Consider the following 72,089-nt stretch of genomic DNA (forward strand, 5'->3'; position numbering starts at 1 on the left):
CACCTACCTGCCGCACACCGCCACATCGTGCCGTGAGGGTAACGGCCAGCATACAGAGACATTCCTGCCGTGAGGGGAATGGCTACAGCGGGAGCAGAGTCGAGGGACCACATCCCCTAGCAGCCCCGGCCCCCTGACGCTCCCGTGACGCTCCTGCTGCGCCTGCTGGCGCTATAACACCGCGGAGCATCGAGCGGGGCAAAGGGGACGTTCTAGGCATCACCCACCTGCCGCACATCCGCCAGATCGTGCCGTGAGGGAAACGGCCAGCATACAGAGACATTCCTGCCCTGAGGGGAACGGCTACAGCGGGAACAGAGTCGAGGGACCACATCCCCCAGCAGCCCCGGCCCCCCGGCGCTCCCGTGACGCTCCTGCTGCGCCTGCTGGCGCTATAACACCGCGGAGCATCGAGCAGGGCAAAGGGGACGTTCTAGGCATCACCTACCTGCCGCACACCGCCACATCGTGCCGTGAGGGAAACGGCCAGCATACAGAGACATTCCTGCTGTGAGGGGAACGGCTACAGCGGGAACAGAGTCGAGGGACCACATCCCCCAGCAGCCCCGGCCCCCCCGGCGATCCCGTGACGCTCCTGCTGCGCCTGCTGGCGCTATAACACCACGGAACATCTCCCGCCCCGCGGGACACGCGCGGGTGTGTGCCAGGAGAAGCCCGGGACAAGGGCGGGACCGTCTCTGCCCGTCCGGGGCTGGACAAGGCTGGGCTGGGCCACCCCCCTGTCACTGCGTGCTTCCTGTAAGGTACTGCATTCAGATGTGCGATCTATTGTTGAAGTATTGAACGCAACCTAGCAAGTTTGAATTGACTGTCCCTTATATCCTGTGGGCTTAGGGGCTATTGACCATTCAGGCCTCAATGGGCAAAAGGAAAGCAATGGAAGGGGGGGGCATGTGGTAAATAAGAAAGGAAAAAAGGCTAAGAAAAGTACACACGGGAGAGTAATTGTGTAATGGACAGAATAGAGGTGTTAGTCTCAGAATGTGAGGAGATTCTAGGGGCCAACACAGTAGGTGCAGAAGTTAGCGTAGAACAAGGAAAAAGCAGAGTTGTAAATGACGATCAGCGTAGAATCCCTTCAATGTTCAGGAAACAGGCCCAATCGACTACTAATCCAATTGTCCATACCGTTCCTGCAGATGACATTGTAAATACTAAACAGGTCCCGTCTTCGCTGCCATTATCCAACTCTGATACTCCTAGGGCTGCAAGTGACGATCAAGATATTGACAATGTCCCCCTATCCTGTGTGCAAACAGATTTGCCGTACTTGAACATATGTCTGAGGGATCTACCATCCAGGAGGTGCAGGGCTGTGACGCTTTGGGGGTTGATCCACTGGCAAGTAGATGTGGTTGTAGGGAAGTAAACTTGGAGCTACTGCGGAAAGTAGAAATTCTTCAAAACGAGGAAGAACAATTGAAGAAAATGATAACAATCCTAAACACTAGGGTTATATCCCCGGCAGTCCACCCTAGTATACCGCCCCACTCCACCCCCTTAGTACCCTCCTCTTATAAGGGTGCCCTAGTTAACAAACCACCAAGCAATAAACCACAAGGGAGTGGTGATACCGTCTCACAGAGGGTGCATGACATAAGGGAAACAATCCCACTAATGGCGCCTGATCTGAGGGCGGGAAAAGTTTATGCTGACCCATCCAAAACATCGATAGCACCCACAGCACCTGGGAGTCGATACATTCCTTATAACCAGAAGCCCCCTGGCCAACAAACCCGGGATCCACCCAGGGACTCAAGGGCAATAGTTTACATGGTGAAAGTGCCAAAAATCTAGGATAGCCAGAGCTATGAAACTGGTGACTCCCTTTGCAATAAAGCAATACACTGGCTTCGCCATATAAGAGGTTGTAGGTCTATAATCCGGGAAGATATACAGGGTGTAAGGAGAATCACTTCGCGAAACTCTGTCTTAGACTGCATTGAGTTAAGGCTGAAAGACCCTGTCCTTGCCGACAATCTCCTAGCGTTGGAGTTTCGCACCTCAGCTCCCGAGCACTCAAAAATTCAAATTAGACATATGCCACTTTGGATGGAAGCTAGCACTGTAGATAGAGAGGTTTCTGGGGATAGGAGAAGTGGGTCGGGGCTGAATAAGGTCGATTGACTATCTCTCAGGGATATGGAGATCAATGCCACCACAGTAATACCAATATTCCGAAGGGATCCAGACTCACCAGCACAAATTGTAAACCCCGAAACCATATCGGGACACTGTCCTGATGTAGATAGCGTTCAGCTTAGACCTGGTGCCTCCAACCCTTCCCCTGTAGTGGAACTAATGGACAATAGATCTAATACAGTAACCCTGAATATTCTCTCATGGAATGTAGCAGGGCTAGAGAAGAAACTTAAACTTCCGGAATGGCACAGATTTGTGGGAAAATACGAAGTGTGCCTTTTCCAAAAAACATGGAGTTTAACACCACTCCACAAATCAGGTTACACATCGTATTGCATTCTCGCCATTAGCTCTGGTAAAGGGAGGCCATCGGGGGGGTTACAAATCTGGATAAGAACTGCCCTTAATTGGTCAGTCACTCCCCATACTGGTCACTCTAGTGACATTTTACATCTGACCATTAAAGGCTCGTCTAATGGCCCGGCACTTGAGCTTTTTAACATATATGCAAGAGGCTCTCCTGGTGCCCAATCATCCCCTGTTATATCCGTCCTAGAGAGTATGTTAGTAACTATACCACCCCACTCTAATATAATTGTAGCTGGGGATTTCAATGTAACCTTTGACCCCTGAGTGTAGGTGATTTAGTAGGAACTGCTGAAGAGGATGCTAAATGGGACATCCCGCCTCTTGGTCTTGATCCGATTAAAAAGTGGTCCCAGCGTGCCATCCAAATTAATGTCCTCAGTTTGGAATATGACCTAAGAGCTGTTAATGGGAGAACGCGCTCCGACCAAAATGGCGCAAACACCGTCAATCGATTATGTTCCCCTTCTAGGATAGATTACATCTTTCTGGATGTCCGACTATGGTGGAATCTGGTCGATATGAAGGCTGTTTCCTCTCTAGATAGTGACCACAACCCACTCTGTCTACAGTTAAATAATATTTGGCAGTAGTCTGGGCTTAAGGCTTGCAATCGCCCTACATTGGCAAGTAGAGAGATAACCCCTTCTAACTGTAAGCGTCGCCTGAAATGGCACAAAGTTTCCCAACATGAAGGAAAACTATTAAGTATTAGGGAGGAGGTTGTTGCTAAGAATAGAGAATTGGCAATACTTTACAGTGGCATGGGGGATAAACCTAATTTTAACTTCAATAGTTTTTATCAAGATGTGATAGATAAGCTGAGTTCGTTTTTTATTTTAGAAGGGAATTCTGCTAGAAAACTTGATCAACCAAAGCCTAGCAACCCTTGGTACTCCAATAAATGTAGGGAGAAAAGGGCGGACATAGGTCTCAGCATCAGGATGAAGGACCCAACTGCAGTCAAAATAGCCAGGAGAGAGTATGCGAGGGCCTTGGTGGAGGCCAAACGAATTTGGGAGGAGGCTCACTGGCAGGAATTGAAGGAGCCATCATTGCAGAGGGACCCCACCCTATTTTGGAATATAATCAACCATAGGGACAGGAAAATAGTGGACCCTATGCCTAATCACATTACATGCCTCCAATGGCGGGAGCACTTCTCTAATCTTTACTCAGGGGAAGTGTCAGGATTCGTATCTTTCGCGGATCGCTCTGGATTCCTGTAGGCTATTTCAGGTCCCGAAGAGGGCAGCAGCGTCAACATTAAACTACAATTCCCGGCATGCCCTGAGTCACGTTGTGTATGTACCTAAATCCACGCACACCAGAAAGTAAATGGTGCTCCAAAGACGCCAACTTTGCCGATTATTCGTTTTGAGGAGCCGGAGAGGGTTAGTATGCAGCCGGTTCGGTAAGGTCCTCTTCTGTTTCTTTAGTCCTTGATACTCCAACCGTACCCCGCTCTGGTCGGGACCGCTGCCGTGAAAGCTCCAGGTGGAGGCTCGTTGTTGGCGGGTCTCGGGGCATATTCTTCTCGCTATCACAGAGAACTCCCTGTTGGAAGAGACTTAGTCTGCCGTCTCATTGCAGGGGGGAGGAAACCTGAACACAGGCACGAAGGGATATCGTGTGCCTTTGGAATGAAGTCGGGGCTCTGATTTTGTTCCATTGATAAACTGTGCTAAATAGTGCCTGAACGTCTAAGAGGTATTAGACGTCTATGGACCCTGGAAACATTATGTTTTACATGAAACTGTACTTCTTTTGACTCACGACCTGTTGGAGAGGTCTTCACATTGTTATATACTTTATCATCTCTACACAGGAGAAATGAGATAGGGGGTACAAGCCAGAGGGAGTGTTGTGCCTACAAGAATGAAAACATACAGAGTTTGGTATGCATAAAAGTTGTTTGCACATAATATCAACACAAGTAGGAATGTGAATTACATGTGGTATATTGTGTCTTCCTCAGCTATCGGTCGCAACACCCTGGCATTACCCTGTGTCCCTTCTCCTAGATTTCAGGTCCAACGTATTTTCCTTTACAGGTAGGGGTGACACTGCATTATCTGAGAAAAGGAAAGAATTGTGTTAGAGTCTCACATAAGGGGGTGTGGGGGTGTATTCTAATGTACTTTCGTTCTCGTTACAGATCTCCCTCCCAGCTGTCCCCTTCCTTTCCTTCCCCTGCGGGACTGTCCTAGTCGACTGTGTTCATACTTCAGGCTCTGGTAGAGTTGTGTAGGGGAGGTTATAGGTCATTCAGCACCGCCCCGAAGAGTGGAGAAGACTGAGCCTGACAGGAAGACCACTCAGAGCCCCTATCTATTGAAACCGATACAGTCAGTCGAGAAGACTATGAAATATTGGATAGGTTTGATCTCCTTGAGGTGTAGCAAGCAATTCACAGCATTGCCCCAGGAAAGGCAGCAGGCCCGGATGGCATTCCTGGGGACCTGCTCCGGCATGATCCCATGCAATGGGCCCAACTCATCCTCCTCGTTATGAACTTGATAGCAAGAGGATACGCCGTCCCAGACTCCTGGAAAGGAGCCGAGGTGGTCCCAATATATAAAAAGGGGAATAGAGAGGACCCTGCCAACTACCGGCCAATCAGTCTAATTCACGTGATACAGAAGGTGATTGGCAGGGTTCTTCTCGTGAGGATCAGAACCTGGATTGAGGACGGAAACATCCTGTCACATTTCCAAGCAGGTTTTAGGCAGAAGGTGGGAACAATGGACCAGGTCCTCAGACTCTTCATGATCTATTGGAAGTCAGTCCTCCTGGGGAAAGGGAGTTTGTACCTGGCTTTCATAGATCTGAAGACCGCTTTCGATCTGGTCCCCCGTGATAAGCTCTGGAAGGTGCTTCAGCACCTGGGTATACCATCCTATATCCTTGACTTTCTAAAAAGATTGCACATAGGTAATTATGCGAGAATTAGATGGGGAAGCCAAGGGGAGGCGACAGAGAGAATCGTGGTGAACAGAGGGGTACGACAAGGATGCGTGTTGGCCCCCACCCTATTTTCGCTTTTCATTAATGGGGTGGTGGCCTACCTCAAGGAGGAACCAACAGACGCTCCAGTGTTGGCAGGGGAGAAGATACCCACCCTCTTGTTTGCCGACGATACTCTCCTAATTTCTAAGTCACCGGGTGGTCTACAGAAACTCCTAAACAGATTTGATTCATTTTGCAAGGAGCAGGGATTAACTATTAACACCAGTAAAACCAAGCTGATGACAATCAACCCCTCCAAAAGCTTTAGGAGCAACATTACTCTAAACGATGTCCCACTAGATGTGGTTGAGTCCTTTGACTATCTGGGGATTAGAATTTCGAAAAGCATGAAGTGGTCCTTCCATTTAGATAAGATGCTTTTAAACCATAAACGGGTGTCCGGGGCAATCGTTAGAGAGCAGCATCTTTCTGCAAGCAGGCCAGTTGTCCCGGCGCTTGCTATTTATGACGGGAAAGCACTACCCTCTGCCCTTTACGGGGCAGAACTCTGGGGCATGGAGAATATTGGAGATTTATCCAGGTCGGAAAATAAATTCTTAAGAGACCTCACCTCACTCCCTACATCCACCCCCTTGAAGCCCTTGTTCTATGACACAGGAAGGAGGCATATCCAGGATATTGCTAGGCTTCGCCCCCTGCTCTTTTGGGCCCGCCTTAAGAGGTCTATTGAGCTGTCCAATTATGCTGCGGCTTTTGATGAGTTGTTGACAGTTGATACAGGGCGCAGGATAAAATGGTTGGCTGACCTAAGACACCTTGCTGGCCTCATTGGATTAAGTGAGGCTTGGGCTAGCCAGATTCCACCATCCAAGCAGGACTTAAAACGTGCTTACTGGGACTGGGTGTTGAAATGTGATCTATCCACTCACCAGTCAGGGAAACTCACTGAGGGATTCTTCGAACATAAAAACATCTGTAGATTGGAACCCTATCTCGACTTTATTCAGGTCCCTAGGGACAGGACCTTATATATGAAGATGAGATTCAGAACCCTGCAAGTCAATACTGTGACATCATTATGGAAAGGGTCAAACTCAGTTCCTGCACCGTACCCATGCTGCGCACATTCAGATGAGTCTATTGCTCACTTTTTTCTGGCATGCCCGGCTTAGAAAAATGCTAGAGAAAAGTGGCTTAAGCCAGTGTGTAAAGCATTGGGTTTTATGAGCCACGTCGCTGCACTACGCATCCTGAAAACCTACACCTCTTCTCTGACATTAGTTTGCGGAGTAGCCAAATATTTGGGGTGTGCTTGGTTAATACGAACTAAAGCCTTAGGAAAGAGCGTAGCGGGCCCTTAAACCTGATAGATATGGGGCGATTGACTTCACGTGACACTTTAATGCTTGGGAAACACTTGCTTTTATTCCCTTCCTTTTATGCATTTGTGATAATGAATTTATGAATGTAATCATCAATTTTATTTTGTATATAGTGTGGTTTTTAATGGTTTTAATTCATATGGTTATTATGACATTTCTGCTCTTTTTTAAATGTGGCAATCTAACCTTGTGATTTTATATATGTAATGCTTTTATGATAAATCTTTTATCGAATAAAGCTTATCTACTACTACACATAACTGTTTCTAATTCTTATTACTAACTGCCCATGATTCCTGCTTTGTAAGAGCAGAACTCTGTGTGTGTGTGTGTGTGTGTGTGTGCGCATGCGTGTGTGCACATGTGCATTTCCACATTGGCCCTTTGACCTCTGAATGATAAAACAGAAAGTGACATCATATGGCCCTTTAAGCGGTTTACATAACTGGAAGCAGCATTGTGAGACCTTTTAGCAAAACTGAATCACAGTAAGTGCCATCATGTAAGTGGATGGTGCAAAATTACTACTCAGTGTAGTAGGGATCATTAAAAACCTTTAACACACAAAGAATACTACAAATTTTGCCCAAACTGATGTTATGGATACAGTTAGTACTGCATGGAAAAACAGCCTTTCTTAATTTTGCATGATTTACATAGAGTAATGACTTTGAATATTTTAAATTTTTCTAAATCATTCTTGAAAATGTTTAAAGTATTTTATACATGTTCAGCAATGGAATTTTGTAAAGGTTACAGTTGTATTGTTTAAAATTGTTGATCTCAGTTGAGATCTTAAAACAATACATTTTGAATTGAATTGAATTTTTGACTTTGATAAAAACTCTCCCAATGAGACTCAGATATGTCTAGTAGCATGTTAGGAGGAAATCGGTGTCATCTTTGACAGCTCATTACATAAGATAAATTTGGACATGCCCAGGGTCGCCTCTGGTAGCCACTTCCAAGTATGATAACATGCAGCAGAGAAAGAGAACAGGTTCCATTGTCCAAAGTAAGACTTAGGTGATCTTGTTACAACTTCGACTAGATACCTATAACTCAGACAGTGGTTTTTAATAGTGACTCTCTATGCAATACTTTATTTAACTGCACTACATAGCAAGGAGCATACACAGGGGCATATTTACAATAAAGTGACAAAGCGTGTCGTTAAGCCAAGAAGGCTAACGACACGCTTCGTCACTTTAGAAACGCAGGGCAGCATCACATTTACTAGAATATGGTGCAGCCCTGAGTTTCCCCATGCGCAGGCGATAACTGTAGCTGCCTAGAGAAAACGCACGCACCCATGCACCATAATGCAAGGCTGCCTGTGTTGAGGGGAAGATTGTTTATCCTGCACATAAACAATCTTTAAATGCTGTTTTGTAACTTCTATGTGTGCTGCTTAATGCAGCACACATAGAAGTTGCAAAACGGCATTTTTTTAAAAATGATTGTTTATGTGCAGGAAGAGGGACCTTCTTGCACATAACAAATCATAGGAAATTAGCTGTTTCTATGTGTGCTGCACAAGGCAGCACACATGCAAAGAGCAAAAACTAGGAGATATAAAGCATTTCTCCTGGTTTCGCCTGTTTAAGACCAGGTTTTCTCTGGTCTTAATTTTGGTGCTGCCTCCTATTTACGCTACTCTTGTAAATAGCGGGCAGCGTCAAAATCAATGGGTGTTGCAGTGGAACGCCCACCACAACACCCATTGCCCACCCCTGTCACGCTAAGTGTAGCGTGAAAAGGGGCCTTATTTCCAAGGCAGCGTTAAGCCACGTTAAGTGGCTTAACGCTGCCTTGTAAATAAGGTGAGGCCCCTATTGCCATCACAATGTCACTGAAAGTGACGCTATGGTGGGGATAGGGGCTTGTAAATATGCCCTTCAGTGCCTAACTCTGACAACGGATACCATTTATTATGCAGAGCAACAATGCAGCACAAAGCATGAAATATACGGCTGTTAATTTAATTAGCAAGGACATACCCCTTCAGCATTTCACAGAAACATAGAGGCATGATTCCACTGCATATAAAGCTGTAAAAAGGGCCTTATTGCTACTCCGGGGAGCTATGCTTACTTTCTGAAATGGTTCAGAGAAAGAACTAGATGTGTGTTCATTTCTTGAAGTGAAGTGACTCCACTAAGAAACAAGGCCAAAGCAGAACTCAGTATGTATCTGAGGCCATGGGGGCTGTAGCGATGAGCACTGCCATGGAACACATGAAAGAGGTTGCTTACATTTATTTCACACATTTACCCTTTTCAATCACATTTTTGTGGAGCCAACAAGCAGCGTTCATGCAATAGCTATATAAAGCATTAAATCAGTCAGCTTCACAAATATTGTCAGAGACTTGTGATTGCTGTCTAAACTATCTAAGCCCAACTACGTGCATACATTTTCTGATATGTGCAAGCAAAACACAAATTCAACATTATGGTCCACATGTATTTAGGTTTTAATTTGCGAGTTCCTAATCGGGAATTTTTGTGATTCGCTATTAGGAAATCGCAACCACCTATGTAGGAATGTTTCCTTGACACATTTAGCGATTCCTAATGGGGTTGCAATTGAGCTACCTCATTAATTTTCATTGTGGTAGGTCGCAATTTGCACCCTTTTGGAATCGCTAAAAACACAGTGATGGTGGCCTGCTGGGGAAAGCAGACCGCCACGTCTGTGTTTGCTTTTAAGTAAAGCAACTTTCTTTTTTAAAATGCAGCCCATTTTCGTTAAAGGAAAACGGGATGCATTTCAAAAACAAAAATGAAATGTTTCGGTTTCATTTTTTTAAAGTAGGCTGTGACCCTGGGACAACTGCCTGTTCTTAAGAACATTTTTGCAACAATTCACAAAGGAAATTGGTCGCCTGGGGATCCCTTTGAGTTTACAAATGGGTTACCACCTACTTGAAGTAAGCAGTAGCATGCAAATGTTTTGCGACCACATTTCATTCCAAAACATTGGTATATGGTACTGCAAGCCGCTATTAGCAAGGGACGCCCTTAACATGCCCCTTCCTTATTCCGAATCACTAACCCATTTTGCAATAGGGTTATGTAAATACAAAAAGGCTTTTTGTGATTTCAATCGGCCCGATTCCTCAAATCGGGACGTTAGTGACAACAAAAAAGGTACGTGCATGTGGTCCTATGTTCTTTTTCATAGTTATTGTGACAGCTGAATGGGCAGCCTGACAAATGCACAGTGTGGTTCGGAGATGCCAAGGTCTTCACATGTCGCTTGCGGTCTGTTCACACGCCTTCTCTTTGCAGCCTTCACCTCCACCATACTCCCACGGTGGGTCTAACCTGCAATCCACTAACTAATACCACTGACCATTTCAAATATAGATTGGACATTTACCTTTAACATATGTCTTGTGGAGCCTCTGCATTTTATTCCCTGGATCCTATCTGTGACCCTCTTCCTCACGTTGCACAGCAGACTGACAGTCCCAGAGAGGAAAAGATGTGACCTGTGGCTTCTTTTGATTTAACTGTGATCTGTAAACGAGAACTGTGACTAAAAGGTGTGTGCACAGTATAGTTGTTGCCTCTGATTCCCTTCATAGGCAGGTTTTAAGCAGTCAAGGCCAGTACGCATGTAAAAGGAATATGCACTGACGTTATTCATGCTATAATGTCGTGTATCACAAGCAGTCACTGCTTCCACGGCTGACCATTCCCAAACATTTAAAAGTAGATAACAACAGCACAATAAAAAGAGGAGCCTGAGTGCCCAAGCCGTTTTGACACTTCTGTATGGTTAACCTATAATTTCGGTTTAGCGTCATAAAAATTGAGGTTGCAAACAACATGTCCAAATTTGATTTACCACTTACTCAAGCTTTCACTACCTGTCTCTTGTAGTAGGGCTGCTGCCACGTTCATCAACAGAGCACTGCTTTACATTCTGCCGTTTGTGTCAAGGAGGCAGAATCATCGTGGGACAACTGTCCCTTATGTCTGGGGTCAAATTTTGCTTAGTGTGCATATGTTTGTTAGTTTTTTAATCTTTAAATAATTCAATGTTCATGTGAATGTTTGCTCAATACTATTATGTATGACACCAGCCAAAGAATTTAAACCTACTTTGACTTGTAGGCGTGTCAGCTGTCTATTTTTTTTACTTTGATATTATTGCTTCACCTACCCTAAGGTGTCTGTAAAATTGATCCTTTGTCCTGAATTTTTGTCTTGAATTTTGACGCTTTCTTCAGAATTTTTAAAGTCGCTCCCCCTTTTCTTGCCTCCATGTCAGGTGGTTACTCTTCTTGGGTTTAGTATGGGGTTCTAACATTGACAAAAGAGTCTATAGCATAGTTGTCAAGTTTTCAACGAAACTTTGCATGTGTGACACTCCACGTTTTCACAGTCCTAACCTGTGACTTTCCAGTGGCTTATAAGTCACACTTTAAGTGAAACTTTACCGTGATAAAAAAAGCAGGGTGGTCTGTGAAATGGCATTAATTTTTTAAACAACTAACTTTCGTTCATATGATGGTCTAGAAAGGCTCTTAAACATTTGCACCACACCTTAAGTGCTTATGCAAGGTAAACGCCTGCCAGTGCTCAGGCACATGTGAGAAACCCATATTATGCCCGTGGCTCATGTCTGGGCCACCGGCATAAAATATTCATCAATTAATATTGTGAGCCTGTCACTGAGTCTGTAGCTGCCCATGATGCTCCTACCTGTGTTGGTGTAGAAATATCCAAAATAGGAGATAAGCACAGTGGCAAGTAAGCGTCACAGGCACTGTGAGAGTGTTTTCAGCATAGCTGCCACTGCTTATTTCCTACTCTGGGACAACTTCTGTGATTAACAGATTTTTACCTCTAGATCCAGATGAGTCTGTGATATAGTAAATATCATCAACCACCTGCCTTTCCATGCCACCCAATCCTCCCATGGGCTGTAAGGCAGGGGGTGAAGAGAGGAATGATCGATTCGTTTCAATAGTGTGTTATGTCAGCAAAGTGAATTCAAAAGTGAATTCAGAGCATGGTCAGCGACTGGCTGCCGCCCCCCCCCCAATCCGGCACCCAACACCCAGAAACGTGGACATGAGACTTCTTTACTTTTTGGAAGGCGGGGGCTAGTCCCCCGGCCGTATTTATTAAGATATGAAATTAAAAAAGGTTTTAATTGCATGGTCAACAATTATACAAAAATCAGCAGGACATTAGATACAAATATCGTCAACAAGTTTGAGAGGCTAACCTTAACAAAACTCTAATACATGTTGTTTCCTAACCGAATCTAACATCCTCATCTTGATTTCTGTACATTTCTGGCCATATGGCAAGGTCGCTAACCGGTGTCAGGTCCTACAAGCTGCGCCTCACCTAGAGCTGTGCGCATGCGCAGTCGTGCCCCGGGAATTGCCCGGTCTACGCCGTGAACTCCATTTACCCACTAAAGGAGGGCCCTTACTCTGCGCCATCCGGTGACGTCATGAGTATACGCGCGCGGGGTGGCTACCAGCCTAAGGAAAGCGTGACTACTCCGACCCGCGCCCCTTTGAAGCATCAATTACCTTGCCCCTGGAGTTCTAGGAGTGGCCCAAAGGCCCCTCCCCCTGGGCGGGAACCTCCATAGGATGATGCCTGCCCCCTCAGACCTTAAATATGTGCTCACCGGTCATGACCTTACCGCATGCCCCATACCTAATAAATACGACGACCTATGGGAAAAAATTCTAAAGGACAGCTACACTGGCTAATAAATAACAGCATCAACGTAAAGCTACAAAGGGAAAAAAGGCCTAAACACACTTGGCATCAAAGCAAAAGCACTTCACACACAGTTCGCTAAAAGGGGAAAAATTCCTAAACCAAATCACATCATCAAAATATACCGACCCGATCAAGTTCAATTACGCATGTAAGACATGTTAACAGTATACTAGCAAAATTACGCTCAAACCAGACATAGTGGAGCCACAAGTCTTTTGTTCCAGGGATGGTGGGTGGGAAAACCAAGAAGCCCCGAGCGCGGGGCACACTGTGCTGTGAGGGAGCGTCCAGGGACAAGGGGGTCTCCTGGGCGCTCCCCGCCTCTTTATTCCCAAGGGGCCAGGCGGGGGGGCAACGCCCCCCCGCCCCACCCCTCCAGTAGCCCGTCCCCCCTGACCCGGACCTTCTACACTGGTATCCGGGTCAGGGAGGTCGCCGGCCAATCGGTGGTGGGTCACGCCCAAGGGCCCGCCCCCACCACCGAGAGGCACAAAGGGGGGAAGGGGGGAAGCGGTCGCCGCGCCGCCATGCGGGCGGGGGGGCCGAGGGCCCCCCCTTTTCAGTCTGAAAGGCAGAACAACCTGTTGGTAAATATCGCGAAAAATGGGAAAAGATAGGATAGGAGAGGGGACCCAAAAGCACAAGCTAGTGAAAAACAGGGACGCCTTAAAAAGTGTCGGGGAAGGCAAAATATCCTAATGAAGTACCTATATGAAATGCTGACATGATGAGATAACTGAATGCATGTGAGAACTAGGCTGTAGAAGCACAAATGTAAGCACATAGATAGGCAGAGTGTGAGAGCTAAGGAGAGACCAGCAGAAGGGGGACACAAATGGCTAAAATGCAGAAATGTCAGTCAGGAGCTGCAGTGCACGAGGCTCATGCAGGTGCTCACATAATACCGATCACTCTACACCTGTAGCGCCCAGCTCAGAAGGACTCTCCATGTGTCACCTGTCTTTACTTTTCCACATCCTACTCTCACCTCAACCAAGGGTTTGTGGCTTCGAGCCCCTGTGTGGTAATGGCACTAAAGTAGGCATGGGTGTGAGGTTCCGCTATGCTTGCGGAGTTTTTTTCCACTCTGTGCTCCATGTAGGTCGCAGAGTTTTTTCCTAGCTGGCGCTCGCCAACGTTTAGTTGCCATGCGCGAGGAGGGAAAATCCTACTCCATACAACCTCCTGGAAAGATTTCTCGAAGCGGGCGGACGCGGATGGCCGCTGCCGCTCACGTTGAGAAACGGTCTCTTCGCGCTGAGGAAGCTGCCACTCGAGTAAAACATCTACTCACGCACAGAAAGGAGCAGCGCTCTCTTCCACGGCGCATTGTGCTGTTCGTGCGGATTTTACAGCACGGGACAAACACTCTGCGAACTCAGCCCAGGCCTAACCTACATTAAAGCAACTGAGTGCTGAGCTGAACTTAAAATCTGACTCCTGAGACTGCAGTAGGGTCGAGCTCTCATTCAGAGCTGGCCAGGCTGCTGGTCGCATGCTGGTCTTGCCCTGGTAGCTGAGCTCTAGGCAGAGGGACGGAGAGAGACACTGTGGCCTGCAAGTAGAACCCCCTCAAATATTGCCAAACAGTACCACTTTTAAGCCAGACCTATGGACATTGCCATTGCTTGCTGGATTTGGGGCTTCCAAGGGAAACAGGATACCGGTTGTGGATGTTCGTGCTTAAAACGCATTCACAATAGTCTGGTAGCACTACTTGGGTTTACAGTGTTTCAGCAGCCATGAAAAGAGCTTAATGCAGAACTCTGGGAAAAGAATCAAGCGCTTTTAACATTGGCAGGGAAGAGGTGCCACTGCAAGGGATTTGGTCCTGGGGATGTAAATACAGACATTACAAACACTACTAATGTAAGTCTCAGCAGACCGCCAAATTAGGAGAGAAAAAAACAGCAATGTCTGTGAGACTCTGCCCTAGGGAAGGGGTGTCCACTGATCCTAGGAATGCAGCTGTTCAGGGCCCTCTTCATGAGACTGACGTGTAACAGTGCACACCCACAAAGGACAGGCGAAATACCTTTATCGAGGGCCTGCATCTGAAGGCTTGGGAGGTAGCGATTAATTTCAGTTGGTGGTTGCAGGTGGGCTCACACGCACTCTTTTTCGAAGCAGAACTTATTTTTGGTTATCAGATTTTGAAAGAGAACGAAAAGGTGAAAGCAGCAAAGTAAGTAAGAAGGAGAAGAAGAAAGAAAGAAAACAGTGGCAAAGGCAGAAAGCAGGGACGAAAAGGAAGCTGCGAGAGTGCAGAACGGGGAAGGAAGAGTAGAGTAGTGCATAAAAGACGTGTGGGGTGAAATAAAAACTAGACGGCCTTGATATTCAGCAGCCCAGACATGCGGGAGCATCGCCACGGACTTTCTAAAGTCAGAGGGGTCCCTGCACTGAGGGACTTATTTATAAGCCCTTGCTTCACTTTTGCGCCACCGGTGCGTCAGTTTTTGTGACGCACGAGCAGAGTAAAAAAATGTGCCATGTTGCATCATATTTACAAAGTGACGCATCTAGGTAGATGCGTCACTTCGTAAACCCCTTTGCCATATTAGACCTGCGCTAGGTATAATGTATGCAGGATGGACGTTCTGACACAAGTGAGCCTCGTAGACGTGACGTAGTGAAATCTATGAGATTTCACTGCGTCACTTCTAGGACGTAAATGCGTCAATATCTTACGCCTGCCTTACAGCAGGCGTAAGACTGACACAGGCACATTTGGAATGGGACTTGACCATTTGAAATGACCCATTGATGGAGTTGCGTCACTTTCGTGACACACTCCAGCAATGTGTCATTTTTGCGCCTACAGACGAATCTGTAACTCCTTGCGACATGATGCGTCATACTGTAAATATAACGCATCCAGCATGTCACAAGGAGGGTGCAATGAAAAGTGTTTTCACGCAGCGATGCATAACTTTTCATAAATGAGGCCCTGATTCTTTTACAAATGACGCAGTGGGTGAGCATCATTCTGAGCCCCTGCTTGGACGAGGTTAATGTCAGGGGCACAGAGTCTCTCGCAGAAGGTGGAGGCTGTCCTGCTTGGGTCTCCTCTGGCCAGGTAAGGAGTGAGACCACAAAGGTCACCAGACCAGTTGGTATTGAACTTGTCTCTTCGTCTAAGGGAAGTTTGAAATAACATTGTTTCGATCTGTACTAAATGAAGAGTGTCCCCCTCAGAGGAGACCTATAGAAAGGGCAACAGAGACAGTAACCTTGGCCTTGGATGGGGTATGAGGGGGCAAGCAAGGCCCTAAGGGACCCCTGCATCAGTAGCAAAGATGATCTGGTTAATATCTACATATCGGAGGGGACGACTAGGTAAAACATAACGAAGGACGGCTCCGGTGGTGATGACTCAACGCAGTTTGGAATAGTTAGCAGTTTGAGTAACTACTTGCCTGGCACCATATATTATTTTTAGAGTGATGGATGCCATCCTAGCGGCAGCTTGTGTTTCTGAGATGGAAGCAGGATGTGGCATCAGCTCTGAAGGAGGTCTTTCCGCCTACATGTTGCATCACGTGGCATGTTCAGGTGGGCATTATTACTTATAAGACAATTTGCATATGGTTGGGGCACAAAAATAGCTGTGCTTTCTTTGTCATGTATAGAAAGTGGGGAAAGCACCTTCAGTTGGTAAGGTTTGTGCATCTTCATTTCACAAACCGCAGGTTTGTATTAAGATGGTTTCAGGTTGTGGACTGATAAAAGGACCTGGCTTCCTGCCTTCATTTTTTAGGTCTCTCCTACTAGAAAGTCTCAAGCTTCATTGCTAGCTTACAGTGGACTTAAAGCAGCCTATTGTTTAACATTACTCAGCTTCCTTTCGCTGTCATTTGCTTACTATTTCTTAGCTTGTGTGGCCTTTCCTTCCCCTTCTTGTGTTTGTCCCTCACCTGGAACATTGGCGCATTACTTGTGTCCTTCCACTGGTCATTTTTCAGGAGCTTCCTTTTTAGGTTTCGCTGGAGCGTGGAGCTCTTAGCTCCGCCTCCAGAGAAATCTGTAGTCTTCACAGTAAGGACACTTGAATACGCCCTCTGTTCCATTGGCTAGCTCCATAAATGGAGGCTAGCCATTGGAACAGAGATCTGTCCGTCATTCACGGACCAGATTCGTGGGCGTTCCCTCGATTTTTTCCCTGGGCGTTCCCTCTGTGGAGTCATGCAGCGGTGGGCGGAGTTGTTTTTGGTTTTTTCGGCGCCATGTTGCTCTCATTCTGCGGCCGACCGACGTTGGAGGAAGTCCAGGTGGGTGAGTGCTTGTTTTTCCTTTTCCTTGCCTTCCCGCCCCCCCTCCCGCTGACCGTGTGCTGTTCCCGCCCCCCCCTCGCTGTCCTGTGCCCCGTTCCCGCCCTCCCCCCCTCGCTGTCCTGTGCCCCGTTCCCACCCTCCCCCCCCTCGCTGTCCTGTGCCCCGTTCCCGCCCTCCCCTCCCTCGCTGTCCTGTGCCCCGTTCCCGCCCTCGCTGTCCTGTGCCCCGTTCCCGCCCCCTCCCGCTGTCCGTTCCGCCCCCCTCCCCGTGTGTCCGTTCCGCCCCCCTCCCCGTGTGCCCGTTCCGCCCCCCTCCCCGTGTGCCCGTTACCGCCCCCCTCCCCTTTCACTCTCCGTTGCTTGTTTCTTAATGTAAGAAGTATTTTTAATCCCGTTGGCACGTTTTGTGTTTTGAATAACTTCTATAACTCACTTAATACAACCAGGATTTGGTTGTATCTCAAGGGAGAAAGTAATGCAATGTGAGACGCTATTTTCGTTAAAGGGGGGTGGGGGGGTGGAACAGCGAGCACAGTGTACTTTACAGTGTGCTAGAGATACGCTGTTCGAGTAAATGTCATCTCGTTAATGCACAGCTGCAAGCTCTACTAGGTTCCTAACGTGCGCGAAGGAAGTCTATGTTGTTAAATCAGTTGGTGAAAATATCAGTAGAAAGATGTGAAGGAAATGGTTGGCTGTCGGGAATACTGAAAGGGAGTAGATGGGGAAATCCATGTCCTTCCGGAACTGGAGGTAGGGAATGGTGTTGACTGCATAGTGTGGTCTCAACATCTTCCGTTGTTTGAATACACTTAACGCTTCGCAGGAAAAGAAACTTCGCTTTCTGCTGTGGTTATTCTACAGCATGAACAGTCTTTGTGAATCCCACATATAGTTACGCAATTTCTGAGTTTGAGTGCACATCATTAGAATTTGATTGTTTGGTTTTTTTGTAATCTGAAAATGTGCAGGTTGACCTTTGCCCACCAGGTTGTGCCCGCTTGTTGTCCAAATAATTTTCTGGAGTGAATAGTCTGAGGGTTTTCTAGATGACGCAACAATTTTTTAATCTGACGTGGGCTGGTGCTAAGGGTCTGCGCTGATCAATAAGAATGTAAGCGCTCGGTTACAGCCTCAGAGGTTTTCTGACCATCTGATCGCACATCAGGCGGGTAATGTACACGGCTTGGAAATCTATGTGTAATCTGGCCGCGCGCACTGCCTCAGACTTTCATCCTCCTGGGGTTGATTCAAGTGAGTAGCATTTGAGGCGGATGATACTTACGCGCCTGTTTTAAATGTAGGCAGGTCGTTTACTATCGAACTGTGAAAAACTGTCTATTGACTATGTTTGCAAGTTCAGAATTCTTCACCTGAGGAAATAAAAGCGTATGTACGTACGCACATCGGCGTGTAAGAAGAATCTCTAATACACGGACAAACACATGACTATTTCCAAACCTTATGTACTGGTACTGGATGTATAGTTAGTTTACTAACTGTCAGTTGTGGCTACAATAAATAGCGAACTATGATCCCCGATAACCCGCTTGACCAAACTGTGTGATCCTTGGAAAATCGCGGTCGCAGTTGCTTGCAATTGTAATAAAATAACTCTGCGACTTTCTTTGAGTAAGACAATTCATTGTAAGAGCAACAGAGCTCAGTGGTTCACATTTGATTTAATCGCGTTTTAGTAGGACGGAAGTCTAGTACACAGAAGGAAAGATACAACAGTTTGCAAGCTGTGTGTGTTTTTTAAATGAACTCGGCAAAGCATTTGAATACGCCACGTGTATGTTTCTTTACAGCAAGCTGACTCGCTGTAACATTGGCGCGCATTTAGATACACTCATGCTAGTAACTCGGACTGAAGCAAATATAGCTCCTTCATTATTAATGGAGCATGCAACAAAAGGGTTGCTGACTTTGGCAATGGTGGAAGCAGGTTCGAGTCTGACAATGGCTCAACATCCACTGATTCGGGGCAAATCACTTAATCTCCCCATGCCTACCAAAAATGAACGTGTCCTTGTGTAACGTTACTGGTGCTCATGTGAAGCCAGGGCTTTAAGTGGGGCGAGTATTGCCGGTGCTCAGCATGGCAGTTCTAAAAAATAGGTGCCGAGATGGGTCCCTATCGGGCTGTCAATTTTTGCCCTCACCCTCCATGATCTTAACTCTGTGGCATTGCCACTGCTCACTGCCTTTAAGATAACTTCTAAGAGACTCGTTTTAGTTCTTTCACAGTCTCATCATTTGAAAATGGAAGCATTTTCAATATTCTGTATGCAACGAAGCCATAGTTGCTGCTTATTTATCTTGTGCAACTAACAACCATTGGCAAACCCAATAGTCCTGGCTTGTTGTAGGTGTAATGTTACTTGCTGTAGTATATATATCTGGATGCAAGGATAGAAACCGCAAAATGCCCGACAGGCCTCACACTATGATAAGCACAGATTTTTTGTGGTTATGTTTAAGCCACGCCCTTAATTACATTGGCCACGCCCCAGAGACCCTCCACAGTTTTTTCATCCCATTTAAAGAACTGTGTAAAGCTCTCCAATACTTTCGGGTCGAATTCACGCTATATAAAACTGCAAAAAAAAATTTTAATTGTGCATATACACTGCTTGCTGACAAGGCCTGGCTTCTAAGTGCTGTAGTAGCAGATGCCGCATCTGAGATGCGGCTGTTTACACAAATCATTTGTACGGTGGAAGTGAAAGGTTGAGCCAGCCGTGGCAGAGCCTGAGACCTGTACTATAAGCGCACAGCACTGCAGCATGTGCACAAACCCTCTGAAGGTCCTTACTCCATGTCGGTATGTTAGTATGGGGGCTAAAAACAAAAACATTTGCATTGCGATAGGTCTCGGAATTACGCGACTTTAAGCTATTGGCATTGTAAATGAAAAAGCCTTTTTATTTTGTTTTAGAAAATAAAAATAAAAGGCATTATTATGTACAATGTCAATAGCTCTAACTCACGTAAATGCAAGACCTATTGCATTGCAAATGCTTGTTAGGGTGGGGGACAGTTTTTAGGGCTAAGGACATGGGGAGGTAAGTGTGGATGGGGCTTGGTCTTGGAGAGTAGAGGGGTAATTTTTCAGTGCGGGGTAGGTTTTAGTACTGAGGAGGGAGTCGAGGTAGTTTTTAGGGTGGCGACAGTTTTTAAGGCGAAGGCAGGGGAAAAGGGACAGTTTACAGGGCAGGGAACCAGGTTGGGGTAGTTTAGGGATGCAGGGGATAGTTTTTAGTGCTCAGGGCAGGGGGGCTGAGGTTGGGGTCGTTTTTGGGAGCGTGGGTTTAATTTTTAGGGCTCAAGGCAGGGGTTAGAAGGGACAGTTTACAGACAGGGGAGGGTTGAGGTAGTTTAAAGATGTAGGGGATAGTTTTTAGGGCTCAGAGCAGGGGACAGTTTTGGCTCAGGGCGGGTGGGGGGCTGAGTCTGGTTACTTCACTGAGGTAGGGAACAGCTTTTTAGGGCTCGGGGCTGGGGGTGTTTTTGGGGCGTGGGTTTAAGTTTTAGAGCTCAGTGCAGGGGGTGAAGGGAGAGATTACATGGTAGGGGCTGGCAGTTTAGGGATGTAGGGGATTGTTTAGGGTTCAGGGCGGGGGCCTGGAGTTGGGGTCGTTTTTAGGTTTCACCTGTCAAAAGCTGAGCAGCAGCCTTTCGCGCAGAGCGAAATCTTATGTCTTACACTGTGTGGCTTTGTTCCGCCTCTCTGTTCCATTGGCTAGCTCCATAAATGGAGGCTAGCCATTGGAAGAGAGAGGAGTTCGTCATTCTGCAAGGCGATTCGTGGGCGTTCCCGGTTATTTTTTCCCTCTCCGCCCCTTTGTTGCCGTCATTGCGGCGGTGGGCGGTTGTTTTTTTTCTTTTCTGCAAGGCGTGTTTTTGTCATTCCGCCCAAGATGGCGCCGGGGCCCGTCGACTTCTCGTTGCTCTGCGCGTTTCTGCATCTTCTTTCGTTTATTGCCCGCAGCCCCTGGCCTTGATGGAGGAGGTCAAATCATGCCCAGATCTCTTGTAGATTCGGGGCTCTTACTATGCTGGGAGGTCGCTACACTTGTCCAGGGTAAGTGCTATCTAAGTGCTATGCGTCTATTAACGTTAGACCTAGAGCGCAGGGTCACCCCGCTTTCTGGTGGTAAGGCGCTTTCCTGCGTTAACACAAGAGGACAGGCAATAAACACCCGCCGCTAAGTTGCAGGCAACAGAAAGTTGTAAGTCAAAGCGCCCGGTTTGGCGCAGTTGCACTGGCGGCTACCTTACTATGTCCGTGGATTAGTGGATTAGCCGAACAGCGGCAACGCCGGTCACGCGTGTTTCTTATCTTTTAGCGGCCTTTTGTGTTTCTTGTACTGTGTGGTAGAAGCAGTCAGTGGTTGCATGTTGCCTTACAGGCCAGGCCGGTCCTAATTTCTCCGAGCCCTGTGTTGCAGTTTGCGTTGCAACCACGAACAAAAAAAACAAAAAAATGCGCCGAGATCACACGCTGCGCCCGGATCCCGGACAGCAGCGCCGAGATCACAGTCGCCGCACCAGTGCGCAGAGGCGAGTTACCGGGAGTCTCGCAGAGGCCACCACTCCCAGTTGCACTGGCGGCTGCAGGTGTAGGTTAGGAAGCACCAGAGCTGTAGTTGCGGCTGGCGTGGTTCCGGTCCGAGGGATGCCCAGATGTAAAGGAGCATCAGAATGGTAGCTTGAGCCGGAGCCATAGCTTGAAGTGAAGTCTTGTACTTCGGGGGGACACCAGACCTCACAGGCCAGTTTTTGAATCCCACCAAGGCTGAAAAGGTAGCCACAGGCAAAATAGTTGGGAGGGCATATGTCTTGTGTGTATGAGAGATGTATAATGTGGCCTGTGTATTAACTAATTAAACATTTTACTTAAACACTTCTTCATTTAGACTGCGGTTACATAAACAATGTCAGCCTGTCGTTTATTTTATGGGTTCTGATGTTTTCCTTACTTTGCAAATTTGGTTGCAGTGCTTCTTACTCTCCTGTTTGTGGATTGGGTATTCCCGCCATGATCACGCCCATCGTTGCCAGATCTCTGATTTATTCTTATCAAGTAGAGCTGCTTCCCTGCCCCCTCGGTTTTGTGTGTGCCTCTGTTGCCTGCTTGCTACCCGGTTTGGTGTGTGCCTCTGTTGCCTGCTTGTGACCCGGTTTTGTGTGTGCCTCTGTTGCCTGCTTGTGACCCGGTTTTGTGTGTGCCTCTGTTGCCTGCTTGTGACCCGGTTTTGTGTGTGCCTCTGTTCCCTTTTGTGATCCAGTTTTGTGTGTGTGTGTGGGTGCAAATGCAATAGGTGTCGCATTTGCGAGAGATTAGGCTATTGGCTTTGTAAATGACAATGCCATTTATTTAGGTTTTCAAAGCCAACACATAAATAAAAATGTTGTCATTTACAATGCCAATAGCTTTAACTTTTCCAAATGCGAAACCGTTGCATTGTAAATGCTTGTTCTTTTTGTTTAAGTCCTCCATGAGAATGCATATGTTTTCCACCTGTCTCCCTAGCATGCATCTCTTACACCGATGTGCTCCACTGTCTTCCTACTGTGCTGCTCTTTCCCGCTGTGTGCTCAGTGTTGTGCTCTCTTTCTTGCCCGTGTGCTTCCATTGTTCTCTCACCCATAGGGGCAAATGTACAAGCCCTATCGCACCAGAGCATCATTTTATTTTTAAATTCTACAGTGGCCTAGCGCCATTTACCTTATTTACAAGGTGTTAATATGCCGCTTTGCGCCACAGTCCTCTCCAGCAAAGGGGTGTTGCAGTGGGTATTCCACCGCAACATCCATTGCTTTTTGACGCTACCTCAGATTTACAAGGCTAAGGCAGCACCAAAACCTAACCCCAAGGAATACCTGGTCTTAGCATGTCTTGCACACACATAGAATGAGAAATTCACCATAAATGATTCTTTATGTGCAGGAAGGTGTCCCTTCCTGCATATAAACAATTGACCCTGCAGTGCAGGCACCCTTGCAACATGGCAACAGGGTGCCTGAGGTGGCGCTAGCCAGATTTTTTTCGCCAGAGCTAGGGGAAACACAGGGGTGCACTGTATTCTTGTGAATACGGCGCATCCTTGCAATGTCGATGTGCGGCGTTGCCAAATTTGGCACAGCACTGCACTCCAACTTTTTTTTTTAATACGCCCCCTAAAGTTTTCCTTCCACGTTGCTCTATCTCCCCGTAAACTTTGCCTCCTCCTCTGTGCCCTCCATGTTGCTTTTACCACCCACGCCCACATGTTCCGCCTTCCATCTGTGTAGCTTACCCCTGCCCACCTGTTTCTTTCCCCAAACCTGTCCTCTATGATCCTGCCCACAAGTCCTTACTGCTTTTGCTCCAGCCCCCCCCCCCCCCACCCCAGCTATCCAGGTTGCTGTCTTTCGCCGTGTTTCTGCTTTTGAACTGGACTGCCAGTGCAGCTGAGGATATTTCGGTCAATTTCACCATAACTGTATGGCCTTTGGATCACTTCACTGGGGAACAAATACTGATGCGCCATTTGTAAAGGGAAGTGGTGGCACAAAGAGCTTCAGGACCTATAATCACAGTCTGGGGTGTCACAGTGGAGGTCAAACCATCGGCTTTCTTTCACTGAAGTGCATGACTCCCCCGATATGTGCCAGTGGTTAGTTTGTAAAAAAAAAAAAGTGGCCCTCGTCAGGTGGCACCTTGCACCAGCCCATTTCTCCTGTTAGCACCGCCTAAAACAGAACAAACTACTAACCATGAAAGTGGGGACTGAATGTACCCTAATGGCTAGAGCTGCCGACTTTGGACCTGGGGGACCAGGTTCGAGTCTCGGCATCAGATCAACATCTTGTGATTGAGGGCAAATCACTTAGGGCCAGATGTAGGTAGCCAAATACCGATCGGTAACGGCAGAAAATACCGAATTTCGGCCGTTACCGACCGGTATTTGGCTTTTGAGGTATAGTAGCCCAAAAAAGACCGAATCGGTAAATACGAGTCGGTAATTTACCGAATCGGAATTTACCGATTCGGTATTTATCAAATCGGTAATTCACATTCATTCCTATGGGCCAAAAGGCCCATAGGAATACGCAACAGCCTATTGTGGACTACAGTGGTCTAAGTGGGATGAGGTAATTAAGGTGTGGATTAACGCATGTTTGTTTAACACAATCCTGTGCTTTACACAGCATGCTGTCTGACCAGCATGTGGGTGCCTCAATGTGTGTTTTTGCTACTGCATCCAGCCGTAGCACACAAAAGCGACCATGTGCCTAAAACAAGCCAGAAGTATTTGCTTTGTGAGTGCATATTATCAGCTTGATATAAATGAGTATTAATTTTATTGCAGGTAATTAGAATTGGTGATTACAAATGGTACATATGTGATATCACTATGTGTGCACTGGAGGGAGGAGGATTGGATGAGAATGTAATTTGAACATTGTTACAGCCCACTGACTCACACTGGCTTCAGCCTCAGCTCCAGAGCTGTCGTGGCCCATTACGAACACCCTCCACGATCAGGACAACTCAGTTCACGTGTCATATATGCATTGGAAAACTTAGTAGCTCAACCTTTTTCAGCATAGATTTCTAGGCTTTGCCAAAGCTTAGAAAAGTCAATTCCCATACAAATTGCGCTAAAACAAAGAGTTTACAAATACAAATATTAACAAATAATTCAAACCCTTTACTTCCTTAAAACATGTAGGGACATGTTTACAATAAAGTGGTGAAGTGTGTTGTTAAACTAAGAAGGCTAACGGCACACTTCCTCACTTTAGAAATGCAGGGCTGCACCATATTTACTAGAATATGGTGCAGCCCTGTTTTTCCCTCTGCACTGGTGCTAACTTTATCTGCCTAGCGGCAAAGCAGGTACCCTTGCACCATAGTGATGAGGGGAAGATTGTTTATGTGCAGGAAGGTCCCCCTTCCAGGACATAAACAATCTTTAAATTCGTTTTTTTTTAAATGATTATGTGCAGGAAGGTCCCCCATAGGCAATTTGTTGTTTCTCTGTGTGCTGCACAAGGCAGCACACATGGAAACAGCAAAAATGAGGAGATATAAAGCACTTTTCGTTTTGCCTGTTTAAGACCAGGTTTTCCTTGGTCCTAATTTGGCGCTGCCTCCTACTTAAACTATCCTTGTAAATAGGAGGCAGCGTCAAAATCAATGGGTGTTGTGGTAGAACGCCCACTGCAACACCAATTGCCCTCCCCTTTCACGCTACGTACAGCAAGAAAGGGGGCCTTGAGTGGCTTAACGTTGCCTTGGAAGTACAGGGAGGCCCCTATGGCCATCACACGGTCACTGAAAGTTACATTGTGGTGGCGATAGAGACTTGCAAATATGCCCAGTAGTGTGTATACAGTTACATAGAGCCAAAATCAATGAAAAAGTCAATAGGTTCCCAAAGTGAGACCTATTGGCTGTGGCAATGCTTTTTTATTAAATAGATTTCGTCCGCTAGCTGAGCTGAATCCTGTATTTCCGCTGGGGGCCCTTAAGGGATGCTCCACTGTAGTTTCTTAAGTTATTCAGCCCCCACAGAAGCGGGTGATTTTTTCAGCAATGGGTGGACTTCGGAGTTATCTCTAGGCGGAACCTTAGGGGGTGTAGTTATCACTATGGCAACAGGTGCAACGTCATCAAGGTTCAGGGGTGCGAGAGGCCCACTTTTCCTTAATGATGCGAGAGCACTCTTGCTATGCCACTAGGGGCTTATGCTCGTTGGGGGCAGTTAATGTACCTTCAATGTAACCTGCCATTGCACTCGTATACAAGCAAGGCAACCCCTCAAAGCCTTAACAGGTACACTCTTATCAAGCATTGGTAAATCCAATGAGTCTGACCGTGACAAGTTGTTGCTATGGCTAGTTATGTGTTTTATTTTTTATTGGGAGCACGTGGCACACAAAAAACAAACTGTCGCCTAAAATTGTCATTATTTATACGCCAAAGACCTAGTCCCCAAAAGGCACTATTTTAAGGTCCTGTACCACAGGTTGCACCAAAATTACAACTTGCTCCCCTCTTTAGAGTCTATGGGGTAGGGGGTATCAGAACCATACCAATTATTAAAATCAACCACAGTCCCTTAATTCAACAGTTGTGAAACAAACAAAAAACACACACCTTATTTGTGTCTATGTGAGAAAAATGTGTGTGAAGGCGCACCTCACGGGCGCACCACCATCGGGGAACCTGGCAGGTACTCACCAGGGTTGCCCTGTTCTCATCATCGGTGCCATCAAGCCTTGAAAATGAAAAGTGTCCTAAAATTGTCAGCCATTTGCTTTCCATAATATTTTTACATTAAAAAAAGTAACCATGGCATATAAATAGCAGGCTGGTGTAAACAATTCTAGACACTCTTTCTTGAGTTAATGTACATACCAGGATGAAGTGATTTGTATTGTTGGAAAGAAATTGTACCATTGCCTTTTCATTATGGGCCTGACTACCATTGGTGCAGCAGGTGCAATTGAGGACCATTGAACCTTAATTGCTGAATTTTATACCTTATTAGCAGTCAAAGGGGGTGTTTTCCATGCTTGGCCAAGGTTTATGGCATCTTTGTTATACTACTGCTTTGCATTAGTGTAACAAGAAGACACAAATTAAACACACAATGATAAAGCAGTGTTAGAGCATAGCCACTATGTAGGCAACCAATACGGCAGTACATTAAGTACCCTTCACCCATCCCTCCTACTGAAATCCCTATACTCATGCTCTCTCCTTCCATCCTCTGTTGCCTGGAGCTTGGCACTGCTTTGAAGCAGGCTTAGGATAGTAGAAGTGTTATTCAAGAGAGCAACATGGCATGACTTTTATAAATCATCAATAGGGGAACTGGAATCAAGCGGCAATGGCAGACCAAATGATGCAGAGTCAATAAAAGGTAAATTATGCAGGAAAGTATGTGGCAGATATAATATAAACAGTGACAAAGGGAGATAGCAGAGATGAAAAAAGTGAGATAAACAGACAAGAAGAGTAGAGCAGTAGAAAACACAGTCACGAGTTAGAACCAAAGTAAGAAGCCTTGGTATTCAGCAACCCTGACATTCAGCAGTGCCAATGGCAGGCGCCTTTTAGATTTTACAGATTAAGTGCTGAAGGTTTCCTGTCTGGAGTTTCAATACTCGGAGGCCCACTGCCAAAAAGCAGCATGTAGTCAAGAGGGGGTGGGTATTCCTGCCTCAGAGGATTCCTACAAACTATCAGCACATAGGAAAGGGGACTGCAGAGGCACTTGGCCATGCCAGGAGCAATAGTAAAAGGTGCCCATCCGTATACTACATTTAAAGACAAGTGACAGTGAAGTAAATTGCTGTGGGTCCTTGTGACATGGGTCCTGATGCATATATTCTCCAGGTAGGATCCATAAGAAGTGCTCTCAGAAAAGGGTGGTAAGGCTGTGAGTAATATAATTGATGTATTAATTTATTCGAGAAGTATACTACCTCTGCTGCGCATCACGGCACCAAGATCTAAAGTAACAAATGACAGGCTTTGAACTTCTTAGAGGAGAGCAGAGGACAGCAAAAAGAAAAGATAGCTTTCCAGGCTCTGCCAAATCTTAAATCAATGTTGACGAGATGCATCCCAAGTGGAAGATCATTCTCACCTGTGGTGCAAAAGCTTGTAAGGCCCTCACGCCACAATACGTGCCCTTTAGACCCCTCAGAATGGGCATCTCCAACGAGGAGCTCCTGAGCTACTGGCAGCCCTCCAGCTGCCTGTGATTAGCTCGCCGGTGTGCATCTCAACCTCCTAACATGAAAGCCTTTGCTTGGTGTATTATTATTTGTAGCCAACATTTTAAAGCATGTGCTTGAGAGGGAAATGAGTGCATTTTCAGAACTCATAAGCTAAAGTTTGGAGAAAAATGGTTCGATTTTCAAAATAAATGTTAGTTGTAGAGATTACTCATATTATTGACTTGGTGCTGAACTATGGCTGTTATGTATTACCCATGTAGATGCATTCCAAATTGATAGTGATGTTTTGCTTTACTACTGCCAACCCTGCCGAATGCACCGATGTGATCGGTGCTGGCTGTCTTGGATGGACTATCACATCACTTACACTAGCTCGAGATACTTTCTATTGAACATAAGTAGCTCTTATTACAGAAAAGGTTGGAGACCTCTGCCTTAGAACATGGGACCTTGAGAAAGCGCCTTCTATCAAATCTTATTGACATTATGGATCACATCCATCAGTATAACAACAATGGCAGTAATAGCTATCTTTACAAGTTGGACCCCTGAGCTTATTTTAATTTAATTTTTTACAAATTAGGCTCTACTTTCTAGTTATGCGCACTAATAGTATGGAGATAGCACCTCAGAAGTTTGTGTGGCGTTGTAAACATTGTTTGGGATAATTGTTTATTAAGTTGGGCCTTGATATAGCAACACCATAAGCAATTGTAGAAATGTTTTTTATTTATTCGTTTTATAAAGAATATAATTTTTGTGCACGGTAATTTTGTGCTAATCCCAGATAATTGTTGTTAGCAGAATCATGAGTAGAAAAGCCAATTCCCAATGCTTCTTTGTCACAATCCTTAACGTTCACTCCTTGAAGAACGCTAAGTCTGTGGAAACCCGGGTGCCCATCTCCAGCCCCGGTCACCCACCAATAATAAATGACAGAAATGTTTATCAATATACTGCTGATTTAATAATATCTCAATTGCTACCAAGTCATCCATGTCCCTGGAGGGGGCAGACCATACAGTAGTAACAATACGCAGGCGATGGGACGGACTGATGCGTTTCTGCGTGGTGTCACAGCGGCTCCGGGATGGGATTTCTTGTTGATCCGCGTAGTCAGAAGCCCACAGTACACTCATCCATAAAGTAGGAAACACTACACTGTATGCATGGGCTTAGTAGTGCTTTCTACTTTATGGATGACTCCACTGTATATCTAGATGGTCTCTGTAGGGTCCAAGGGTTCCGTAGTTTGGGGTGTCCACGTCCTCTGGTACCCCGCTGCCTCCAGACATTCACGATTTAACTCCAAGAGAGTCAGTGCCTGTTTGGTAGAACAACTGGCACTGGCTCGCTCGGGCTCATGCACCGCAGCAGGGCGGCGCGCATACCATATACAGTGTGGGGTAAAACACCCAAGGCAAACTGCAAGAGAACTGGGGTTACAATGGACAGGCACAATTCACATTGAATTATACAAGGGTTACACTGAAATTACACTGTTACTGCTCAGATGTTACTTTGAAAAACATTAGGATTAAAAACGAAACACTGGACTTGCCCAGGGTATGATGCAGAGGTCTCTGCTGAATAGTAGCAGCATTTCGCAAAGGTCGCACTGGAATTATATTTGTGTTACAAATAAGTTACACAGTAATTCAACAGTATTTAAACACGGATTTAGCTTGAATGAGGCTACTGAGACAAACATATTACCCTGAAACTGCGCTCTAGTGCAGTTTCTGCTAGCATTGATTGCACTGATGTTTCACTGGGATTACTCCAGGATTACAAATACGTTTTATACAAATTTGTAGGAGGAGATATGGGTGCTAGGCATGAGTTGTATATACAGTGTCTGCACAGGGGTTTATAAAATGGCACACTGGAATTACACGAGGGTAACATGCAGGTTAAAATAAAACCAGAGTTATAAAAGAATTGCACATGGGTAACGTATGTTATAATGAAACCGGGATTATACTGGAATTACACATGAGTAACTGCTGGTTACAAGGAAAAAAGGATTCTGCAGGGATTACAAAATGGTAAAATGCAGATGACAATTAAACCGGGATTAAACAGAAGTTACACATGGGTAACATGTAGTTTACAATGTTATTTTTTTTTTAGCCATGACTGTGATCCCGCTTCTAAATGTAGTATACTTGTAAAGCGCACAGCTGCCCCAGCAACGGGGCGTCCCGGCGCTGTATAACTCTGGGGAACCCGTCCTGGCTTTCCCTGTGGGATGGTCCCTTGCTGGGAGTCCCCAAGGTGGAGCCAGGCATCCCCGGAATTGGTGGGGCCGTTGTGGAGATTAGGCAAGCTAATGCCCAGAGTTGCCGAGTGGAACCCCTGATTAGAGTAAGCACCGAAGCGAGAATTATCGAGTCCGCTGACCAAGGTCCACGACCCTGCCGCGTCGGGAATTGAACCCTGGTCCCAGGCTGACTTCTGCTCTCAGGCCTGCCGCCTCTAACCAGTGAGCCACACTACTAATGAACCTGGGGTTATACAGGAATTGCACATGGGTAAGTAACACTCAGGTTGCAATGTAATTGGGGTTAAACAGGACTTGCACATGGGTAACATGCAGGTTGCAGTGTAATTGGGGTTAAACAGGAGTTGCACATGGGTAACATGCAGGTTGCAATGTAATTGGGGTTAAACAGGAGTTGCACATGGGTAAGGTTACATGTAATTGGGGTTAAACAGGAAATACACATGGTATATGCAGGTTACTCTGGAATCACAACATATTTACAGTTTGCTTTATAATGTCATCGTGACCATACTAAGGTTATGTTAATAGGGAACTATGGATACACACAAAAGTCTAGAATTAGGGGCATCACGTTAGAATTACACATGGGTTACACCAAGATCGTTGTGCATTGTTACTCTTGGATCATGTTATTGTTAAAACAAAAATGTAACAATAGTGACATTTTGCCGCTCCAAGGCTGCACTGCAAATAAAACAGGTTAACACGGAATGACACTGCTGGAAAACGAAATACTTTTGAGTTTAAACTGTGCAATACATACACTGAGGCTAAACTACCCAATCATACAAGCGGTACACTACTTACTGCTGATACACTGGATGGTGCTCAAACAATGCACACTTCAGATCCACTGTGCAGTGCTGAACTGCGCTGGAGTTACCCTGTAAATAAAGTTCAGGCACCACAGATTTAGTTACACAAGAGACATGCAGTAGTAACAACGTGGACACTGAAAAACACTGAGCTGCCCTTTATCTGTTCTGCATAAAACCGAACTATACTGTATGCTGACAATACAAAGAATGTTGTTTAGTATTATGTAGTGAGCTGTAGTATATGTGTGTCTGTGTGGTGTGTTTTGCTTGTTATATATGTAGTGCACTGTTGTGTATGTGACACAACAGTGTGTTATATGATATCTTATATTGTGATGTTTTCTTATGGTGTATGTTCTTTTATTAGCTATGCTTTAGCCACTCACTGTGGCTGCATTATGTATCACTATACTACACTGTATTTATTCAGTAATTGCACTTCACTGCACATATGTAGTGATACACTAAAATACATTGAAGTTATCGATGTATGCATTATTGAGAAAAACTGTAGGTCCGACCGCAACGGCCCTGTGATCTATTGAGCTACACTGGAGGGAACAGCGTAGGTTAATATGCTGTTTAGAATTGAATGGCACCCTATATACATTCTGCAATAAAGTACTGGTGTTACAAACTAAGGGCGTGATCCAGCCACCACCGTGCCGCAGTACCCTGTCTGCCAAACTGATGGTCCACCCACCCTATTTAAAGTCAGGTGCACGGGCATGATTCTAGAGGGGCAATGATCCTCTGCGCAAACGGAGGAGCCAACCCCGCTCGACAGAGTTGTGGCCCTCAGTGTAGATACATCAGTCCGCCTGCCTTACTTAGAGTGATTAGTCTGAAGTACTTTTTTCTGTTTGGGATAACCAGGGGATCCCTGGCAGTCCTGAACAGTAAACATTGAAAATTTGCCCCTACACACTGGAAGGAAACTCCCAGGTTGTCAGTGTCGTTTATTTTTTGGTTTCTCAAAAAACAAACTCCCAGTTTAGAAATTCGTTTTTGCAAGACAAAAATGCTTGGTGAGAAGCCACGTGAAACACGGCGGCCGTTTATCAAACTTTCAGCGTCTTCAGAGACCGGTCCCAGAGATCACTACAGAGCCCGCAGAGATCTCAAAATATGGTGGGAGGTAGTCCAACCAGGGTCGGATTGGTAACGCGGGCACTCAGGTAATGCCCGAGGGGACTGTATCCGGATTCCAGCTGAGGGGTGCTTTATTGAGCAGCCGTGGGGTTCGATTTGGGCAGTTTCTGCATTGTTTGGATGCCACCCGTGGGTGCCTGAGTGGCCTTTCTGGAGGTAGTTGGGCGTCCATTACCTCCCTGTTATCAATGGGCAGAGGTGTCACTCCCTTTCTCTTGCTGGGCCAGCCCATTAATATATGCATAATGAGCAGGGGCAGGGGGCCTGAGCTAAAGTGGCCCCACTTGTTTTCAGGTGTGTTTCACCAGTACAAACGAATCTGTGCATTTTTTTTACCCCCCACCCTTCTTTTAAAAAAATCATATTTCACCAAACCGTGTTTTGCGGAAAGGCAATATGCAAATGTGGGCCACTTTTTTTTAGCATGCCCGGGACGGTTTTTAATCCCAATCCAACCCTCAGTCCAACCAGGGTGGTGAAGGGAGGACCTCCACCCCCCTGACGGGCGGCAGACCCCTGCCGACGACTAAATCAAGCATTAAGTCCACTGCACATTAGATGCGCAGTGCCGAATAACATAGGTGTGAAACTATATATACTGCACTGCTGTGCTACAATGGAAATCCTTTGCAAGTGCACTGCACTAGAATGAGATTAGTAAATAAATTTGAGAAGCCAGCGGTGATGAGTTAAGGTGTGTTTAGTGCATGGTATGTGCACAGCCTAGCTAAGTACTCGTGTTCCTGATACAGAGGGGTCCTCTAGTCTGATGAGTCCTCCTGGCCACCGTCCCATGGGCCCCATCTTGGTGCTGAAATCCAAGTAATCAAAATGGAGAATCTTGGGCATTCATTTTCCCGTACCTGATGAATCAAGAAAAGAAAATTCAATTAGCAGAACATCCAATTTTTGTTATATATTAAAAACAACCATGCAGGCATGAATTAAGTAACATACTATCAAAATGTTGGTGAACCAAAGTGAAAAAAGGCAAAATGTTAGTATCAAAAAGACAGAAAAACATGACATCATCATGAGAAGGAGATAACTTATTATTATGTTCTTCGAAACGAGAGGTGTTTTTAGCCAATGCAGTCGGGAGTGGTTGTTTCTGTGTTAACTTTAATAGAAACAACATCATGTAAACCTCTGATAATATAACATTGAATGTGAGTTTGGGGGTACACTAGGACCCAACCAGCCTGCCTTACACATATACAAACCGCGGTCTCTAGCTTCACCCAAGGCCCTATGAATACAGTTACTTCGCTACCATCAGTTTACCCTCTGGTTGGAGTAGAAGTGGAGACCTTCTTGCTGGTGGAAACTGAGAGTGGTGATGGTCCACTAGAACCACCCCTCCTTGCCTTTCTCCTGCAATCCCTGTGTGTCTTTTGTTGGTTTTTCGGCAATATTTCATGATTTGGTGATCAGCTTCATTTTGCTGGTAGAGCGACCTTAACCTGGGCATGATTCCGGCTTCTGTGGCCGGTCATATTTTCTTTATTTTGTATGGGTGTGGCCTCCTGTGTCTCCATTTTTTTTTCTTTAAAGAGTTATTAAAAACATGACGTGTTCCTGTGCTGTGGAAGGCTCTTCAGATAAGTTGACTGGTCATCCTTGAGTTGCTTATTGCTGTATGTGGTTGTAACTAATGCCAATGAGGTGCAATCATTGCCCGGGCATTGTAACCATGAGTAAAAATGACAGAATAATGAAGTACTACTATCACAAAATTGCCCCATTATGCCACATAATTTTCCTTTTCTTGTCACATAATTTAGTCAACCCTACCACATAATTTGATCCTCCCACATTATTCCAGATGCCCTGTCTATATGGAGCTGTGGAAAATTTTATGTAGAACATTTTGATGTTAGTAGGAGTGTCTCAAACACAAAGATCTGTACAAAAAGCAATGTAGTGTCCAGGGATTCATTGACAGCTGATACCATAAACCAGGCTGCAATAGGGGTATGGATATTGGATAGTAATGTACAGCAAACTGTGACTGTTTACTAAGTTTATCTTATTACAGATTTTTAATACTAAGGTAGATAAGTAATGATTCGTCCAGAATCACCATGATTTTTTTAGTCAAGTGTTGAAGCTGGGATTAGAACAATTCTGAGGTTCCTAGCCACAAGTATTATCTCTTCCCTCTCTCTGACACACCATTTTCAAATAAAGGGAATAGCACATTTATTTAAATAATACCTGTCCGCTGTGGGAAGTGTGCACTAACGACCAGCTTGCAGCAGTATTGCATCAAGGATCAAAGGGGTGTGCTAGGACAAGGCACATCTGCAAGACCATAGGACCCAAGGTGAGAAACTTAGGGCACATTCCCTAAGAACCCTGATAAATGATTATTTCTGAATTTTAGGTATGCATGCAAATTTGTGATTTTCATGCCCAGATTTCCATTCTTCCTCCTAATACCCTGTCCTTACTCCTAAAGATTGCCACCAGAAAAGCAATCCACCAGATCAAGTGTGGTTGTCACATGTGACTGCAAATGTAAGTTTTTTGTCATTTATTCCATCTAGGATTTTTTTTAATGTGTAATAATCAACCCTCCCCCCTCCAAATCTCTTATAAATATAAGGGTGTTTTTAACACCACGTTTGCCCACGTGCAGATTTCTAATGTTAAGGGATTCACTAAAATCTTGAGGGATATGCATGAAAATCTTCACAAATTGTAGAGTCCCATGCTCATTCCTCCTACCCTAAATCCTACTCTTTGGAAACACTTTTCCAGTTCGAGATCCCCAAACTTTAACTCATTTTTAAAACAGAGAATTTTTAGGTATTTTCACACCTTATTTGCACACTTACTCCATCTTTTTTAGCACTAGGATATGTGTGCAAACTGAGTGGAAACATCCATTGGCAAGGCGTGTGAATACCCAGACGTTTGAGACTATGTGAGTGTTGCAGTTTCTTAATGGCCGTCTTCTTGTCCTTTTGTATAAACAGTGCGTCTGCTCTTACGCATCTACTTACGACAGTATGCATTTTTGCTTAGTAGTAAGTACCACTAGTGGGTGTCAACAAGTCTTGATTGTGTGATTCAAGGTTAGATATTTATTCCCACAGGTGGTAGATTTTCTTGGCCTAAGGGGTACCTAGGTGTGAAAGAAAGTGTTTCAATTTGGACTCTAAGTGTAGTTGCACAAACTGAGTGTAAAGCACAAACACATTGTTAATATTCACTGATGTAAGATTTTGTGGGTGAAAACTCAGATTTCCCAATGACCACCTCCTGTGCCTCCATCTGAACACCCATTTTCCCACCTTAATCAGAGTCTCTGCCACCCACCTAAAATCCACCACACTTACTGATATTCCGTGGCTCTGTGGTACCTCTGAAGGCCTAAATGTATGACACATAGGTGGTCTGAAATGTGTTATAGTACCAGCATTTTTATAGTGCTGTCAACCAGAAATATGGTAAACTAGCACTTTCTTCTTCTAGGCGCCCTTTCTCTACAGTTCTGGGATTTCTGTTCACTGGTTTTGTTTAGTACAACAATATAGCATTTTGACTAAAGTGTTACTTAGGCAAACTAAAACTGTTGGGAATTAGGGCCAGCGCCATTAGACCAGTCCACGTATTCTGTATATATGTATACCATTAAACTAAAAATATATTTTCGAGCGACTATATATCCTGTTTTGGTTACGAAGTTGCACTTCTGCAATCTCTAGTTTTCGGAAGAGTTGGAGTTTCAGTAATAGCCAGCGAGCGGGAAACACAAGACCTGAGAAAATGACTCATATTACATTTTGACCGCCTAACAGTCCCACATTTTTCGAGCACTAAAAAACATGTATAAATTGTAACATATTAACTAACAACATCAACTTTTTAATTCGTCCCACTTTTTAAAAAAGTAGGAAAAATATATAGTGTGTTAATTTAAAAACAAAATTCTAGAACAACTTTTGTTCTTGAAAGAGTTGGGCTTGTTTTTCAAAACGATCACCCATGTGTGTAGAAAGAAAGCTTCAAACTCCATGTTGGTCCATAAAGCAAAAACGAGGGCGCATGCATGTTGTTTGTGTTGAGGAATGCAATTCATCTATCAATGCTTGTTTTCGATCCTTTCGAACCTTACAAGAACCTTGCTCAGAAAATAATGAACTGTATTTTAGATTTAAATAGTGCTTTCTACACTTGACAAGGAGTGGCTTTGCGGATGGGTAGGCTAGGATGCCATCCAGTGGTGCGCAGAGTTAATTTCTGGTGTTAATTGTAAATGCTGGAGGCAGTCCAATCTCCTGCAACATTGTAAGAGCAGATGTGCCGATGAGTTACAGGCAGTTTCTAGTCTAGAGGAAAAATTGGTTAATTTTTGTTTATGATCCACATGCTTCAGTTATGCATACATTTTCCCCAGCTGGGTCTCTGTGGTTAAAGGAATGGGGTGCATGCAGTAGAATGTGTCTTATATGGTCGGTTGCCCGAGAGGAATCACTACACAAAGAGGATTTGAAAAACTGGTGAGCCTGCCATTTGTAAAGTTTAGCCGGCACTGGAGAAAGTATCAGAGTACCCACACAGTGCTTAATTTGTGTCGCTGGTTTCAGGTGGTTGGCACTGGCAGCCATTTTGGGAGCCTGGGACTTATGTTTTTTTTCGGCAGACTGACTCAGAGCAAGAGAGAAATGCTGAAATGCAATAAAAGAGGAAGAGAAAGAAAGACAGGAAAGGTAGGAATAAAGCAACAAATCGAGAAAGCGGTGATAAAAAAAATTGAAAGACAGGCTTTAAAAGTGAGTTTGGGGTGGTGGAAGAAAGCGGCATGGGTGAAAGAAAAGACAGTATTTAGTAACTGTAGCATTCAGCAGCGGACTGCTAAGAAACATGTTGGACCTCTCCACCTACTTTTTTTTAGTTGTTTTTACAAATTAAGTACTGTCCAAGGGGCACACTGGCAGCCTAGTGCGCAGAGGTGTGAAAATGCTTCTGGCTTTGAAAGGTGCTGCTGATTCTATCAGGATTGAAAGATTAGGCCGAAGGGAACAGTAGTCCTTACTGTGATATAACCCTGTGCCTATCTCTGGTACTGCCCTTACATTGTCCATGAGGAAATTAAATCAACAGATTCTCATAGAAAGTCGTAAATAGGCACCCACAGTTCTAAAAAATTGCATGGGTATAAATTTACACGTTTCAGGAATCCACAAAAGAACGCCTAGAGACCTGCAACATATGTGTTCCATGGAATATCTTTAAAAGTAGATCACTTTTGGGGGGAATTCCATGGAACATCCTCGGAAAGGAATGTACTCCTGCCATTGTCAAGAGTAAATCTTTGACCATTTCCAGGACCGTAAAGTGCATGAGAAAAAAACTGAATACCCGATAATGTGTAAATGTGTGGTGTGAACAAAGGCAAAGGGTATTCCAGCCCTAAAACACACAGAGGCATATTAGCGACTAAATGCTCTTAGCCATGTTATCCACCTCCCATTGGATAACATGGCTAAGAACATCAGTTAGCGGCAGCTTGCTAATAGAGCGATAGAATTATCGCCGCTTAGCGGCCGAAAACAGTGGTTTACTTATCTGTGTGAGTAGATCCTATCACAAGAGCAAAAAGAACTTTATAGAATTCCAAAGCTGCCTTTGCACCCGTGGCAAGGGATATTGGCTTATCTACACTCAAATCACACAAACAAATGTCTTTGTGAATTGGGTCGTCAGGGTCAGAAAAGAGGGTGGCTCTTGTGTGAGTGAAATGTGCCCCGAAGCCATAGTCCAAATGAATGCCCGCGTCTCTGGAGTGATAAGAATTTTTCAAACTGCTTATGGCACACTCCAAGCCTATGAGGGGGGGAAAAATCAGCTACAAATGTAAGCATTTTCTGGCACTGTTCGCGATGACGCAAGGAGAACCAATGCTGAAAGCCTCAGTACTGCATCAATTTCAATTGCACCGAATTCCGCTTTCCAGAGAAACAAATCTGCCCATCTCCTGGTATGGGCGTGAGTCGGACATGTAGTTTATGTCCACTTTTTGAATTGACAAATTCAGAGCACTTTTTACTAACACCATATTTAAAGTACATCCTATTTAACGAAGGCATGACCGGAGAAAAAGTAGGAATAACCCTGGAGATCTGAGAACGAGTGCGCAGTTAAAGATTCCCTCGGTAATTTATCAGCGCATCTTAAGGGCACATCTCTTACTGCGTGGTGATATACCACCCTTCATCCCTTCGGAGTTACCACTGCCGCTGGCCACTCTCTGGGGCGGTCACGGGGGACACACTCCATGAACCGTCTAATGAGACCCCATCTGATGAGGTTTGCCGTGACAGAAGAGTACCTTAAAATGGCGGACTTTACTTTACACTGTAGTGTAGTCTAATTCCTGTGAACAGCTGACATGACTGAGGCACAGTCAGTGACATGCCAGGCGCGCGCCTCTCAAATCTGAGGCTGAGACACATTAGGTCACAAGTCAAGGCAATGCAGTGCCTCGAAAAGGCCGACAGGGCTGTGCCTATGTCTATATGTAGATGTTGTTTCTATAGGGTGAACCTAGCCAAAAGGCAGAGATGGGCTGTGCATGGCCAAAGGCGAACTTAAACCCGGCGAGTAACAGAAGAGAAAGCTGAGCTGTGGACGGTTAATGCTCTGGGGTGTAGAGTTCTTTAAAGAGGGGAGTTAATTAGTATTCAACAGGTGGTCAACTGCCAGGCGTGTGTGTGCAACTCAGAGGTGTTAGGGTTGGAGGGGGGGCACATTCAGTCACATGTCAGGCAAGTGCATTGAAAAGCCGGGGGCAGTTAGTTGCAGGCGAGGGCTGTGTATCTGAGAGGCTGGTAGGGCTGGGACAGAGTGAGTTACATGTTAAGCCTGTGCCTCTAAGGCCAGGATAACCAAGGCGTTCAGTCACGTCCCAGACCAGCGAGTCTAACAGGCCAGCAGTGCTGGAGCAGGGTCAGTTGTGTGACAGGAGGGGGCGACAAGGACCAGGAAGGTTCAAGAAGTTCTGACGGAGTACTTAAAATCCATTAAATCACTAGAATCTTACTTGTACCACACTCCTAAACGAGGTAACCCAAACCAACTTTTAGGTATGTCCCTTCTTGGCAACAGTGCCGATGACAACTGCTGTAAGGTCTGTGTTTCAATGCAGCGGGATAAAACAGAGAGGTAAGGCACATACAGCAGTGATGCAGGCACATGACCTCTGAAGGACTCCTATTCAGGCCTAGTGACCCTCAGAGGGAGGGGCTGAGGAAAACGACTCTTATTTCGCTATATTGTAAGTGCAGACTGCTTGAGCGCCCAGTTAAGCTACAGATAGTAAACTGAGGATCTAAAAACAGCCGAACTATGCAGCTTGCTTAGAAATAAGGCACGGGCTTAATTACTTGGTCGTTTTAAGACCTCACATTGGTAGAAATGAGAAACTCGCAAATGGCTTCCACTTGCATTCGAATTCAGATCATGCAGGCCACACAAGTTACACAACGCCTCCCACAGTAGGCCCTCAACAGACTGAGGTATACAACCAGAACATTCTAGAAACGAGTTCCTCACTTCTGGAACTTTCCGTTATTCTCCTATGTGGAATGTTCCAGAAGGGAGTCACAGGTGCGTCACATGGGCATGAAACCTTACCAGGTCCCGAGTGCTACCTTTTCAGGACGGTGAATCTTGGACTGACCTCGACGGTGGGTGGCTTCCATCGCTCCAGACATGGCCTGGCTTGGCTTCAAGGAGTCCCGGGGCAGTCCAGATGTTGGGTGGGCCTTTGGTCTCCACCCTGGACAGCTGTCTCCTGGTGGCCGACAGATTAGGGTCCTGGCCTTGGGTGGGGTGGTTGGGTCTGGGCTGTGGCTCTGTTGCATCAGCCGCTCTGGGGGGTTGGTACTGGCCGGGACAGGGGTGTTCACTCTGGTGGAGTGCGGAGTCAGCGAAGAAGAGGAAGAGAAGAGCCGAGGCCTCCCAATATAAGGGCAGCGATGGCACCCCGCCCCCAGCAGTGACACCACCACTTCCCCACCCACTGGTTTCCCTCCAACCGAACCAGCCTGGGTCACATGAGTGCTAACCACAGGAAGCAGGTGGGGGGTCGCGGGGTGCTGGCCTGCACAGAAGCTTCCAGTAAAGACAGCACCTAGAGCCTCTTCTGCTAGGCCTGAGAATGGGGAGGGCCTAAAACCTCCCCAGGGTCTTGCATCCATCACACTGCTCTGTTGATGCACCTCAATTCATGCTTATAGAACTCCTACCACTGCAGTGCACATCAGTTGTGACCTACGGCATAGAGCCCCCCCCCCCCCCCCCCCCCCCGCCTTCCAGTATTAGGAACCACGCAGAGCTCTGGTGATCCTGGCACATCTGCCAATGTACCTCAGCCATGACCTGCAGCACTGTTGCAGTGGAGGGGCCCACCAAATACCTCAGCCTGGGCCCCTCCGGCTCTGTGACTCTCTGCAGTCTCCTCACGCCGACGTGCCCTGCTGTGAGGCAGGCGCGCGCCACTGCACTCACCCGCGCAGCACGAGGGAGCCCGCAGGTGCCGTCTGCAGCCAGCAGATAAGGGTGGGTGGCAACCCGCAGGGCCTGTCAGCTCGGAGCCCAGGGCCGGGAAGCGCGTGGCGCGAGGGGCGCTGCAGAGAGGGGGAGTGTATCCGACTCAATGAATGAACGAGCAAATAAAGCAACGAGTGAATGAAAATATGACAGAATGGATGTGTGAATTAATCGCTTCGAGGGCACGTTTTTAAAAAAAATGATTGAACACAATTTTTGTTTTTTAAAGTATATTTTTATTGAAGATTTTTTTACAACATATAATTTTAATTGGTGAAAAGGCGAATGAAAGGGCGAAAATAAAGTGCAGTGCAGCACTACCAACTGCGTGGCTAAACACTGAGCTCTTGACAAATAATTGAAGTTAGGGTTGTCACGTGTTCTGTGCGCACCTGCGGTCAGGTCAGAGCCCCTGCTGCTCTCGCTTCTTCGGGTGCAGCTACCCGGCTCTTCCCCTCCCCCACCCCCCACCCACCCCCCAGCCCCCCTCTTATCTCCCTGCCACCTCTCACGACTCGGTGTGCGTCCAAGCCCCCTCCCCAGGCGCTGTTGGTTCGTGGTGTCCTCGCCCTAGTTTTGGGGCCTAGTTGAAGCACGAAGCCGCCGCCCCTCCCCCGCGCCCTCAACAGCGTCGCACCTGTCAGTAGTACAGCACGTGCAGTGCGATAATTAGCTATTCCATAGCATAACTTTCAATTTGATATTCATTAGCAGCGCATGGTGTCCTCTTTTTGAGAAAAAAAGAACTCGGCACAAAAGAACGTTGAAACACATTGCATAAAAAGGTTTGTGGCCGCACAAGAACCCTAGTCAGTGCTGAATTTGTGAAAAAATAGGTACCAGGGCCCTCAGGAGGCGATTGCAGCTTGCACCAGCCCATTGCCTGTGCCAGCGCTGCCAATGCCAGTACCGACACAACTATTAAGCATCACACTCCAAGTGTGACAAATCAGACTATTCTAGCCCCCCAAAGCTATAAGAATGGTTAGCCATATTTAAGGTATATTGAATTAATAAACAACCATTGTTTTTCTTGTCTCTGTATTAGACAAACAGCACCATCATGTGGCAGACTGTAATAAGGGCCAGTGTTGGCAATTAAGTGTCTGTGCAGAGCACCGGAAACAACCGGCTCAAATTAAGCACTGGTCTTGACTATTCAAGCTTGGCACTGCTGCCATCCACTTCTCTTGTCAGCAAGTACTATTGTGCATTTATAAAATAGCTGATTGTAGACTTGGCAGGAATGAAATGACAAAAGAGAAGGTGTTTCATACTGCACCTGTCAAAAGTTGTCTACAAAAGTATTAACAGAAATTTGACTAGAAGAAAAATCTAATTTACTCACAAGGAGTGATCCAAGCCGAAGGGACTAGTAAGGCGGTATATAAGCTAGAAATGTTGTATAAAGATTGTGCCATAATTATTCACAATGAAAACAAGCATTGGCAAAGACAACAGGTCTAGGTTTAATGTTCTAGTGCATGCAGTTTCAGCACAGTAGAGCGAGACATTGTGGAAGGAAAAGAGGGACAGGGCTATAACTATAAAGTAGTCCTTCGTGCAGTTCAAGTATTTGAGCGGTGGCGGAAGAATACAACCTAACAGCAAGTAGCTAGGTGACAGATGAATACTCCACTGAGGGGAGCCACAACGTGACTGACAAAATTACAGGACAATGGCTGAAAGAGGCTGGTCGAAAAAGCCACTGTTAGAAAAGGGCAGACCCAAAGCACACTCTATGGCTACTGCATTCTCGAAAGCCTCACCCAAAAAATTGTTGGAGATATTCATCATTACTGGGATGGAAAAGCCTTCTTCATTTTGATGGATGTGCACCCCTGCCCTGAGTGCCCCAGCCGCAGCGATACCTGAATGCACGGTACCGATTTCATATTATGAGTGAACACAGATCATGAGAGTTTGCCATGATTTAGGCCTGTCTTGCCGATTGTTAGACTAGGAGGCGCACACAAAGCATTACCCTGCAAGTGGTAAAGGGCTACTGACCCTATCAACAGTTAAGTAGCTCGAGCGTGGCGGTGGCATCCTACTGTTTTTGTGATGGTGGTCAGTGAAGTGAATCAGCCTTTTTACAGGGGTCACTCGAGTGAGGACTACCGGCTCACTCATGTAAGGTTCTGCAGCTGTGTAGCTAATTCAGACTTGGCTTACATCATGGTAGGATGTAGCGATGTGCATCACACATGTGATTGCATGTGCAGGCTGTAATGCATATGTTCATGTATGTGGTACAGTGCATGGAGGCCTGTGGGTTCCATATGGGAAGCACAGGGCTTTGAACATGAATGTGGGAATGGAGGAGCCATCCCTGACAGATTTTTGGGTATGTCTGCATTACTAAGAGGTGGGTGGGATACACACACACTGGAGGAAGGGAGAGGCAGGCTCCCTTGTGTACTTCAAAAGGGTCCTTTGCTTCTGAGAAGGTCACTTGTCAGTGAGGCCTCAGCACGTCTCAGGAAGGAGATGGGACTGATGAGGGAATAATAATCAATAGGGCTGAAGCCTTGGTAACCTTTAAACAGGCACATATCAGTAACGCCGACATCCAAGGGTGATCTTCTCATCACTCCCAAGGCCTCTTGTTTTTAGAAGCACCTGCCATGAAAGACTGCTTCCTGGGCAATGGACAAGACAGAGGAGTGGGCACTTCAAGGTGGGCAATCCCCACAACACAAACGTCAAAAACGAAGACAGCAAATCACATCTGTGTCTGGAAATGGATTATACAACTAGGGCGCTTGTGCCTACCAAAATTGTCAAACTAGAGCTGCACATCAGCATGCAGAAGCTCATCATTAATTCTGCCTGTTGTGACCAGGTCAGTAGTCTCCCTGCTGGGTGAGGGGACATTACATAGGAGAATCAAGAAAACTCGCTCTGGAGCATTGAGCGACAGCATCTACCTGTCTGCCGAGACCAGAGTTCCTGGAAGAAGTGAGGCCCGGAGGAGATCATGTCGAGTGGATCCCTATAGCTGAGTGTGAGATATTGGTCCGCAGTGAAGATTGAGGACCATTGCACCGATCAGGCTGTCTGTAATAGTGCTGCTGTTCCCCACCCGTGTATGCCGGGTGGGAGCTGTGGTGAAAATTGAGGCCATTGTACTGATCGGGGCATCTGCCTGAGTGCAGCCTTTCACAACCCCTGTATGCCAGGTGTGAATCACTGAGAAGATTATGGGCTGTTCCCCTGGTGCAGCATTCTGAAAAGTACAGGACCATTGCCCTGTTGTGACCCAGTGGGTGTGTGCTGTGTTTAACCCCGGGATACCAGGTGGAGACCTTGGTGAAGAGAGAGGCCATTGCCACAGTGAAGCTCAGTGGCTTGCAGCCAGTGGAAGCAGAGCATCAATTCAATCACCCAAACCCAGATTTACCAGTGAAGTACCGGCAGGCCCAGGAAGACTTACCGCGTTCCACCTGCAGCACTAATTTCTTTTTGAAGCTGCTCCATATTTACAAGGATAGGGCAGCACCAAAAACTAAGGCCAGGTAAAACCTGGTCTTAGGATGGCAAAACAAGGAGATGTTAATAATTTCTCCTCGTATTTTGCTCTTTCAACATGTGCTGCATTCTGCAGCGTACGCAGAAACAGCAAATCACCTTTAAAGATTGTTTATGTGCAGGAAAGTGTCCCTTCGTGCACATAAAACAATTGCACCTGCAGCGCAGGCACCCTTGCAATATGGCGCAAGGGTGCCTGCACGGGCGTTAGATTGCGTTTTTGGCACCAAGGCAAGGGGAAACATAGGGGAGCGCCATATTTTTGTAAATATAGTGCATCCCTGCGTTTAAAAAATGTCAATGAGTAACACCACTCTCCAACATTTTCTTGTACATATCCCCCTTTTACTTTTAAGAAGCCATTGTGGAACTTCTAAGACTTGTACTTACTAGCAGGGCCTAGCCTGAATGTTGCCTTGCATGAATGGGGGATAACCACAGTCCTTAGACTGGGATGTCATGCTCAGACTTACCAGGACAATGCTAGAGTGATGGCCTTACAAACACGGTATTGTTTGTTGTTTGCCATTTTCCGATTTGTGTTTGCATATAAATACTACTTTCTTTCATAAAAACAAGTATCTCTACATCCATTTATTGGGATGGCTGAACGCGCTTTTGAGTTGTGAACCGGTGTACAGCTTGCACCAATCCCCCTAGCCTCCCTCCCCTGAGAAGCCTCGTACTGCTCAACCCACGTTACCACTGAGAGTCAAGTGTTGAAAGAATAGTACTTGACCCAGTTACTCAGAGACCATAGAAGGTCGAGTTCCGAGACAGTAGGAGTAGAAGGCGTTAAACCACACAGTTGGACCCAGTAGCTACTGCTTGCACTGTGGCCCCCTTGTAGAGCACTCAATCTCCTCATCAGGGCTCTTGGAACTGAACCATCACAAACTAAAGCCAAGCATGCCCTCAATAGATATAAGACATTAAGAAAAGAATAAAGGTGGGTGAGCCAACAAATTAACAGGGCAGCCAAGCAAGAACTGAGCCAAGGACCTAGCTTGATTCTAGGATCCCACGCAGCATCTGAACCATGAAAATGTTTCATATGAATATAGTCCAACAGTCATATGAAAATATTATAAAGTCTCTTAAAAATTCAATAAATTGTTTTTTATGCAGAACGTTTCACCACATCACATGTCATTGCACTGAGAGGTATTTATTCAATTTTATGGGGCCTGAATTAGAGGTTGACAGATGGGACACTTCGTCACTAACATGATGGATATCTCGCACATCAAATTTCAAGTGCCTTAGGATATACTGCACTTGCAATATGGCAGACAGGATACGTGTCACGGTTGCGACTGGAATCCATTTGCCAAACTCTAAATCAGGCCCATAGTTTGTAAACATGAACTTATAAACATTCATCCCATCCTGATGACAATCCCATTAAGGAACTAAGAGGCAACTCAGTTCTCAGGTGCACCTTATATGTGGCCTAGATTAAGTTCATATATCGAGCAACTTGTAGCTGAATAAATTAAAAACCAGATGTTTTTGTACATCTCACATCTTGAAATCACATATTTCAAGATGCTCTTTTATTCAATTATGAAAAAAGGGGGCACAGTGAAATGAAATATTTACCTAGGATGACACAATTTAGTCAAGTGGGGAAGCCTGGATAGATCCCATGTTTTCTGGTTTCATAATGTGCAATTCACCCACTAGATGGTTATCTCATTCTCTCTCCTGTTTTATATCAAAGGTTAATGTCTTTAAAATTTATATATAATCAAAGCATGGGTACTGGACCTTTATCGAGCTCCTTGCCCCCCCCCCCCCTATGTGATTGATGTCTTTAATATTTGGCACATAGGGTGGAGCGTGGGTGACAGGCAGAATCCACATGAAAGCTTGGCTCGTTTTGAGCTTGAGTGTCCAAGAGAACCTCTTACTTAGGAAAGTCAGACATTTGGCCCGAGCCTTCAGTGGACCGCCCACCTCTAGAAAATAAAGTCTTTCCGTATTTTATGGAATGACCGCTGATTTGGAATGCTATGAAGGTACAGAAGGAGACTATCCAACAGTGTGGACGGCAGTACCGAAAATGCTCTCCCATTTTTCCTCTTTCTGTCAAATGAGGGAAACAGTGCAAGATTTTGATGTGAAGAGCAAAGAGCCCCTTTAGGATTAGAGCTGAGTAGACTTTTTCGGTAAATAGGAAGGATCTTGGCCATGCACTGAGAGGTGTTAAAAACTCAGACGCTTGATAGCAATATGGACATAGAGTGGAAGCCAACAAAGATGGTAGAAATTGAGTGACTGGATCAGTCAGGCTGTCATGTTGTGGAAGGATGCAATCTAAGAAGAGTTTTTTGTTGTTGTGAAGGCCCAAGTAAAGACATTGCCAAAGTCGTACCTGGTTCCTATAACAGGCGAAATGCTTGATGCCCTTCCTGATGAGGCGAGAAGAAGAGGTATTTCTTTCAATACCGTAAGATGAAAGAAGCAGACGTGCCACGCAGCTGGTCTGTGAGCCTCTGTAGGAATCTGATCACCCAGCATAGACACTAGGGGCCATATGCATGAACACATTTTCCCATAGACACAGAATGGGCAAAACCCTTTGATGCATCTGGCCCTAGGTTCCTGACTGAAGGCACTGATGGAAGAGCCTCTCAACTCAGGTGGCCAGGAGGTTTAGTTTCATAGATGTCCCCATCCCACATTCAACAAGATCTCCATCTTGTCTGAGATAGGCTTCAACTAGGTGGAATTCATCTAATCCCAGACTGGTAGTATGTGCTCCAGAAAATGACAAGCATTTTAACCAGGGGGCTGTATTACACAAAGTGCAGCAGAGCCACCATTGGCATGTGTGCCTTCTTCTTGTACCTTACTGGCGCTATCCAATAATACAAGGGGCCGCCAATGCTTATTTGACCCCTTTTTAAAAAATTATAGTTAGCACCGTTGTAAAATGTATACTGGCATAATCCCAATGGCGCATCACCTCATTTGAATGAGGGCATGACCCCATGCAAATCAGTTAATCCTTTGCTCTTTTGCCTGTGCCTTATTACAGTTATGGATAAAAGAGCAAGTAAGCAGGCATGATGTGCACCGGTGGTACTCCACATATGAGGTGGCGCACAGTCATTGCGCCCCCAAGAAAGTGTTTGGGGGATGGCATAGGGTCACAGAGACCTCCCCTGGTGAACTGCAGCGCAGTGGCGTAGCTAGACAAGTTGCCGCCTGTGGCGGTCCCTGCAGCGGCCGCCCTGCAGCCAAATGTAAGATCGGGTGGGTGGCAGCGATACCTGCGGTGGCAGCCCGCAGCCGTGTGTAAGAGCAGGGCGTGCTGGCGATGTCACAGGTAAGAGCGGGGGGAGGCAGCTGTCCCTAAAACTCATACCGCCCGCGGCAGACCACCCCCTTGCTACACCCCTGCTGTAGCAGATGGTAGCAGTTACTTACTGCACCCACCTGTGATGGTATAAAAATAACCTCTTTTAAGAGCTACAGGCCCCTCTGTATTTAAGGCAGGCCATGGTTTGAAGCCGCGGGTCCGGTTTTCAAAGCTGTGCTGTCTCAGCACAAGCGAGAGTTTGTGCCAACATTGGGACAGTGCTTTATTTGCATAATTGGGCAAACTGACCCAGTTTTTCACAGATGCATCCAATGAAGGTTGTTCAGTTCTGCAGACTGGGACAATGCAATAAAGCACTTATTCTAAAACACGTCTCCATTCAGACAACAAAGAATCGCGAGATAGCCTTAAAAGTGTCAGTCTTTGGAGTTGGTGAAGCAGGCTAGAGGTCAACAGAGATGTTAAACAAGCTAGATGAAAGAGAGGATCCCTGAGGAACACCTCAGGTGAGCTGACCAGGCTCCTCAAGACTGGAAGAAGGAGCGAGCGCTTGTATTCGGTAGCTAAGAACTACCTCCATTTTAGAGCTGTCCCCTAAGCTCAAACATCCTAAGCTGTTTTTGTGGAATGGCATGGTGCACAATGGAGATTGCTATTGAGTTGTTCAAAAACACTGGCCATTGACAATGCAAGGATCAGCCAACCCATGAAAGATTGAGAAATGGTACTAAAACAAAATGGGTGCAGGAATTCTGCCAAAACCCCACCTCAGATGTATCATAAAAATGATTATTTTCAATTAACTCACATCTAGAACAGCTACTGCTGCTTATAGGATTTTGTTGCAAACAGGAATAGAAATAGCCTAGTTGCTGTGGGGATTTTTGTTTACGCCGAGCAATGGCATCGATAGTAGAGAAGAGGCAACGGCTAGTTTGAAAGTTGTTGGGACTGTACATGAGTCTAGATAGATTACAGTTTTCAGAGGCCTAACATTACCCCTAGTGTCAATTGTTTCCATGTTCTAATGGGTGAGGTTCCAAGTGTGAACCATATGTAAGAAATAATGAAGCAGCTTAGAGACGATCTAAAATAACTAAGAAAGAATTGAGAACAAGTTTCGTACAGCATGTCAGGATTTAAGGGTATAATACAAGGGCGGCTCCTCCATGGGAGCAGAAGAGCAGAGCCCCACTTAAGTGCCCCCAAAAAGCCCCAGAGATGAAAAATAAATGGTAATGTATTACCATTTTATTTTTCATCGTCCCATCCTGAACCGAGCGTCAGGATGGGTCAGGGTCTGCTGAGAAGCAGCAGGTAGGAGTGGTGGGCAGAGGACTGCCTTGCACTTATTTAAAGTGTGCATGTCTCTTTGGCCAGCTGTCTTGAGACGGCCAGCTACACATGCGCACTTAAAACCTCTCAACCCAGCTGTCTTAGGACAGCTAGGTTGAGAGCAAGTGCAGGCATCCAGTACCCTCGGGAGCACCAGAAGAGTCCGCTCCCCCCAATCAGGGCACTGTTCACATGCTGGTTAACAGCATGTGCGCAGGCCAGGATTGGTCGAAGCAGTTTGCTGGGGCCTGCACTGCAGTCCCAGCGGAAGAGGTTGGAGTGAGGAGGACGTTGTCGGGCACGATCCGGTTAGTATTTTTCGATTTTCTTTTTTTTAAATTTTGTTTGCCTGCCCCCCTTCCCTCAGCAGATGCCAGCCACCTCTGGTAAAATGTAATCCCCAAGAAGAGTATACCAGACAATCCCAAACTTCAACCTCGGTGATCAATAATAATATTTAGGTTAATAACCTGGGGAAAACAATGGGAATGGGAATGATACTGAAGACACTGGGTTATAGAGGCTCCCGCAGCAACCGAGATCTTCTCAGAACCACTGCTCTGATATCTAAAATAAAGGAAACACAAAATACACTGTGAAACATATGCAACACAAAACATACAGGGCCTGATTCACAGAGCCTCTGCACCCGTAGCGAAGGCCCCACAGTTGTGGGGGAGTCTCAGCACTTGGGCTGATATCTCCGCAAGGCAAATTCTCATTGCGGAGGTATCACCCCGAGTGTAGAGACTCGGCCACGACTGCTGGGCCTCTTCCATGAGTGCGGAGACTACCCCACAACTTCTGGGCCTCTGCTACGAATGTGGAGACTACCCCACGACTGCTGGGCCTCTGCCCGAGTGTGGAGACTCCCCCACGACTGCTGGATCTCTGCCACGAGTGCGGAAACCCTTTGGGAAGTCAAATCTGTATCATATGCAATACCAATGGTATCATAAGACATACCTCTCAGCGAGGAATGACTGTAACTAGCCACAGTCCTACCAGAATCAAGGCTAGAAGCGAAGAGCAGCTTTGGGACAGCTGAGATGGAGGAAGGCGGCTCGTTGGAGTAGCAAGAAGTTTATGCAATGTAGTTGCTGAAAGATGTAACACACCAGTGGAGAGATTACCAATATGGTGAGCTTTATGACCTGTCCCAGAGCAGCGAACATAAGAAGAATGTGGCACATAAGGGAAGGATTTGGAGCATAAGTAAAAGGTATCACAGGGAAGAAGGGCAAAGGGTGTAGACGCGCAAGGAACCGAAAGGAGCAAAAAACCAAATGTGAGGGTACGGAATGCCAAAGGACAAACTGCACTTCAACAAAGGAGCGGTAAAACTGGGAGATGGTGCCAGACACTGACCCTGTGCCTGCAGTGGGTTTGTATAGTCCCTATCTCCCTGAAGGGATGTATGACATTACAACGCATGCTTTTACCACGCATGCCTTTACAACGCGGTATTTACAACGCATGCCTTTACAACGCATAGTGCTTTGGGGTGCTGGATAGTGAATAGTTTAATTTACTATTCCAACTCCAGTCCCCGTGGATAGTAGGGAAGGTTTTGGATAGTAAATTAAATCTATTCCCTATCCTAGAGCGCCCCCCAGCGCAATGCGTTGTAATGGTTTGCCTTGTAAATACCGCGTTGTAAAGGCACTACGTTGTAAAAGTTGCGTTGTAAAGGTTGTTCACCACCAGAAGCCCTTCTCACAACCAAGAAGTGTCCATTAAGCTAGCTTCCAGGATGCCATGCTCCATATATGCCAATCCCGACCTCTTCTAAACTTGAACGAGGGCTGGAAGCCTGCATGTGTGAGTATCAGCACTTTCTTAGCAATATCTGTCCCACTAATCCGGACACAGTAGAACAGTTGATAGCAAAGGATATTTTGTCGCAAACCGCAACTGAAGTCTGAGAGATTCTGTCCCTATTTTTAGAGATTTTCTAACTGAAGAACTAAGAAAATTGATGGCTGAGTTTTTGACAAGAGGTCCCCGTAGACGTAAGAGTGGGATAGGGGTGTGTCACAGTATCACCACTGAAATGTCAACTTGCAGATATTCTGGGACAGGAAAGTTAATAATTCAAAATCTACGCTTATCTTAATGACGTTTGGGAGTCAATACTAATAGATTTGACTCCCAAAAGTCATCAAGTTAAGTGTAGATTTAGAATTATTAACTCTATTGTCACGATATTTTGGGGGTTGATATTATTGTTATCTGCAGGTTGATATTTGAACTGCAATTTCGTGATGTTGCACCGCAAAAGAAGCTGAGAGCTACCCAACTATTGTGAACATTTATTTTTCGAGGTTGGAGGCCTAACATATCCTCGAAGAATAATAGACTCTTCTTGGCTCTCGCATTTTTGGTTTATACATTTTTTTAATTTTCTTGGAAATTTTGCCTATAAACCTTTCAATGTTTTCACTTTCACATTAGTTGCCAACAAAGAAAAAATTAAACCCGTGGGTGTCCGTGCCGTGACTATTTGCATTTCAATTTCATCAAGATGATTGTTTCCAAAGCAAAATTATATCAAGGTAAAAAGGGGTCCTCTATTGACAGTGGGACAAGTGTAGTCTGGAAGATCAGATGTAAGTTAATTTAAATCAACTGTTGAACAAAGTTTTAGTTAGTGTAGCTGGGGCCGTATTACACAAGCTCCCCAGCTGCACAACGGGCATTTTCTCTCGCTTTATTCGCCCCAGGGGCACATTGGTATTACAAAAGGGGCCTCAGATGCTTGCGCATCCCCTTTTGTGATATAGATAGCGCTGGCACACATACAGCACCAGTGCCACTCCACTCGTTTGCATGGGGGCTATCTGTATTACAGATGAGGCCGCACAAGCATTTGCGACTCTTTCTGTAATCCCAAAGTGCCCCAGGGCGCGCAAAGCGGGAGCAAACGCCTGTTGCACACCCGGGCCACTTGTGTACTACGGCCTGGGGTGTCATTTAGAGTTTAGCGGCACGGAAGAACTGTTGGAAAATCCATGGTGCCCTCTTGGTATCAGCTCTGAGGAAGGTGGATCAGGTCATTAGTGGTTAAAAATACTAAGTGCAGTACTCTCTTCTAGGCGGAAAAAGCCAATTCTCCGCCAAACCAGCAGGCTGGTGAGCTACACGCCAAAGTGACAGCACAATGGAATGCCCTTTGTAAAGGTTGACTGGTCACCCTTCTATTGCTCATTGCTACATTTGGGTGTTAGACTGGTACTTATGAGATGCAACCAGGGGCGGTTGGTGACATTTGAAAGTGGTGGGGCGTAAACTAATTTGCATATTGCACCGCAGCGAGCGAACGAGCCCGAACCACCTTGCATCCATCCATACATCATTCATGCATCCACCCATCCATCCACCCACCCACCCACCCATCCATCCACCAATTCTGCATCCATCCTGCATCCATCATTCATTCATGCATCCACCCATCCATCCAGCATCCATCATTCATTCATGCATTCACCCATCCATCCATCCTGCATCCATCATTCATTCATGCATCCACCCATCCATCCTGCATCCATCCATCATTCATTCATGCATCCACCCATCCATCCACCCACCCATCCATCCTGCATCCATCCATCCATCATTCATTCATGCATCCATCCATCCACCCATCCATCCACCCACCCATCCATCATCCATCCTGCATCCATTCCTGCATCCATTCATGTGTCCACCTATCCATCCACCCATCCTGCATTCATCATTCATTCATGCACCCATCCACCCATCCATCCTGCATCCATCATTCATTCATCCACCCATCCACCCATCCATCCATCATTCATTAATGCATGCATCCATCCATCCACCCACCCATCCATCCACCCATCCATCCATCCATCATCCATTCCTGCATCCATTCCTGCATCCATTCATGCATCCACCCATCCATCCATCCTGCATCCATCATTCATTCATGCACCCATCCATCCACCCTGCATCCATCCTGCACCCATCCACCCATCCTGCATCCATCATTCATTCATGCATCCACCCATCCATTCATCCACCCATCATTCATCCTGCATCCATTCATGTGTCCACCCATCCACCCATCCATCCACCCATCCTGCATCCATCATTCATTCATGCACCCATCATTCATTCATGCGCCCATCCATCCATCCTGCATCCATCATTCATTCATGCACCCATCCATCCACCCTGCATCCATCCTGCATCCATCATTCATTCATTCATCCACCCATTCTGCATCCATCATTCATTCATGCATCCACCCATCCATTCACCCACCCATCATTCATCCTGCATCCATTCATGTGTCCACCCATCCACCCATCCATCCACCCATCCTGCATCCATCATTCATTCATGCACCCATCATTCATTCATGCACCCATCCATCCATCCTGCATCCATCATTCATTCATGCACCCATCCATCCTGCATCCATCATTCATTCATCCACTCATCCATCCACCCATCCAGCATCCATCATTCATTCATTCATGCATCCATCCATCCATCCACCCACCCATCCATCATCCATCCTGCATCCATTCCTGCATCCACCCATCCATCCATCATTCATTCATGCACCCATCCATCCACCCTGCATCCATCCTGCATCCATCATTCATCCACCCATCCTGCATCCATCCTGCATCCATCATTCATTCATGCATCCACCCATCATTCATCCATCATCCATCCATCCACCCTGCATCCATCCTGCATCCATCATTCATTCATCTACCCATCCACCCATCCTGCATCCATCCTGCATCCATCATTCATTCATGCATCCACCCATCCATTCATCCACCCATCATTCATCCTGCATCCATTCATGCATCCACCCATCCTGCATCCATCATTCATGTATTTTTATGACCATATAACTTGCACACAGCTTGTCAGTGTTTAATACCAGTCTCGAACCTTGTACTCCAGCACCAATGATACATGATTAATATTAATTGTTTTTAAAAACATGTATTTATTCAACACCAATTTCACACCTTAGTCGGAACATCATTTTTATTTGTTTTTTTTTAAATATCTATTTATTTAACACCAAAGTAAGTCATGTATACATTTTTATGGTTCGATAAGAGGCTCGAACCTGGTTTCCCAGCACCAAAGTCGGCCGTGCTATCCGTCAGGGGTTATGTAACCGGGCTATGTAGTGACCAGCCAATCCTGCGCCAGGATTGGCTGGGGGGGCACCATGACTCCTCGCCCAGTCGCCCTGTGTAACCCCGGGGGCTGCGGCCCGCCCCCTGGTCCTCTCTCTAAGGGGGAATTCACAAGAAAACGATCTGCGCATGCGCGGGCATGTTTGTGCCCAAAAATACACTTGCGCAGCTGCAGCAGCCCGATCCTTCCCCCCCACCCCCCCTTGCGCACTCCGGGAAGGTCGGGTGTCTCCCGGTTTCCCGGCCTGCAGATAGCGCGATTTTTTTAAATAATTGTGTTTGGCTTCTAGTGAGGACGTGGTGGGTCCATGGGGCTTAGTGGGGCTTCGCCCCTACGCCCCAATGGACGCACCGCGCCTGGATGCAACCTATGCCCAGACAGAGGTAACAAGTGTATAAATGACAAAATAATTAAGTAATCCTATCACAAAATGTGCCGCATTGTGCTGCATAATTTAGCCTTTCTTGCCACATAATGTAGTCATGTAGTCAACCCTGCGGCACAGTTGTACCCCCTGCTGCCGCATAATTCTAGTGGCCCTTACCATATTCGACAGACCCAGAGTAACTCCAAACCCGAGGTATCTCAAGGTTGTGGCTGACCCTTTGATCACCAGTCCATCTATGGCTGCCGGCATTATATATTCAGTGAGTAGTAGGGCTTCCCACTTATCTCAGTTCACTTGTCGGTAGACAGGGAGGTAAAGTGAGTGATCAGATCCATGAGGGCTCTCAAGGAGGAGGTAGGGTGAGTGAGGGATACTAAAATGTCATCCATATAGAGCGATTTTTTGTGTTCTCCTCCCGGAGTCCGTATGCCATGAATGTCTGGGGAGTTTCAATTTGCAGTGGCTAGTGTCTCCAGCACAAGGATAAATAATAGAGTGGATAAAAGACATCCCAGCCTTGTGTCTCAGTGTATCTCAAAACGTGTAGAAGTGTAGCCATTACAGGTGACCTTAGCCATTGGCTGTTTGTATAGTCTCTGCATTCTGTTCAAGAACACTGGTCCCATCCCTTTCCATCTTGATACATGGAACATGTAACTCCACTCCACTCTGTCCTTTTCCGTATCAAGGGACACAGCTACTTTTTCATCTCTGTCACGAGAACACTCCAAAGGATGTGCACTAGGGTGTGTGGATGGGATGTCGAGGTCGGTGTGGGACAAACCCTACCTGATCTTAATGTATGATGGAGGGGAGTATGTGTTTACGCCTGCTCGCCCGGAGTATGGCCAGAATCTTTGTATCTACATTAAGCAGTGAGATTGGCCTTTAATTGGTGCCCCACAGGGGTCCTTACCTGGTTGAGGGATGAGTATAATGTTCACGCTGTTGCCTCAGAGAGTGTGGTAGGTTGGGGTTCACATGCTACATAGACTCTACATAACAAAGGGGCCAGTATGTCCTTGCCTGAGCCTGGAAACTAGCTCGACCTGGAAGTTGGGTGATGCGGCACACAGGATAATCTAGTGTGCTCCCGGAAAAAGTGCAACCCTGCGGCCTAGCCGAGTAGCTGACCTCCCCACCAGAATACAGGAATTGCTGCAACTGGGTGGGTTGAGAAGGTGCCTCGGGCCTGAGCCCGCAAACTGTGCGAACACTGCTAAACTACTTTCAGATGTTTTTGCAGAGGGAGGCACGTGGGGGGGGCCTGTGCATCAGTGAATCCCAGACCTCAGGCTTCAGCTGGACTGAGGAGAAGGGCCCATACAGTCAACCACATCAGGATAGAGAGACCAGAGAGAGACCTGAGGCCTAGGCTGGTACGCCTTCTAGGCAATTGACTGGACCTTTCTTGCCCCAATGCCCTGGAACTAGCAAGTGACCGACAACACTCAGAAATACTACTTGCAGTACTCTCTTGAGGGTGGTATAAGCCAATTCACCGCCAACTCAGCAGGCTGGTTAGCTACATGCAAAAGCTTAGAAATATGCATTCTGCTGTGGTGAACAATTAGTGGGGTGAACAAAAGAATGATGGATTTAACCCAGTTCTTTGTGACTGGGGGTAAATGTTTGCATTGTCCAGCATTCCGTCCATCAATTGTTTCTTTTGCATACGTCGCCCTAACTAGAAGGGTATGCCCGGATGTGGGTCCTGTGCTCACTACACCACTGGATTCAAGTTAGCCTGGCTGATAAAGGGTGATGCCCTTAACTGGTCCCAGGATGCTTGTTTCCGGTCCAGGGAGGACCTGGCTTGGCAGTTCAGGCTGGACTGTTACCTCAAGGAACAGGGTCAAGACTGATTTGCATATGGCTGGGTCCAAACTGGGGTGGTGTGGTGAGCAAAAGAATGATGGATTTAACCTAGATCCTTTTGACTGGGGGTGAATGTTTGCATTGTCCAGTATTCCATCCATCAATTGTTTCTTTTGCCTATGTCGCCCTAAGTGGGAAGGGTAAGCCCAAACATGGGTCCCGTGCTCACTACACCACTGGATTCAAGTTAGCCTGGCTGATAAAGGGTGATGCCATGAAACTGGTCCCAGGATGCTTGTTTCCGGTCCAGGGAGGACCTGGCTTGGCAGTTTGGGCTGGACTGTTCCCAATAAAAAACAGGGTCAAGACTGATTTGCACATGGCTGGTCCCAAACTGGGGTGGTGTGGTGAGCAAAAGAATGATGAATTTAACCCAGATCCTTGTGACTGGGGGTAAATGTTTGCATTGTCCAGCATTCCATCCATCAATTGTTTCTTTTGCATATGTCACCCTAAGTGGGAAGCGTATGCCCAGATGTGGGTTCCGTGCTCACTACACCACTGGATTCAAGCTAGCCTGGCTGATGAAGGGTGATGCCCTGAAACCGGTCCCAAGATGCTTGTTTCTGGTACAGGGAGAACCTGGCTTGGCAGCTCCGGCTGGACTGTTCCCACAAGGAACAGGGTCAAGACTGCTTTGCATATGGGTGGGTCCTAACTGGGTGATGTGGTGAGCAAAAGAAGGATGGATTTAACCCAGATCCTTGTGACTGGGGGTGAATGTTTGCATTGTCCAGCATTCCGTCCATCCATTGTTTCTTTTGCATGTGGTGGACAATTGAGTCATAAGAAAGTGACAATAGATGTGACAGAAAAAAACACCTTCATAAAATAGTAATACCCAACCAATGTTAAGCATATTTTCACAATTAAACATTAAAAGCAACTCCTCCTATATATCCGTCTGGATGATCTAAATGCAAGATACAATATTTTAGGGGAAATGGGGTTTCTTCCAAAATGACAGGAGCAGAACAGTCTTTGAACTAGGTTTCAGCTGTCATCAAAATAGCTAGATCAAATTCGTGAATTTCCTTTGCATGTTTACTAAGGGAACGAGAAGGTGTTGGACTAAGTGGCAGACATGGACAAATAAGCAACACCCAGGGTCTGAGGGTATCATTAGAAAAGCAAAAGTGTCAGTAATCTTTACAGTGAACTGAAAATGCGCCTAGGTCAATGTCATTCCAGGATAGTGCTGAGAACAGGGAAAGTCTATACATACTCAAAATGTCATGTAGTTGGGAGGGGGACCAATAAGCAAATTGATATGTTACTTAGTCATTTTTGGAAAGAGATTCAATCTCACTGTGAGAGGACTGAGAAATTCAAGATCACAGGCAAGAAAGAGAGGGGAAGCTTAACTCGTAGGGCTTGAGGCTCGTGAGCGTGTTTTTGTTTTTTTAAGGATTGTTTGATGAGTTGCTGATTGAACAGGCGAGCCTGCAGCAATGAAAGCTGAAACATGTTAACACATTAGTGAATGCTTCATGAATCAACACTAGTTACTCTGATATTACACTTAGGCTTCCATTACGAGCTGGTAGGAGATACAGGTGGTAATTAAATCACACATTGAGTACCAATAACCTGGGACTCGGAATTTAATGCATATGAAAAGAAGCACCAACTAGGAGTGTTCCCTGTTACAACAGGGAATTCCATGTTGATTTTGGTACTTTCGCACCTGCACTCCCGCTATTTACCTGGGTTTTCACCAAGTAAATTTCAGCAGGTTGGATAGGCTGATATTTACCTTGGGAATACTCAGAACAGTGCAGAATACGCCAAACCACTAATAATTGTGATACCGGTGCAAACAGAAGTTTAGCAATTTCCTGTTTTTGTGTGGGCCTGTTTAGTCCAGCGCCTGTGCAAACCCATATTAGCACAGGGATGCAGCTCTTCTTGTGTACCACAGAATAAAAAGCAAATTATTGCACAAGGGTATCTGTAACTCCCACAGGCATGCTCCCCTGTTTTTGCTAGGCATGTCTAAAGAGAGTGCTCATTGGTGATACTTGAAGCCTCTTTTACACAGCTTTGCTCCAGAGACAAGAACATGTTGGTTAGTTCGCTCAACTAAAAACATGACATACTTGTTACAAACTCAGACTCAGGCACCTATGTATGTCCTTTCTTTTACAATGTTAAGTGATCTCCATTGGAAAATCGTACATGTTTGTGCTTTGCCATTGGTTGTCAAGTTCGTTCCAGTACTGGTTTGCTTGGGAACCCCTGGGCTGACCTAATGTGTCCTGTTACTGAAGACAACTGTCTTTCCTTTACTTAATAAACCATTTAAATTCCAAAATTGCGTGCAGATCTTCTTTAACAGCAGTAATAACCTCACTTCACACAATTTTTAGAAGGTGGATTTCTGCTGGTAAAACCTGCATAAATTTGAGAGCTAAACGTGATAAATTCACATACATGAGAAATATCTTTTCTTAATGAATTCCTCTGTCATAGTAATTGTTGCAAACAAAGTTTTCTTTTAATGCTATGTTATGAACCATAATGTATTTGTCTTATCATCCTCTTGCAATTACAATAAAAATATTTTTTTTTAAAAAGAGAAATATCCTGGGGAAAACTGGCAATTGGAGGTACTTTCTGCACCCGATAAGTACCAATAAACACCGAACCCCACTGTTTTGCTATTTATCGGGTGCTGTAAATACCCCACCCCTTCTGGCCCATTTTGTAATCAGGACCTTGGATGTATTTTCTTTCAGTGCTTTCCTTCCACATTATTTTCTGCACTCTTTTAACACTTTTATTCCAAAACAACAGCACGTGTAGCAGCCCAAAAATGAAATCAGGGTGGTCTACATGCTAACTGCACTATTATCTCAGAATGCACACTTCCTCTGTTCACAGATTTTGGTGAATTGATGTGCATTGTGCCCAATACATTGTTATTATCACGTCTGATTGGCAGCTCATTGTGTTAAGTCATCTTTGTGTGCTTGTCAGACAGTAGCCAGGATTTTCGAGCTCTCCTTCCTGAATCCCAAGCACTAATACAAAGTGATCACTGTGAAATAGAAATGGAAAATTTCTTTGGGAGCCCCCAAGGTTTGCAATATTTACAGTAAATGTAACAAATTCCAGAGTTTCCAGCTTGTCTCTGTTTTAATAGTGCAAGCCCTTCTCTCACACCCAGGGTCCCTGGTAATGAAGGCCTGTACACTGCTGGGTTTATCCGTTTGTTCCCTGCACAGCTCCTTCTTTCACACCTTCTGATCCTGGGCATGTCTGTGTATAGACTAAGGGGCCTGCGCTGCATTCTCTGCACAGATCCCTTTCTCACACTTCACACCCCTGGTAATGTCTGCCTGTAGGTTGATGCTTCTGCTTCTCTGCTCCCTGCACAGGGACCTCCTTCGAATCTAATGCCCCTGGTGACGTCAGTGAATAGCCTGATGCACTTGTCCCTGGGTTGCCTACACAATTCCCTCTTTCACGTTCAGAGATGCTCATGTACTGGTGTCACCTACACATCCTCTTTCACATTGAATGGATGTGCATGTTCCTGCGTTACCTGCACATCTCCCTCGTTCATATTACATGGCTGCACCTGTCCCTGTGTTACCTTCACATCTCCCTCTTTCACATTTCAAGGATGGACATGTCCCTACCATATTAGCTGCACATCTCGCTTTTTCACATTGTATGGATGCACTTGACCCCGTTCTCACTGGCACACCTCAATCTTTCACTTTTCATGGGCGTAACTGTTCACGTGTATGCACGTTACCATGTTACCTGCACAGCGCACTCTTTCACATTTCATGGATGTACATGTCCCTGTGTTACTTTCACATGTCCCTCTTTCACAATTAGTGGATTCATATGTCCCCATGTTACCTGCACATCTCTCTCTTTCACATGTCATGGATTCACCTGTCCCCATGTGACCCTCGCATCTCACTCTTTCACATTTCATGGATGTACATATCCCTGTGTTACCTGCACATCTTTTACATTCTTATTTCATGGATGCATATCTCCCGTGTTACCTTCCCATGTCTGTGTGTTACCTGCACATATCTCTCTTTCACATATCATTGATGCACATCTCCTAAGTTACCTACACCTCTGACCCTTTCACATTTATAGGATGTACATATCCCTTTGTTACCTTCACATCTCACCCTTTCACATTTTATGCAGTGACCTCTAAAGCAGCTGCGGCACCAGGGGCCTAGTACACTATTGCTATGGGACTATGCCTGTCCTTTCTCGGCCACACCTTTCGGTGGGGGAGCCCAGTTCCATGCTTGCATTAGGGCCCGTGACACACGTTTGCTGCGCCACATCTAATGCCCTCTCCATAGTTTCAGATTCACTGGTGTCTGTCCTTTGAAGCACCCCCGGGACAAACAGACACTTCTCTCTTGCACTTTCCAAGAGATGTTGACATCTGTCATTTTCTGACTTCCTCTTCTGAGCGCCTCTCACTTCCTCTTTCAGCAGACATGACACCCGGGGGGGGGCCTCTGGCGGTTAGCAGCGGGGCGCGGGAGGGGTCGAGCGCCGGTGGGGGGTGGGAGGAAGCGAGGGAGACAGAGAGAGTAGCGCCGACCGCTGTCCACCCGCAGCGCTTCTCCACCCTTGACAGGGTGTGGCAAGAGCTCGGTGCAAATGCAATCTATCCTGCTCCGCCCTGGACACCGTGTTATGGGAAGTGTTCCTCCAGCGGCCCCAGTAACTCGGTGGGACGTACTACTGTAACATGTTTTAGGGGAGGGTGCAATATTGCATGGGCCATACCATTGTAAATGGGGACGCCGGAGGATCACGCGGCACCTGACCTCTGTCGCAGTTGTTTTATTTTGAACTGTTCCAAGTATTTAGGACTTTTCACATGAAAGATACACTGAAGCACAAAAGCCCACCCGGCGACGCCAGAGTATATCAGGACATTCTTAGCATGTTTCCTGTTTCTGCTTTTTTGTAGAAGTTTTAAATCAGTATGACTTGAGATTGAATCCGAATATGCAATAGTTAAAGAATTCCAAACTGCATACATTCTGTGTTTACAAATCTCACTGAATGTAAATTCTCTTTAATATCTCTGCTAAAAGTCAAACTATGGACCTAATTATGGCTACGGCGGGCACCGGCGGTCCGACAGCCCTATTACAAGTTGGGGCGGTCAGATCGCCATGGGACCACTACCGGTGTTGCAGCGGCCTTGAGACCACAATAAGCCTGGCGGTGCAGCAGCATATTACGAGTTGCTTCTCTGCCACGGTTTTCATGGCGGTGAGCCCGCCATGAAAACCGTGGCAAGCAGTGGCGTAACGAAAATTGAGGGGGCCCCCTGCAAAGTACGTGGAGGGGGCCCCTCCAGACTCCATCAGGAGCTCTTTGGCTCTAGTGCTGTGCTGAGGGGGCCCCTGGAGCTTGGGCACCCCCTCACACCGCGGGGGCTGTGGAGCCAGTGTAACACCCCTGGGCGTGCTGTGTTTACAAGTAACTTATGGGTTTAAAAGACCCTGCTGCAGAGTTCCTTGTCTGATAAGCAGTTTCAGCCAACAATAAAAATGTCAGGATAATGCTGGTCCTAGCTCGCCACAGGAGGGGTCTCAACCGGCTAGCCCTAGGGGACTGGATCAAGGAGGGACTGAGGGGGAGGCATGAGGGGGAGGCATGACCGGGCCATAACACCCTAGTATCCACGTACATGGTGGATTTCCTGCACACGACGCATGGCACACGCAGCTATAACAGAGAACCAGATCACGTATACAGGGGGAGGTAGCTTGGCAGGTGAGTCGGCAGCAGCAGGGGAGGGGGTAGTGGAGGGGTTCTGGGGGAGGGGGGAATTGTTGAGGGGTTAATGTTGCTGAAAATCACATATTGATAGCACCGCATAGGGCGGTAGGCAGGCGTAGGAGGGAAGGAGGTATAGCGAGGAACCATGATGCCCGGACGGGCTGGACACTCAAGAGTACTTGCCAGACGCTCCGTCATTGAATGAGAAAATGTATGTGAAATGTTGATTTCAAAAATGTCAATAAAATATGTTGGTTTTTTTTTTTAAAAAGGATAATGCTGGTTAATAATGTTACTACTGGAGAGAGGTAGAGTTTTGTCTAGTGGCAGTTTTGACTCAAAATACAGTTGCACAGTTGGTTGATATGCTTTCTGTAAAGAACATGCAACATGCAGATCATAGAATTGTATTTTAAATAGCTCAGTTCATTCCTGCCTTTGTCAAAGAGATCATTTTGTGACTTGCATGTCATAAGTCACAATCCTAATAAAGCACAGTGAGCTATGAACTGGCATGAAAGAGCTGCATGCAAACTCCAAGGTATAAGTTAGATTTTCCCCAGTTTCTAATGATCCCAATGTTGCTAAAAAGGATTTGGTTGGGTATGAAACCATTCTTATTAATAAAGCCAACCCCAACCAGGTGTTACTTTTACATTCTGAGTTTGTAATTCTCCAGACCAAACACTCTTAAAATATAAAGCCTAGCTTTCTGGATGACATGTGAATCCTACACCTCACAGTCATCTTTACCTTATGTAACATTTCCTATGCACTGATTTACACACGTATGAATCATTATCTATGTCTAATGCGTGTGTGATGTAAAGTGCGCTGACACCCTGCACTGGTATGAGTAGTGCTATTAAACAAATTAAATACATGTGAGGTAGGTACTATGGAACACTGAAGGGCACCGTTGGAGGGTGGTAGTGCGGCAATCTGTGAAGCAGCAAGTCACTGGGGGTGGGTACCAACAAAGTTTGTCACACCCTCACCAATCCTAAATCCGGCCCTGTGTCTAGGTATCCGCCAACGACCAAAAGGAGCATTTTCGATATTTTAAAACAGCGCCTCTTAATCCCTTTCAATGTACACAAAACAATATTGTTGCTGCGAGTTGATCGTAATACAAACAGGATTCACTGTATCATTTTTAAAGCGCTCTTTAAAGTGTGCAACTACCAGATGGTTTCTGCCCATGGAACACATTGACTGCTCAACAAGTGCTATCTTGGCATGGGCATGAGTTAAGTAAGATCACTGCAGGTGAAAAATGTAAAATGGCAGACGTGGACTTCTTTATTTATTTTCATAGGTGTACGCCTAACTTCTGGAAACATGCACTTCAAGAAATGAGTAACCGGCGAAACAACATAATTGTTGGAAAAGAATGCATTAAGCTAACCCATGATGCTTTGCAGGGCTGTGCCATGATCCTAACCCAGTCAGGACCTCTCAGAGAGGCTCCTGCACAGAGCCAGTGTGGCCCCCTCGAGCTCGCCCCCCCCTCGAAGCACACCGGGGAGGCACTCGGCCTCTCCCAGTGGGAACCAATGATGAAGCATGTCACCAACCAGGTTGGTGAGTGAGGGCTTTCTATATAAATCTAATAGATTTATATATCTATCCCCTTGCTCCCTCTTTTGAGGTTATAGTAATCACACTCTTTTGTTGTTTAAACTACTTAATGGGGGACTAAGAGTGTATTTTCTAAATTTTCCCTCTCTCTCTTGTTGATAACGAATTGTAACTAGATATGCCAGTGTGATTGTTGGAAAACCTGAAGGTCGCAACCCTTAATATTTCTGATCAAGATAAGCCCCTGAGTGGAAATCTCCATCTCCACCTCTCCTATATGTTCAATCTAAGAGCCTCGTACATGTATGTTTAGTAGTAAATGTGGGAGGGTCCAGGGGGAGTGGCTTCAAAAAAATTGGGAACATCAGCTACTCAATGGAAGTGGTTTTAGGGAGGAGTATAGAGGGGGTTTAGGGAGGGATAAAGCGGGGTTTAAGTTAGTCAATTGCTATTCACAAATTGCACATCTAAAGTTACCACTGCCAAAAAGGACCCACAAAGTAGTAAGTGTACTTCAGCCCAGACCTGGAGCAAATCCAGCAGCACATGTGTAACCAGTGAGTACTGCAACACCCTTGCATAGAAAATAACAGAGGCAAGCACTTAAAAATATGCCCCCCTAGGAAAAACGCAGTACATACAGGATTTAACCGTTGCCTATGAAATACCTAATTATCCTCTTGATAACCTATATTACATATCAAAAGCTAAAAAAAACATAACAGTGGTAGATACCTACAAGGGGTTGCATTGTTTGTGCAACCTGTACCTCTGTATTGAAGGGTCAGACTCAGCGTTCAACCTACCTTCAGCCTTCCGAGAGAGTACATAGGGCAGTGAAGACAGTTACAGTGGGGTCAGAGTTTGGGGGTAGACGCGAAAGTAGACAGTAATAGAAACAAGAAGAAGAAAACAGATCTCTCCAGAAGCCCACATCCGCCCTCTTCCCCGACAGTGTCCAGGAGGGTCCATGTTGGTCACAACCTGCTGCATCCTCTGAGGGGACCTGTCCGTCATGTGCCTCTGAGGCTGGGCACCCACATTAGTGGATATTTAGGGGCGTTTTAAGGCAGTGTTTCAAGGTGCTTGAGGAAGTCTCTTCAAATGTCCCTGAATTTGTCCACTTGGTTGTTTAAGGTGGCTGTTATACATTCCTAGGCAGCTGCGTTGTACATCTCCTGAAGCCAAGTTTCAAGTGTTGGTCAACTGTCTGCATTCCATAGTTGCAATATCTAGACGATAGCGGTTGGCAAGGCCATGGCAATCCATAGGGATCGTTGGTTGGTGATAGTTGGACATTGATCAGAGTTGTGAAGGATCGTTGTTTGTGCTTTAGGGAGCCTGTGAAGGACACAGACCATGGAAGTTTGGTCATGATAGAAGCCCAGTATGTTGTCAGAGTAAGACGTTCTTATAAAAAGTGGACGATGTCTCCTTCCTGCGACCTGCAACTCCAACATGTCGCTGTATGGTGTTTAAAGCACCTGCTGAGCCTCAGGGGCATCCAGTGCCATCTGTGTAGTACTTTAAAATTTCTGAACTTTAAACATGCTTCACTGAGGCATCGCTCATGGGTGGCTAAGAGGTCAGCCCAATCCTTCTCCAAGCAGGTGATCTGCAGCCTGGCTGATTACCAAGCCTACAGAGACTGTGAAATGGAGGCAGAGAACTGGTGGTCTATTAGAATCTGGCACGGTCTAGAGACCATCCTATTGTATGCCCCATTTCTGCAGATAGTCCATTACCTGTGAAGATTGGATTGCCAGTTGGGGGTGAGCAGGGCCGCCTACAGGCAGTGAAGAATTCTTTGGTAACCCCAGTAATGATGTAGATAGAATTGTTCTCGGGCTTCAGCAAAAGTTTTATACTTCCAGTCTGTAACAAGATCCGAGAATTTACAATTCCTTTGGTTTCACCTTCAAGAGAGGTTTCTTGCTACAATCAACAGTGAAGGTTTGCACCACAGGGGCATCGGAACGTGTAGAGTTGGGTTCGTCTTAGTAGTTTATGTGACATTCTCCCAGAGAAGATTGCTGTATTTAGAACTGGATGTGGTGTTGTCAGGTTGTTGGGGTCTCCAGTGTAAACATTTTTGTTTGCCACATAGTGTCCAAGGAGGACTGGTTCCAGTAGTACCCATTGTGGCGTGTCCAGTGCTTTGTGTAGGACATACACGAGGGGGATAAGTTGGGATGCCAGCCAGTAGCTTTGTATGTTAGGCACTTTCACGCCACCCTTCTCTGTTGCTGCATGTAGTTTTCCAAGTTTCAGCCGCAGCTTCTGCCCTCCCCACAACAATGTTTTCAGGGATTTCTCGATGGCTACCATCTGCGGTTTGGGAATATGCAAGGAAATCATAGTAGCATATAATTCAGTCTTGGCATCATGTTAATCTTTGTTAGCTGTGCCTTTTGCCAGAGAGAGAGAGAGGTTCATTTGTGGCCAACTGCACAAGTCTGTCTTGATTTTAGTGTGCACTGGGTCAAGATTAACTTCCACCATATTCAATAGACCCAAATTGACTTCTATCCCAAGATATCTCAAGGTTGTGGCTGATCATTTTTTGGAAGTCCTTCTATGGTTGCCAGCGTTGTGTATTCAGTGAGCGGGAGGGCTTCACATTTATCCCAGTTCACTTTATAGCTAGACAGGGAGAAGTGAGTGATCAGAACCATCAGGGCTCTGAAGGAGGAGGTAGGGTGTGTGAGGGTTTTTAAAATATCATCCATGTAGAACGATATTTTGTGTTCCACTCCCGGTGTCTGTATGCTGTGAATGCCTGGGGAGATTAAAAATGCTATGGCTAGTGGCTCCAGAAAAAAGATACATAATAGAGGGGATAATAGGCATCCCTGCCTTGTGCCTCAGTGTATGTCAAAAGGTGCAGAACTGTAGCCATTACAGGTGACCCTAGCAGTCGGATGTTTGTATAGTCTCTGTATTCTGTTCAAGAACACTGGTCCCATCCCTATCCATCTTGAAACCTGGAACATGTAACTCCATTCCACTCTGTCAAATGCCTTTTCAGCATCAAGGGACACTGCTAATTTTTCATCTCTGTCATTGGTTCGGTTTGGGACAAACCCTAAATGGTCTTTATGTTTGATGGAGGGGAGTAGGTGCTTAAGGCTGTTCACCTGGAGTTTGGCTAGGATCTTTTTCCACATTAAGCAGTGTGATTGGCCTATAATTGGTGCAGCTCAGTGGGTCCTTAGTCAGTTTAGGGATGAGTATAATGTTTGCACTATTGGCCTCAAAGAGCCTGGTAGGCTGGAGTTGGTCTTCTGCGTAGACATACTTAACAAGGGGACCAGAAGGCCCATGTGCATTTTGTATAAGGGGAATTCTAGGTAGTAGCCATAGAGGTCTGCCATTCCCAGCCCTCTATCATAAAGAGAGTGTCTGCCGTTAACCAAGGCCACACAGTGGCGACACCCCGCCTCATGGAGGTTACCCTCAGCATCTCGGATGGACGGTGCTGTCCTGGGCATTGTGTCCTTAGCTGCCAACCAGTAAAGGAGTTTGATAGATTTGTCTCTATGTTCGTATACTCGTTGGCTCGATGCCCTCCCACATTGTCTGGCCTCCTCTAAGGAAATCTGCTTCAGTTTAGACCTCGCCAACACCAGTTGGTGGTCATAATCTGCCAAGGGCCAGCCACGGGTCTGCTACTCCAATGCAAGAATTTGGGCTTCCAGGTCAGTCACCTGTGCCTGCTGGCGAGTTTGGTTGCCCCGTTATACCCTTTAATCAAGCCTCAAGGGTGGGTTTACTTGATGCCCATAGAGCCCCCTGCAGTTTCACCCCTGTTGCAGTCTAATTCAAAAAATTGCCTAATTTCCTCTTCCAGGAATTATACACATTCCTGGCCCACAAGGTTCCAGGTATAAAGGCACCACGTAGGTCACAAGAACCCTTAAAAGGGTCCAATTTCCAGTAGCTGGGGGGCGTGATCTGATATGCCCTGGGGGAGGACCTGCACTCGCTGCAAGTGCAGCACGTCACTGGCCGGGAGCCAGATCTGAATTTTAACCTCAATCCCCTGAGAGTAGGATTACAATGGGGTATCAATCCACGTATGAGTCCACGCTTAAGTCTGGCCTTTAGCATTTTTTGTAAGCCCCTGGTAAAGCTGGAATCCAAGTACACAGTCATTCCACCAAGTTTTCCGGAATAACCGATGTGTGTTAGGAGTACACATTTTGATTGGGCAGAAGTTGGATGCTTCCACAGAAAAAAAGTGTTTCCTCTCCATGTACTGTGATTCTTTTGTTTATTTATATAGCTGCCTGAGCCAGAAGCAGTATGGCTACCAGAGCTTGAAATTTCAGGGGCTTGCACATGACACTGTGCTGCTACAGTGTCTTAGATAATGTACGGTGTTGGCTTTTCTCTGGCAGCAGCAGAGGAGGGCAGTTGTTAGGATTGTATTGCATTCCCAAAACCCTCCCTTCCATCATTAACATGAGACTTCAAAGTGCAGTTTTGTATGTGAGAGCAGTATGGGATGTCGATGTCCAGGGTTACACTAATCCACATGGCTATTTAGGTCTTATTTGGTGCCTGACCTTATGTGATCAACAAAAAAGAGATGTCAGAGAACTACTGAGAGAGGGACTTAGGCTCCATCCACATGCTGGGTCCCCTGAGAACAGGGTTTTTTGGGCTGAATTTGTGTGCTTCTACTAAAAAGACTGCTTGTATTGCACTTTTTGGTTTGTGGCAAAGCATGGCTGACTTGATTATGGTGGCAAGCCAGTGATCATGGCTTTAAGCCTGATCTGTTTACTATGAAATGCTATGATAAAAGCAATAACCTGGCATATTTATTGTGACAACCATATGTTTATTATTGTGTATTGTGAAAAGCATATGTTAAAGTTAATAGGAATTTAAGTGTGGATTGTTATTACTCTTTATTTAAATCAACCTATAGGTATTTTGCTACTTGGAATCCTACATATTATCTTAGTAGGTAATGGTTTTAGTGTTGGTTACGCCATGTGACAAGCCATGGATATAGAAGGTTTGCTCTGTTAGAATCCTTCTTATGCCCTCTAAGGAGAGATAGTATGTTGCTTAGGTAACTGTAATTTTGTACACCTTTCTAATTTAATGACTGTGAGCTTCATGATTGCCTTGTGGAACAGTTTACACTCAATACTGTAGACTGGGTTGATTATAGTGACAAGCTGCAGACCTGATTGGTGCACTGGGAAACATTATGTCCAATGCCAAAGGTCTGGTCTGCTGAAACGTTATGATAAAGGCAGTTGGTCTATCTTATTTATTGTGAAAAGCATTTGTTAAAGCAAATAAGCCTTTAACAACTGTTATCACATTGTGTTACAGGCTACAGACAGATATTTTGCTATATGTAATCTCACAGATTACTGTATTAGGCATGGGTTTTGGCATTGGCATCCCACTCTGACAAACCCCGGGGGACTTCACTCTGATGATTCTTGTTAGGCCTTTTTGAAAGGGGTTGCATATTGTTTTGCAAATTTATATTTCTACATATTTGTAATTCTACAACTGTTTGAATGATGGCTGACGGTTTATGCGCACTTCAATAGGCCCGTTTTGGCTAAACTGTAAAACCATTGTTAAAGTCTTCCTCTGTTCATTAGAAAAAGGAATGCCAGATTCCATAGGTTGAAACAATATGCCAAAGGCACTAGGCCTGACCTACTTATTGTAAAATAACATGTTCTACACAAAATGGGCTTTGGAGGATGGATTATTATTACACTGTGCTCAAGCCTGTAGGCAGGTATTTTGTTACATGGAATCTCACAGATTACTGTAGTAGGCAATGGTTTTGATGTTGCTGAGCTATCAAAGCAAATTGTGGGGATAAAAGATATGTACTTCGACAATTCATGTAAAGCCCTGTTAGGACAAATACTATTTGGCTTTGCCTGTAATTGTATATACATTTGCAATTTTATGACTATTGCCTGATAGTTGCTTTGCTGAAACCCTTATGTTCAGTATGCTGGCTTATATATTGTGAAAAGTATATGATTAATCTAATAGACTTCTCAAAGTGGATTGTTTCTCAATTATGTTACAGTCTGTAGAAAGGTATTTTGTTACAGGGAATCTCACAGATTATCCTAGCCAGCCCTGCCAAGTTTCCTAGGTTCATGCATGAGGTGCTGCTCCAGTCCAGGTTTTTCTTCTGGGACATCTAGTTTTGTTTATTCCATTATAAAACAGGACTACAAGTCCCAGAATTCAAAGGAAAAAACCTGATCTAGAGCATTTTATCATGCACGGAGCTGGGAAATTTGGCAGCTATGCATAGTAAGCAAGGGTTTTGCTGTTGGTTACCCACTCTGACAAACCCTTGGAGTGGAATTTCACTGTGATTATTATTCTTAGGATCTTTAGTGAGGAGTTGTATATTGTCTTGCCAACTCTAATTTTGTACAGATTTGTAATTTTATAAATGTATACCTGATGGTTGCCAGTTCATATACACTTCACTAGACTTCAGATGTATCTTGGGAAAGGCTAGGGGCCTTCTTGGTTCACTGGGAAAAGTTATATCAGATTCATTAGGTGTGATTTGTTTATAATAAAATGTTATAATAAAGCAACTAGGCTTTGCTTAATTATTGTGAAGGTATATGATAAAGGCAATATGATTCTAAGGGTGAATTTCTATTTCACTGTGCTAAAACCTGGAGGCAGTTATTCGGCTACATGGAATCTCACAGATTACTGTAGGCGAATGTTTTGTTTGTGATCCAATCAAACAAATCATAGATAGATGATTTGCACTAAGGTAATCCTTCTTAGACTCTATCAGAAGGGCTCTTATATTGTTCTGGCAACTTTATTTTGTACATAGTTGTAATTGTATTATGATACACCTGATGGTTGCCTAGTGGGGAGGCTTAGAACCAGCACAGTAGTTCTGAGTTGGTTTTGGTGACAAGCTAATGATAAAGGCTGTAGGCCTGATCAGTTTATGATGAAAAGTTATAATAAATGCAGAAGGCCTCACATATTAATTGAGAAACGCATATGTTAAAGTCCATAGGCATCTAAGTGGGGATTGCTATTTCTCTGTATTAAAGCCTGAAAATGTATATTTTGTTACATGAAACATCACAGAATACCTTTGCTTGGAAGACCCAAGGGGTTGAAGATTTGCACTGTAATAATTCTTGCTAGAATCTCTTCTTGGCTGTCCGCCAGGATCTTGTAATAAAAAAGTGTTAAATAATGCATTCGTCCATATATATATATATATATATATATATATATATATATATATATATATATATATATATTACCTACTGGCGGTTGCCAGTAGGTAGTTATAGTTAGGATCGTTTTCCATAGGAAATCCGCAACATTCTATTGGGAATAACTTTGGCGCCGAATGAGGGATCTGCCTGTAATTTTCCTTAACTTTGCCTCGCTGCGCTCCGCTCCTTCCCTAAAAGTTTCGGGGGGATCCGTCAAGCGGGGGCCGAGATAAAAGGGGGGTCCCAAAACGTGTTTTCCCCATGTTAATTTCCATTGGGCGGTTGGACTCACTTTTAGCCCGAACGGCTGAATGGATTTCCACCAAACTTGGCAAAATTGTAGGGACTGGTACCCCGATGTGCCTTTGCTATGTCTCAAGATATATGCTCCAGTGGTTTTTACGAAAATTAACTTTGAAAAAATATATATTGGGCTACATTGGGCTATATATATGCTAGAGCCCAAATGTAGCCCAATGTAGCCCAATGTAGCCCAATGTAGCCCAAAGATGGCCACCAGAGAAAAAAAATGTAGCCCAAATATCAGCCAGATGTAGCCCAACTATAGCCCAATGACAGAATGTCCCAGAGTGTTCTAAAGAACAACTAGAGCGCTAACAGTCTTACTTATGACAAAAGTATGGCACACCTGAAGTCATCTTGATTGGAATAAAGTGTTAACACTTAAAACATTTAATTTGCAAAGGAACAAAATGAGGGGGCTCATTTTGCCATAGAAATTATGATTAGTGCTGAAGAAAAAAAAAGTAGGGCACATTTTGAGTGACTTCTCAAATCCTCTTATATTTCATTAAAAAATTCTGATATGCAGTCTCCCAAGATGGCCACCAGAGACAAAAGAGCCTAAATGTAGCCCAAATATCTGCCAGATGTAGCCCAACTATAGCCCAATGACAGAATGTCCCAGAGTGTTCTAAAGAACAACTAGAACACTAACAGTCTTACTTATGACAAAAGTATGGCACACCTGAAGTCATCTTGATTGGAATAAAGTGGTAACACTTAATACATTTAATTTGAAAAGGAACAAAATGAGGGGTTTCATTTTGCCATAGAAATTTGATATATATATATATATATATATATATATATATATATATATATATATATATATATATATATATATATATATATATATATATATATATATATATTACCTACTGGCGGTTGCCAGTAGGTAGTTATAGTTAGGATCGTTTTCCATAGGAAATCCGCAACATTCTATTGGGAATAGCTTTGGCGCCAAATGAGGGTTCTGCCTGTAATTTTCCTTAACTTTGCCTCGCTGCGCTCCGCTCCTTCCC

This window comes from Lissotriton helveticus, chromosome 7 (assembly GCF_964261635.1).
Source record: "Lissotriton helveticus chromosome 7, aLisHel1.1, whole genome shotgun sequence".
In the NCBI taxonomy this organism is placed as follows: domain Eukaryota; kingdom Metazoa; phylum Chordata; class Amphibia; order Caudata; family Salamandridae; genus Lissotriton; species Lissotriton helveticus.